General features: G+C 49.1%; 2 protein-coding genes across 7 annotated transcripts in view; one reads left to right on the top strand and one right to left on the bottom strand.

Moving 5' to 3' along the window:
• nfe2l1b (nfe2 like bZIP transcription factor 1b) overlaps window positions 1-2758 on the bottom strand; it is a 39510-nt gene extending 36752 nt beyond the window's left edge. For all 5 annotated transcript variants that reach the window (XR_008725643.1, XM_055656910.1, XM_055656909.1 and 2 more), the window contains exon 1: window positions 2238-2758. Coding sequence is in view for 4 of the 5 variants with exons in the window: in XM_055656910.1 (XP_055512885.1) it covers window positions 2238-2744 (507 nt within the window). In the remaining variant the exon portion in view is untranslated. The remainder of the gene's footprint in view (window positions 1-2237) is intronic.
• Window positions 2759-24810: 22052 nt separating this feature from the next.
• On the top strand, window positions 24811-53431 carry LOC129710146 (coatomer subunit zeta-1-like). 2 transcript variants are annotated; one of them, XR_008725644.1, is made up of 10 exons: window positions 24811-24960; window positions 31174-31242; window positions 31927-32008; window positions 34810-34901; window positions 40343-40398; window positions 43249-43326; window positions 44095-44146; window positions 44267-44367; window positions 47789-47827; window positions 51837-53431. XR_008725644.1 is itself a non-coding variant. In XM_055656911.1 (9 exons), exons 1-9 carry the CDS (start codon window positions 24865-24867, stop codon window positions 51882-51884), a joined length of 612 nt encoding a protein of 203 aa, XP_055512886.1. In that variant the 5' UTR covers window positions 24812-24864; the 3' UTR covers window positions 51885-53431. The 2 variants fall into 2 exon arrangements, 1 of the variants encoding a protein (XP_055512886.1); XM_055656911.1 differs by lacking the exon at window positions 44267-44367 and having other exon boundaries at window positions 24812-24960.
• Window positions 53432-71527: the final 18096 nt, after the last annotated feature.

Raw genomic sequence — 71527 nt, forward strand, 5'->3', positions numbered from 1 at the left:
TCATTTTGAATGAGTTTAAGATTCATTCATTTTCCAATGTTCCATAGATTCTGGATCAGTTCCTGTGGATTAGAGAGTAGCTAATGTTATCCCACTTTTTAAGAAAGGAGGGAGAGAGAAAGCAGGGAATTATAGACCAGTTAGCCTGACATCGGTGGTGGGGAAGATGCTGGAGTCGATTTGGACAACAGTAACAGGATCGGTCAGAGTCAGCATGGATATACGAAGGGGAAAATCATGCTTACAAATCTTCTGGAATTCTTTAAGGATGTAACAAGGAAAAGTCAGTGGATGTAGTGTTCCTGGACTTTCAGAAAGCCTTTGATAAGGCCCCACACAGATTAATGGGCAAAATTAGAGCACATGGGTAGGGTATTGACATGGATAGAAAATTGGTTGGCAGACAGGAAACAAAGAGTAGGGATTAACAGGTCCCTTTCAGAATGGCAGGCATTGACTAGTGGGGTGCTGCAAGGCTCGTTGCTGGGACCACAACTATTTACAAGATACATTAATGATTTAGATGAAGGAATTAAAAGTAACATTAGTAAATTTGCAGATGACACAAAGCTGGGTGGCAATGTGAACTGTGAAGAGGATGCTATGAGGATGCAGGGTGACTTGGGCAGATGCAGTATAATGGGGATAAATGTGTGGTTATCCACTTTCGTGGTGAGAATGGGAAGTCAGATTATTATCTGGATGATGTCAGATTAGGAAAGGGAAAGTACAACAAGATCTGGGGGTCCTTGTACATCAGTCACTGAAACTAAACATGCGGGTACAGCAGGCAGTGAAAAAAGCTAATGGCATGTTGGCTTTCATAACAAGAAGAGTTGAGTATATGAGCAAAGAGGTCCTTCTGCAGTTGTACAGGGCCCTTGTGAGACCACACCTAGAGTATTGTGTGCAGTTTTGGTCTCCTAATTTGAGGAAGTACAGCGTAGGTTTACAAGGTTAACTCCCAGGATGGCAGGACTGTCATATGATGAAAGAATGGGCTTGTATTCACTGGAATTTAGAAGGAGAGGGGATCTAATAGAAATATATTAAATTTAAGGTATTGGACACAATAGATGCAGGAAACATGTTCCCGATGTTGGGCAAGTCCAGAACCAGGGGTCACAGTTTAAGAATATGGGGTAGGTCATTTGGAACTGAGATGAGGAGAAACTTTTTCACACAGAGAGTTGTGAATTTGTGGAATTCTCTGCCTCAGAAGGCAGTGGAGGCCAATTCACTGGATGCGTTCAAAAGAGTTAGATAGAGCTCTTAGAGCTAGCGGAATCAAGGGATAAGGGGAGAATCAGATATGGGGTACTGATTGTGGACTAATCAAAATATTGATAACAGGCACATCTGCAAGTTATCAATATCTGCAGTTTTCTCAATGCGCATCAGCAACTTACATAATCCAAAAAGCCATCTCATATGATCAATCAACAGCCAGATCAGAGGCTGGCCCGTTCCCTATGCCCATGGGCTAGCCTGCTAACGTAGCCTCCCATTTGACACTAGGCCCAGCAAAGAGGTTAAACTGAAATCATCATTTTGTTCTCAATTTCCCATGCCCTCCACTCAATCTCTATACTGTGCTAGTCTCTTGATCATCCATTTCAGTCTCTCTACTGCAGACCAATCTCTCAACCTGAGGTCTGAAATGGCTGGATTTCCAACCCAGATTAGGCTATTTTATCATTGATGGCTTTTCACTTGTTGTAAGCCATTTGGCAGCTATTGTTTGACAAGTCCGTTCCTTTAAACGGCGTCACTCGCCACCGGATCAACTGGTAGCAAACTAATTCACTTTCATCAGAGTACGGTATTTTTCCCTCAGAGTACGGGGGAATTAAGAATCAGAGGACATAGGTGTATGGATGGTGATGGCTATATGGAATGAGCTGCCAGAGAACATATTTGAGGCAGGTACAATACTATTTAAAAGACACTTGAACAGGTACAGAGTAGGGGCATACTGTGGGCAAATGGGGCATCTCGACCGAGGTGTTGGGCGAAAGAACCAGTTTTTGTGTTGTATGACATTATGGTGCAACAAGCTAGGATCTCTCGCGGCTCTAGAGTCCAGATTAGTTGCTGCACACAGTAAGCAAGATGGATGGGAACATGTACAGTTCTGCTCTGTATATTAAACGGTGCAAGTGTGATTGCGAGCACGTTTTGTGGAAGGCTCGATTTGTTCAAAACGGCTCAGACTCAGCACAGAAGTGTTGAAATACCTCCTTGGTCAAGTCGCTGCTCATTGGCAACCCGACAGCTCCCAGACTTTCCTCCACTTGCTCGGATGAGCCATTGGCCCTGTCGCTGTTCTCCGCGACCGCTCCCTCGTTCACTCCGCTCGTGTTGTCCAAGGGCAAACTGGGCTGCGAGGCGGGCACCGAGCCGTCCGCCTCCCGGCTGCTGCCACTGTGCACCAGCCAGGCGCTGAGCTCGGTGCTGGGCACCAGCAGCCGGTCCAGGCCCCTCACGTCGTTGAGCAGCCGCCGCGCCGTGAAGTAGTAGTCTAGGTCCACACTCTTGGGGTGAAGGTCGTAGCCGCCCAGCGTGTTCCTCCAGTTGTGAAACTGGGTCTGGGTGTAAGCCGAGCTCTGGCCCAGGATGATTTCCCGCAGTGGAGGCAGCTGAGCGTTCAGGTAAGTGTCCACGTCCACCCGGACCCCCATCAGGCTCAGCAGGATGGTGAACTGGATGAGCCCCTCGGTGAAGTACTTCTTCAGGGGGTGCATCTTCCCACCCACGACCAGCGGGCTAATTGCGGGTTAGAGCGGAGGGCGGGCACCCACCGGCCGCCCACAGGCTCCGCTCCCTCCTCAAGGCACAAAGGAACTAGTCTCAGGCGGCCGGCCACTCCCTGCTTGTGTTCCTCTCTCTCTCTGTGTGTCCACTCCTTGCTCCTTCCCCGCCTTGTAGCAGCGCGGCTGGCGGCTTTTGTCCACGGGCGGCCTTCACTCGGCCCGGCTCCTGCAGTGGGCGGCTAGGCCCGAGGCTGGGCGAGTCTGCTTGGACTTCACGGGCACTCTGCCGCACTGGCAGCCTGGGCCCGCCTTGTTTTGTTGTGTTGTGTTGTGTTGTGACTCGGGCCGCCGGTTGCTGGCGAACTCCAACGTGTTCGACTGGAGACTAAATAAAGGAGCAGGAAGCGGCTCCTCCTCAGCAGCAGCCGCCGCTTCCGCTTCCTGCTGGGCCCGCCCACTTCGCGTCATCCGCCAGCCTGACTGACGCGCCGCCTGGTCACTCACCGCCCGCCACGTCACAACATCCGGCTCCGCACCGAGGGGCGGGACCTGTTGCTATGCGGCAAGCGGCCTAGGCCCCAGGCGCCGGCCGGCCGGCATCATCACCTCGGCTCTCAGCTGCCTTTACACACATATGTGTGTTGGGAAGGGACATGTTCGACTACCACTTGGCCCACGTCTTTATAGTGGATGTCTAATGAGTGAAGCGCGGTCGCTTGCGCACCCAACGCACCGATTGTTGGGGACTAGGGACCGGCCGGGCGCCACCCCCTCCCCTCCCCTCCAGGGTGGGCGACGGATGCCACCATGACTTGCACTTCTACAGCGCATGGGCGGTTAGCTTGCGAGTGTTTGTCCCCGTCCCCCCCACCACCACGTGACTTTAAATAAACAATCCCTGAGGCGCCATGTTGGGGAGGGCGTTCACGTGATGTCATGTGCCCCGCCAGCGCCGCCATGTTGGGGAGGTCCCCCACGTGACTCCGTGTTGGCCCGCGGTTGGAGGGATCCTCCACGTGACTGTGCGGCCGACAAGAGGCGCCATGTTGGGGAGGGCGTTCACGTGATATCATGTGCCCCGCCAGCGCCGCCATGTTGGGGAGGTCCCCCACGTGACTCCGTGTTGGCCCGCGGTTGGAGGGATCCTCCACGTGACTGTACGGCCGACAAGAGGCGCCATGTTGGGGAGGGCGTCTAGGTGGCATCAAGTGGCCCGCCGGCGCCGCCATCTTGGGCAGGTCAGGCTAGACCAGGCCAACAGACTCGGGCCTTCGAGCCTGCACCGCCATTCAATATGATCATGGCTGATCATCCAACTCAGTATCCCATCCCTGCCTTCTCTCCATACCATTTCCTCCCAGCGCAGCTTCAAGGAGGCAAAAGTGGAGGGAGAGGCCGGGTCAAAACCTTTTGAGTTCATTTAGTTTTAGCAACAGTGAACCATACATTACAAGCGTCTGTTTTTGAGAGAGGCGATAGAGTATGGAATTCGTCCCATCTTCAAGGATGCTGCCTGACCTGCTGAATTACTCCAGCACTGACTTTGTGCCTCTTATTTTGTGAAACGGCATCTACAGTTCCTTGTTTCACTATCTCCCCATGACGCCACTTTCAAGTTACGATACAACTGCACTCCTAACTCCCTATGCTCGACAACACCTTAATTTACAAGGAGATTCACAAAATCACACCATCAAATCTCCCGTCATCCCAGAGCACCAACTGTCATGAAACAAAACAAAATAACGGTCTCAGATTCAGGTTCAAATGTTATTGTCATTGTGCAGTGTACAGTACAGAGACAACGAAATGCAGTTAGCATCTCCCTAGAAGAGCGACATAGAATATGAGCAATAAATAAATATATTTACGTGCATACAGTCATAGTAATGCAATTATTTTTTTCCTGGTGGAAGGAGTGTCGGGGGGTGGCAATCACCGAGGTACAGTGTTGAGTAATGTAACAGCCGCAGGGAAGAAGCTGTTCCTGGACCTGCTGGTCCGGCATCGGAGAGACCTATAGCGTCTCTACATCGTCAACTCGCTAAATTTCAATAAACTTTGCTACCAATATTCCCTTTACCCAAAGACGATAAGGGAATGGAATATGCTACCACCCAATACACGTGCTTCTCCTGATGTCGTAATTTAAAAAGGGGATTGAGCAACTAGATCTCCTCAACTTGGTCAAAAAGGCCCAGTTCAAAATTTAATCGCTACTCAACTCACTCCGACCTGCGCGAGATATCAACCGATGAGGTGTTTGTGCAGTAATTAACCAGAATCAGAACCTTCTAGAGCCCTGCCATGCACTGTGAAGGTTCTGCCTAGGTTTGACTTCTCAAAATGCAATGCCTTGCACTTATCTGCATTAAACTCCATTAACCATTCCACAACTCGTTTGCCCAACTGACCAAGATCTTGCTGTGATTTTTTATAACTATCTTCGCTGTCTACACGATACCACCCACTTTAGTGCCATCTGCAAGTTTAATAGCCAGGAACTTTGATTGAAGTCTGGTTGGTGGAATGGCTGCACCTTCACAGAGATTGGAGAAGCAGAGTGTTTAACTCTGCGCCTCCACCACAGTGAGGAGGTGTTTGGAGGACTCACTGTGGTGGATGTTAATTTGTGTTTGTTGTTGTTTATTATTGTATTATTGTATGTATGACTGCAGGCACGAAATGTTGACAATAAAGGTAATTCTATTCTAACTGTCATGTACCAAAAACAGAGCAGTGAAATTCTTACTTTCAGCAGCATAACAGACCTGTAAACACAATAAACATAGACAATATATAATTTTTAATAAATTAATAAGCCAGTGCAAAAGAAATCCAAGAGTGCAACCAAAGTCAGTCCATAGGAGCTCATAGTTTAGGTGATTGATGTCGTGTTCAAGAAGCCCGATGGTTGCTGGGCAGAAGCTATTCTTGAACCCAATGTTCACGATGTTTTAATTCAATTCAATTCAATTCAACTTTAATGTCATTGCACAAATACGAGTATGGGTACAACGAAATGCAGTCTAGCGTCAGTCCGTAGTATAGTGCAATATATAAATAAAAATAAAAATACAGAATAATCAAACAATAATCGAACAATGTGGACGGAGAGACTGGAGAAGTCTATCGGCGGGACTCCGAGTTCAGCAATGTGATGGTATTATTGTAGAAGCTGTTCCTCATCCTACTGGTACGAGACCTGAGGCTCCTGTACCGCCCCCCTGATGGGAGGAAGGCAAACAGTCCATGGTTGGGGTGGGAGGGGTCTTTAATGATCTTCCCGGCCCGTCTCAGACACCGTTATCGGTGGAGGGCATCCATGGCAGGGAGCGGGGCACCGATGATGTACGGCACGGTTTTCACCACCCCTTGTAGTGCCTTCCTGTCCACTACGGTGCAACTGCTGTACCATACCGTGAAGCAGGTGGTCAGGATGCTTTCGATGGTACAGCGGTAAGATGCCTGTGTCTTCTTCCCGATGGTCAGAATGAAATGAGAAGGTCGACAGGGTGGTGTCAAGAATGTTTAATTGTCATAAGTACCAAAACGGAACAATGAAATCCTTACTTGCAGCAGCAAACAGGCCTGTAAACACAATACTCAATCGGTAACATAATAAGCAAACAAAAAAAGCGTTCAATAAAGAAAAATAATTATATTAGTGCAAAACAAAACAAAAGGCCAAAGTCCCAAGTGCAACCAAGGCAGTCCATAGTTTAAAGTTTAGTTGGTGCTTGCTGTGTTCAATAGCCTGATGATTCCTGAGCCTGCAGGTCACAGTTTTCAAATGATAGTGTGAGTCCTTGATGATGCTTTGATGACAGGTGTCAGGGGTTATGAGGAGAAGGCAGGAGAATGGGGTTGAGAGGGAAAGATAGATCAGCCATGATAGAATTGCAGAGTAGACTTGATGGGCTGAGTGGCACAATTCTGCTCCTACAATTTATGAATTTATGATGCTGGCTGACTTTATGAGCCAACACCTCCCATAGATCCCTTCGATGGTGGGGAGATCAGTACGCCAGTGTCCACCATTTTTTGTAATCTTCATTCTTGGGCGTTCGAATTGCTGAACCAGGCCATGATGCAACCGGATCACAAACCCCCTGCTGGACCCCTTGCTGTTTGCAAACCGGGCAAATAGATCACTGGATGACGCAGTCAACCTAGGCGTGCACTTCATCCTCCAGCACCTAGACCACCAGGGACCTATGCAAGGATTTTGTTTGTGGATTTAAGCTTGGCATTTAACACCATTCTGCCAGAGCTACTACTATTCCGGTAGGCGGCGCGACTCTGGTCAGCAGCGGCCTCTGCAGCCTGTCCGCGTTTTTATTATTTTTTGTCTGTGTTTTTATGTAGTTGTTGTTATTTTATGTTGGGGTGTGTGTGTGTGTGGGGGGGTGGGGGTGGGGTGGGAGGGGGGGGGGGAAACTTTTGAATCTCTCCCTGCACTGGAGACCCGACCTTTTCTCGTCGGGTCTCAGCTGTCGTTGGGGCCGCAACGAGGAGCGGCCTCCAACAGGAAGAAGCCGGGGACTCAGGTGCCGACTCACCTCACCGTCGCGGAGCTGGCCGAGACCGGAGCGGGTGGAGCGGTGGAGGAGCGTTGCCGCTGCTGCTGCTGCTGCTGCTGCTGCTGCTGCTGCTGCGAAGGCTGCTGCTGCGGGTCTGCGGACGGCGGCACCGGGAGCCTGCGGATCCCTGGAGGGAGACCGCTTTTCGGGGCTCCTGCAACGGCGACTTCTCCCGCCCGAGTTGCGGGGTCGAAGAGCTCCTGGAGCGGGGCCTACATCACCGCCCCGCGCGGCTTGGAATGCGGGACTTTGCGAGCGCACGCCGGGGGCTCCAACATCAAGACCCGGTGTGCGACCTCGCACCACCCGGCGTGGCTTCAATGGCCGCGGGACAATCGCCATCGCCAGCCGGGGGCTTTGACTTTGACTCTGACATCGGGGGGGAGAGAGTGCAGTGGAGAGATAAGTTTATTTGGCCTTCCATCACAGCTATGTGATGGATGTTTATGTAAAATGTAATTATGTTGTGTCTGGGGTCTATTTGTGTGTAATGTATGGCTGCAGAAACGGCATTTCATTTGGACCTCCAGGGGTCCAAATGACAATTAAATATACTCTCTTGATACTCTTGATACACTCCAAACTCTCACAATTAACTGTGCTGAACTCCTCTGTCAGTGGATCATCAACTTCCTGACAGACAGGAAGCAGCAAGTGAGGCTGGGAAAGCACATCTCAGACCCGCAGACCCTCAGCATAGGAGCACCGCAAGGCTGCGTACTCTCCCCTCTCCTCTACTCTCTCTACACCAACGACTGCACTTCCACTGACTCCTCTGTCAAGCTTCTCAATTTTGCGGATGACACAACCCTAATTGGACTGATCCAGGATGGGGAGGAATCTGCCTACAGACAGGAAGTGACACAGCTGGCGGCCTGATGCCATTGCAACAACCTGGAGCTCTATGCCCTTAAGATGGTGGAATTGACTGTAGATTTCAGGGAGCTCCCCCCACTCACCATCAACAACACCACAGTCACATTTGTGGTGTAATTGAAGTTCCTTGGAACCATCATCTCCAAGGACCTTAAGTGAGGGGCCAACATCGACTCCACAGTCAAAAAAGCCCAACAGAGCATGTACTTCCTGCGGTAGCTGAGAAAACACAATCTGCCACAGGCAATGATGGTCCAGTTTTATACTGCCATCATAGAGTCTGTCCTCACCTTCTCCATCATGGTCTGGTTTGGCTCAGCCACCAAGCACGACATCCGGAGACTGCAGTGCATCATTCGATCAACCGAGAAAGTTGTTGGCTGCAACCTTCCCCCCCTATCGACAAACTGTACACTGCAAGGGCCAGGAAGAGAGCGGGTAAGATCATCTCTGACCCCCTCTCACCCTGGCCACAAACTCTTTGAAGCACTTCCCTCTGGAAGGCGACTCCGGACTGTCAAAGCTGCCACAGCAAGACTAAAAACTTTTTTTCCAAGAGCAGGCTCTACTCAACAACCAAAAGTCTGTGTTCTGGAGAAAAGCGGGTGCAGCACATCTATGGAGCGAAGAAATGGGCAATCGGCCCGAAAATTTCCTTTGCTTTGCTGCTGCACCCGCTGAGTAGCTAACTATTCTCCAGCATCTGCAGTTCCTTCTTAAACACCAAAAGTCTGTAGCCTCCTTTTGCTCTGGTATTTTATTTCATTCTTCACATGTTTAAATTATAATGCTTTATTTTTAATTACCTACTGTATATTGTGTTGTTACGTGAGCAGAGCACCAAGGCAAATTCCTTGTATGTATACATATTTGGCTAATGAAATTTATTCAATTCAATTCAGTTAGACTGGAATACAAAGGCATACTCAAGTCTGAAGAAGGGTCTCAACCTGAAACGTCACCTATTCCTTCGCTCCATAGAGGGGTGGAAGATTGCAACCTTCACGTGGTCCACCCTGTTTCGACGAATGCAATCAACCCGGCGTGCACAATCAAATAAGTTCAAATAGAACAAGTTGTCCTACAACTTGAGGCTGTGCACGCCATACGCAAGAAGGAGAAGAGCTCCATAGATGCTGCCTCGCCCGCTGAGTTTCTCCAGCATTTTTGTCTACCATCAAGTTAAACAAATGAGTGGGAGGATATGAGTAACGTATAAACAACATTGTTCCACAGGATCACAAAGAAGTTACAACATGGTTTCAACAGTTTGCTCAGTTAGTACAGGCAGGGGCTACATTCTTGAAAAGCAGTGCGCGATTCAAAAACGTGTAAGATAAACACATACACGACAACACCACCAGGTGTAAATATGAGCGCTTTATTCCTAAAATACGAGCACATAAATCAAACTGTGGTATTAAAGGAACAAGCGCGTTATTTCAAAAACGTATAAATCAAACACGTGCAAAACACGAGGTGGCTGTAGTGACCAGATGGCGTCAATCCTTCATCCTTTCACCAGTCCTCTTCGATTGTCCATTTAGATACTTATGCAGCTCGCTCCCTTTTGAACTTTATTATGTAATCTACTCCCACTACACCTCCTGCCAGTGCATTACAAAACACGTTGATATTTCTGTTTAAGAAGGAACTGCAGATGCTGGAAAAATCGAAGGTAGACAAAAATGCTGGAGAAACTCAGCAGGTGAGGCAGCATCTATGGAGCGAAGGAATAGGTGACGTTTCGGGTCGAGACCCTTCTTCAGACTGATGTGGGGGTGCGGGGGGGGGGGGGGGGGTAGAAGAAAGGAAGAGGCGGAGACGGTGGGCTGGGGGAGAGGAGGGGAGAAAGAGGGAGAAAGCAAGGGCTACATTGATGTTTTTATGAATGTTCTCCGTTGTACTTGGTCTTCTCCTGAACTACCAGTAGCCAAACCATACATTTACCAATGATGAAAACGACCAAAATAGATCCCAATTATTATTATTTTTTTAACTATACTTTAGGTTTCATATGTTTTTGGAGCCACGCGCAATGAGCAATTGAATAAATAACATGCAGACCTCTTAAAAGCTTTGATTCACCACATTTTGTTTTCTGACAAATTGAAAGATACAACATGGAAACAGTCGCTATGGCCCACCGAGTCCATGCTGAAGATTGAACACACTAGTTCTATGTTACCCATTTTCGCATCCTCCCCCTCCCACACTAGGGAACATTTAACTGAGGTCAATTAACCTACAAGCCTGCACATCTTTGGGATGTGGGGGGAAACCGGAGCACCTGGAGAATGTGCAAACTCCACACAGACAGCACCCGAGGTCAGGATTGAACCCGGGTCTCTGGCGCTGGGAGTCAACTGCTCCACCATACATGAAGGCAGATTAAACTGAGGGCTGGGATTTATTTTTAAGGGCACCAACCGGTTCTAATAACAATTCATAATTTATGTAAAATGTTATATAATATGTGTAACAATGCATAATTTATGTACAGTTTGTTTTCATAAATTTTCTGAATCTATGCTGCTGCTGCTGCTGCAACCAAGATTTTTATTGTATCTGCACTTTGGGAGATGTCATTCGATATGGATGTATGTGATACAATGCTGGAGAGAGTTGTTTACAAGTAATTAAGGACTCTAATAATGGACTCTAAAATGTGCTCAGCGAGCTATCACAAGCAGCAATTTAAATAATAAAACCAGATTTTTGTGTGATAATCTTGGCTCGGGGATAAATCCAACAATCCTAATTCGTCTTCAAAATGGAACATTTTACGATCAGCTGAGAAAGAGACCGAGCATCTTGGATTCCCCATATCCCTTGATTCCTTAAGCCCTAAGAGCTAAATCTAGCTCCCTCTCAGGGCTGGATTAACCATTAAGCAAAATAAGCACGTGCTTAGGGCATCAAGGGAAGAGGGGCACCACAGAAATGGTAAATAGTTTACGGCACAAAAGAAATCACTTTAAACTTGCTAAAATAATATTCGAAGTGGTTTATATGATCGGAAATATAATACTTTTCAAATATAAATAAAGTGGAAGTATACAAAAGAAACATTATTTTCCATCTAACCGTTAGTTTTGTTTCATTTTTGAAAATTTTACAGAGAAAGGTTGAACAAGTTAGGGCTTTATTCTTTGGAGCGCAGCAGGTTAAGGGGGGACCTGATAGAGGTCTTTAAAATGATGAGAGGGATAGACAGAGTTGATGTGGACAAGCTTTTCCCTTTGAGAATAGGGAAGATTCAAACAAGAGGACATGACTTCAGAATTAAGGGACAGAAGTTTAGGGGTAATATGAGGGGGAACCTCTTTACGCAGAGAGTGGTGGCGGTGTGGAATGAGCTCCCAGTGGAAGTGGTGGAGGCAGGTTCATTGGTATAATTTAAAAATAAATTGGATAGGCATATGGATGAGAAGGGAATGGAGGGTTATGGTATGAGTGCAGGCAGGTGGGACTAAAGGGAAAAAAATTTGTTCGGCATGGACTTGTAGGGCCGAGATGGCCTGTTTCCGTGCTGTAATTGTTATATGGTTATATGGTTATATGGTAAAAATAAAAATTTATTTTACGGTTTATTATTGTTTATATTTTGAATTACATATATATGGGGGCACCAAAATCTTTTAAGTGCTTAGGGCCTCTATGGGTCTTAATCCGGCCCTGCTCCCTCTTGTACATACAGCACCCGCAGTCTGGATCGAACCCGGATCTCCGGCGCTGTAAGGCAGCATCTATATTGCTGTAATTTTGATAAACTCACAAGCTGCTGGAGGAAGTCAGTGTGCCTGGCAGCATCTGGAGAGGGGATGTTCCTCAAGCACTTTGTGTTTTGATCCAATTGGATTTGGCAGGGAGAGAATTATGGAAAGGGTTTTCATCCATTGGCATTCCTTATAAAATAAGTCAGAAGGTCATAGAGGATAGGAGTAGGTTGAGGCCATTCGACCCATCAAGTCTACTCCGCCATTCAGTCATGGCTGATCTATCTCTCCTTCCTAACCCCATTCTCCTGCCTTCTCCCCATAACCTCTGCCACCCGTACTAATCAAGACTCCATCTGTCCCTGCCTTAAATATATCCGCCGACTTGACCTCCACAGCCTTTTGTGGCAAAGAATTCCACACATTCAACACCCTCTGACTGAATAAATTCATCCTCATCTCCTTCCTAAAATAACTTCCTTTCATTCTGAGGCTATAACCTCTAGTCCTAGACCCTCCCACTCATTAAGTCCATGGATTTAATAGATTTTCTCAAACTGAGAATCTTATGAACTGTTTTGAAAAGCCTGCTTTTTGGAGTTACTCCTTATTGAATGATGGAACACATCAATGTCCTCTTGCACCGCTGTTAAACATTTAGAGGTTGATCTCTTGGAGTAAAGGAACTTCCTCACCCAGTCTCACAAACTGCGTCTGATGAACAATGACCATTATCAGTGGTTCCCGATGTAGCCTCCTCTACATTGGCGAGATTGAACACACACTAAGTGACTGTTTAGCCAAACACTTGCCCTCTGCTCACCAGGGCCTGCTGGAGCTCCCAGTTGCTAGCCATTTCAACACGCCTTCCCATTCCCATACTGACTTATGGGCCGAATGGCCTAATCCTACTCCTATCCCCTTAGCCTGCTTCATGGCAGAGTAAGGACACACGCAAACTGGATGAACAGCACCAGTAGACAAAAGTGCTGGAGAAACTCAGCGGGTGCAGCAGCATCTATGGAGCGAAGGAAATAGAAACATAGAAACATAGAAATTAGGTGCAGGAGTAGACCATTCGGCCCTTCGAGCCTGCACCGCCATTCAATATGATCATGGCTGATCATCCAACTCGGTATCCTGTACCTGGCTGACCACAAGGGCCACATCTAACTCCCTCTTAAATATAGCCAATGAACTGTGGCCTCAACTACCTTCTATGGCAGAAAATTCCACAGATTCACCACTCTCTGTGTGAAAAATGTTTTTCTCATCTCGGTCCTAAAAGATTTCCCCCTTATCCTTAAACTGTGACCTCTCGTTCTGATATATGATATGATATGATATGCCATTTATTGTCACTATACATGTACAGTGAAATTAAAAGCTGCTCGTCGTTCAGTGACTAGTACCCAAGAAACAGAAAACAAAAACAGAAGGGAACAATCACAATTCCGCGCTATATACATATCTGGAAGCCTGTGTTGGGTTGTGAAGTCAGTGCATGTGTGAATTTGAATTAAGAGTAGTTATAATTTTCGGAAAACAACTATTCCTGAGTCTATTTGTCCTGGCAGCAGGTCGAACAGTCCAAACGCAGGATGGGAGCTGTCTTTGATGATATTCTTTGCCCTGCTAAGATCCCCCCTCAATGATCTTCTGTGCTGTCCTAGATACGCTCTGAAGCCTCTCCCTGTCTGCCATGGTGCAGCTGCCATACCATGCTGTAATGCAGTATGTCAGCAGGCTCTCGATGGACGAGCGGTAGACGGTCTGCAACAGGTTAGAGTCCAGGTTGTGCTTCCTGAGGACCCTCAGGAAGTGCAGCCGCTGCTGAGCCTTCTTGATGACCGCTGTCGTGTTGTCTGTCCAGGAGATATCAGCAGCGATATGGACGCCGAGAAACCTTCTGGACTTCCCCAACATCGGGAACAATCTTCCTGCATCTAGCCTGTCCAACCCCTTAAGAATTTTGTAAGTTTCTATAAGATCCCCCCTCGCTCTTCTAAATTCTAGCGAGTACAAGCCGAGTCTATCCAGTCTTTCTTCATATGAAAGTCCTGACATCCCCTGACATCGGGCCGAAACATTGCCTATATCCTTCGCTCCATAGATGTTGCTGCACCCGCTGAGTTTCTCCAGCATTTTTGTCTACCTTTGATTTTCCAGCATCTGCGGTTCCTTCTTGAACAGCACCAGTGGCTGGAAGATGCATCACCTGCCTAGTCCCTCCACAGATGCTGCCTGACCTGCTGAGTTACTCCAGAAATGTGTGTTTTGCTCAAGATTTCAGCAATTGCAAATCCTCGTGTCACCATGTGAACGCAATTCCTCCATTTTCTACATATGTTCCCACTAAGCCCTGGGCTTGATCCCAGCACCTTTCTGCACTAATAAATGCCAACTCTTCCTACTCTTCCGATATCCCAGAAATGAATTTAATCTTAGACCCTATGAACCTGTGTGTTTTATCAGAGATGAGAAAAACATTTTTCACACAGAGAGTGGTGAATCTCTGGAATTCTCTGCCACAGAAGGTAGTTGAAGCCAGTTCATTGGCTATATTTAAGAGGGAGTTAGATGTGGCGTTTGTGGCTAAAGGGGTCAGGGGGTATGGAGAGAAGGCAGGTACAGGATACTGAGTTGGATGATCAGCCATGATCATATTGAATGGCGGTGCAGGCTCGAAGGGCCGAATGGCCTACTCCTACTCCTGCACCTATTTTCTATGTTTCTCTGTTGGAGACGAGATTGGTACCATCCAGTAGACTGAATCTCAACATGAGGTGGGCTGCAGTTATTGATCGAGATTTATCTTCCGGATCTGTTGCCCACATATGAATTGCCGTATTTAATCGAACTAATACCTTTTCTTTCTGACGTTTGCTTAATCAAGAGAATGTGAATGTCACTGTAACCTGTTTCACAAGAGTTGCAAATAAATTGTTGCTTGGCAACCTGAGAACTGCAAGGTTGGCAGCTTCTCAGTTCGTACTTGGACACTCGGTGTTTACAACAAGGCTTCGCCTCAAGTTGTGATCCTTCACAACAACACACGCCGCAAACTCCCGGAGGGAAGGACAACCTGCATTTACGTGGCACCTTTGCAGATCTTGGAGCAGCCGAGGGATTCAATCCAAAATGGAGTCGCCTCGCTAATGTAGGTGACGGCGTGCACAGTAAGATGGCTGTGGGATCCGTGACCACTTTGTCGTTGGGTGAGGGAGGAGTGTTTTTCTTTTCCCGTAGAGGGCAGACATAGAACAGCACAGGAACAGGGCACTTTAGCTCACAATTGCCGTGCCGAGCATGATGTTGGGTGAAACTAACCGCCTCTGACGGCACGTGATCTGACATCCCTCCAGTTCTTGCATATCCACGTGCCTACCATAAAGCTTCTGAAATGCCACTATTGTACTTGCCTCCACCACCACGCCCGGCAGCATGCTCCAGTCCTCCACCATTCTCTACATAATAACTTGTCCGCATACCTCCTTCAAACTTGCCCCCTCACCTTAAAGCTATGCCCGTATAGTATTTGACAGTTCCACCTTGGGGATAGGATTCTGTCTGTCTACCCGATCTATGCCTTTCATGATTATATACAGGTCTCCCCTCAGCCTCCAGCTCTTCAGAGAAAGCATTCCAAGTTTGTCCAACTTCTCATGGCTATAATCGAGGCCCTAGATTGTCTGAGGTTCAGGAAAAGTTCCGATCTCATGGTCAAGTCTAGAGGAGGTCCCCAACCCAACCTTATAGTTATAACAGAGGTTCTTTTAGATTATCTCAGTCTCCCTTTCTGGTCTGTAGCTGATTGACCAACTGGAGATACAACAAATTGACTGCAGCTGTGGAATGGGGAAGCTGTCCAAGATTAGTGCCAAAGGAATTCTACTGAAGAATGAGACCAACTTTACCCGTTGGTTTACAGAGAGATGGGGAAGCTGAATGTGTGGCTGAGAAGTTGGTGCATGGGGCAGTGGTTTGGTTTTCTCGGCTGTGGGATCTCTTCTGGACCTGTACAAAAGGGATGGGTTGCATTTTAACTGGAGGGGGACCAACATTCTGGAGTAAACGGGAAAGAGAGTGCAGGAAAGGTCACAGAAGCCTCCAGAAATAACAGGGCCGAAAGTTTTAAAAGGGAGCAGAGATTAAGGTCGGGTAAAATCGGGATGGTTGTGAGAGGAGGTCAACACCATATTGAAGGTATATTTGAATGCTCGTAGCATAAGGAACAAAGTGGGTGAGCTTGTAGCACAGTTGCAAACTGCCTGGCGTGATGTGGCCATTACGGAGACGTGGCTGCAAGAGGATCGGAGCTGGGAGCTGAATATTCAGGGTTACACGTCCTATTGGAAAGACGGAGACGTGGCAGAGGGGGTAGGGTAGCTCTGTTGGTTAGGAATGAAATTCAGTCCTTAGCGAGGGGTGACATAGGATCAGAAGATGTAGAATCATTGTGGATAGAGCTGAGTAATGATACGGGTAAAAAGACTCTAATGGGGGTTATTTACAGGCCCCCAAATAGTAGCCAGGATACCGGTTAAAGTTCCATTAGGAGATGAAATTGGCATGTAAAAAAGGCAATGCTATGGTGGTTATGGCAGGTAGACTGGAAAAATCAGGTTGGTACTGGACCCCAAGAAAGGGAACTTGTAGAGTGCCTCCGAGATGTATTCTTAGAACAGCTTGTAATGGAGCCTATCAGGGAAAAGGCAATTCTGGATTTAGTGTTATGTAAAGAACCGGATTTGATGAGGGAACTCAAGGTAAAGGGACCATGAGACCGAATGTTCCGGTTTTCTCCCACATCCCAAAGACGTGCGGACTCGTATGTTAATTGGCCCTCTGTAATTTGCACCTGATGTGTAGGGATTGGATGAGGAAGTGAAATAGCATGGAACTAGTGCGAACAGGTGATCAATGGACAGCTTGGGTTAACATAGAAACATAGCTTGCAGGAGTAGGCCATTCGGCCCTTCGAGCCTGCACCGCCATTCAATATGATCATGGCTGATCATCCAACTCAGTATCCCGTACCTGCCTTCTCTCCATACCCTCTGATCCCCTTAGCCACAAGGGCCACATCTAACTCCCTCTTAAATATACCATGAACTGGCCTCAACTACCCTCTGTGGCAGAGAGTTCCAGAGATTCACCACTCTCTGTGTGAAAAAAGTTCTTCTCATCTCGGTTTTAAAGGATTTCCCCCTTATCCTTAAGCTTGTGACCCCTTGTCCTGGACTTACCCAACATCGGGAACAATCTTCCTGCATCTAGCCTGTCCAACCCCTTAAGAATTTTGTAAGTTTCTATAAGATCCCCTCTCAATCTCCTAAATTCTAGGGTTAGTTGGGCTGAAGGGCCTGTTTCCATGCTGCATCTCTAAAACCAAACTAAACATTTGTAAAAATTGGGTCCTCGTACTTCTGTCCTACAATCCACATAATGGGAAAGTAAAAGCCTGTGATTATGCAGCACCAGCCTTACACCAACTAACATGTTTGGAAGTGTTACTTCTGTTGTAATGTAGCACTCACATGGTAAACAAATGCAGGCTGGTTCAAAGAAAATTGACTGAGAAAATTCCATTCTGCATTCTGTACAGACAGTCAATGAGGACACAAGGAATTGCAGATGCAGGTTTACAAAAAAAGACACAAAGTGCTGCAGTAACGCAGCAGGTCAGGCACCTCCAGTTTAAATTCCATTTGGAATATTTTGGAGGACCAAGAGCCAAGAACTAGGCAGCATCTCTGGAGAACATGGAGAGATGGTGTTTCGGGTCGAGATCTTTCTTCAGACTGATTGTGGTGGGGTGGGGTTGGAAAGCTGGAAGAGATGTTAGGACAGGACAAAGCCTAGCAAGTGATAGGCGGATACAGGTGAGATGGTTGGTCAGAGGCCAGAGATGAAAAGAGAAGACATTAATGAATGTGGATCAATCTTCTCTACTGTGTTAACCCGTTTCTACTGAATGTTGCTGGATGATGTGGATAGTGCTCAGGGCTTGCTACTAGCTGGGAAACTGCAGTACACACTGGTCATGTTCACACCCTCTTGCCCCCTGCCTTTGGCATCAAACCAGCTCATCTGACCTTGCATCACCTGCCCAGGCAGCAGGTAGTCTTCCAAACACGAGTTGAACGAGAGTCAAGGCCTTGTCCTGGGAGAATGGTTCTGCCGTAGGTCAACGTGACCTGCTCACGGCTGCAAGCTCAGGAGCTGGAAAGCTATAGCAGGCTGTCTGCGCTGGGAGCCGTGGGAACTCGCCAGTTAGCATTGTTTTTAAACATGAGGTGAGTGTGTTGATGTACGGATTATATCCTCGTGCTTCGAGATTTTTAATCGGAAACATCTCTGCAGGATTTTCCCAGCTAGGAGCCTGAGAAGGTGAGAAGAGGGCTCCCAGTATTCAGATCAAAACCCCAGTGAGAGGTAAATTAAACACAATAATCTGCAGTAATAATAATAATAATAATAATATATTTTATTGTCATTGCATATAAGCGCAACGAGATTTGGTATGCAGCTTCCATCCGATGTCATAACTTAAATAACTAATAAAATTTAGATTTAGATATCCCGAGAACATGGTTTGTAAAAAGAACATTACAACAGTGGGTCAGCGGAGTAACTCAGCGGGACAGGCAGCATCTGTGGAGAACATGGATAGGTGACGTTTCACAGAGTGCTGGAGTAACTCAGCGGGTCAGGCAGCATCTGTGGAGAACATGGATAGGTGACGTTTCACAGAATGCTGGAGTAACTCAGCGGGTCAGGCAGCATCTGTGGAGAACATGGATAGGTGACGTTTCACAGAGTGCTGGAGTAACTCAGCGGGTCAGGCAGCATTTGTAGACTGCAACAACCAGGTTCAGGAATAGTTACTTCCCCACAGCCATCAGGCTATTAAACCTGGCAGCATCTCTGGGGAGAAGGAACGGGTGGCGTTTTGGGTCGAGACCTTTCTTCAGACTGAAGACAGAAGAAGAAGGGTCTCGAACTGAAACATCACCCATTCCTTCTCTTCAGAGATGCTGCCTGTCACGGTGAGTTACTACAGCGTTTTGTGTCTACCTTTGATTTAAACCAGCGTCTGCAATTCTTTCCTACACAGTGAAACTAATACAACGACTCGGGTGGGAGAGGGATGGAGAGAGACGGGATGCAAAAGGTTGAGCCCTTCAAAACATTCTTGTATACTTTGAAGCAAGATGCAAAATCAAATTATGTCTCAAAGACTAACTCATGTCAGCTTGTTACACTAAATATTGCAGGATTACCTTGTAAACATTTAGAGACATTTTAGAAACATAGAAAATAGGTGAAGGAGTAGGCTATTCGGCCCTTCGAGCCTGCGCCGCCATTCAATATGATCATGGCTGATCATCCAACTCAGTATCCCACCCCTGCCTTCTCTCCATACCCCCTGATCCCTTTCGCCACAAGGGCCACATCTAACTCCCTCTTAAATATAGCCAATGAACTGGCCTCAACTATATTTTGTGGCAGAGAATTCCAGAGATTCACCACTCTCTGTGTAAAAAAATGTTTTTCCCATCTCAGTCCTAAAATATTTCCCCTTTATCCTTAAACTGTGACCCCTTGCTCTGGACTTCCCCATCATCGGGAACAATCTTCCTGCATCTAGCCTGTCCAACCCCTTAAGAATTTTGTAAGTTTCTATAAGATCCCCCCTCAATCTTCTAAATTCTAGTGAGTACAAGCCGAGTCTATCCAGTCTTTCTTCATATGAAAGTCCTGACATCCCAGGAATCAGTCTGGTGAACCTTCTCTGTACTCCCTCTATGGCAAGAATGTCCTTCCTCAGATTAGGAGACCAAAACTGTACGCAATGCTCCAGGTGCGGTCTCACCAAGACCCTGTACAACTGCAGTAGAACCTCCCTGCTCCTATACTCAAATCCTTTTGCTGTGAAAAGATTTTAGATTAAACGTGTAAACTTGTTCTTAAGATAGACACAAAGTGCTGGACTAACTCAGCGGGTCAGGCAGCATCTCTGGAGAAGAAAGGATCAGTGATGTTTCAGGCGTGAAGAAGACCCAAATTTTGTCACTCATCCTTTTTCTCCAGAGATGCTGCCTGACCCTTTGAGTTACTCCGGCACTTGGTGTCTATCTTTGGACTGAAGCAGCATCTGCGGTTCTTTATTTCTACTCTTGTTCTTAACTGTATTTGGGTTTAGCCCAGCAATCCTTGTTCTTCCATCATACCCTACAATTGACTCCGGTCAAGATTAAAATGAACCACCTTAGACCATCATGGACTGCATTCTCCTGTATTAAGAAGGAACTGCAGATGCTGGAAAATCGAAGGTGGACAGAAATGCTGGAGAAACTCAGCGGGTGCAGCAGCATCTATGGAGCGAAGGAAATAGGCAACGTTGCCTATTTCCTTCGCTGCATGCAAAGAGTTGAACAATCTCCGCTATAGGAAATAGGCAACGTTTCGGGCCGAAACCCTTCTGGGTTTCGGCCCGAAACGTTGCCTATTTCCTTCGCTCCATAGATGCTGCTGCACCCGCTGAGTTTCTCCAGCACTTTTGTCTACCTTCTCCTGTTTTAATCTCCTTACTGTACATCAAAGGTCCAAAGGTTTGTTTATTGTCACCTGTACCAATTAAGGTGCAGTGAAACTCGAATTACCATACAGCCATACTAAAAAAAAAGCAACAAGACACACAACTACATAAAAGTTAACATAAACATCCACCACAGCCACAGTTTAAGGATAAACTGGGGCCACAGTTTAAGAATAAGGTGTAAGCCATTTAGAATGGAGACGAGGAAACACTTTTTCTCACAGAGAGTGGTGAGTCTGTGGAATTCTCTGCCTCAGAGGGCGGTGGAGGCAGGTTCGTTGGATGCTTTCATGAGAGAGCCAGATAGGGCTCTTAAAAATAGCGGAGTCAGGGAATATGGGGAGAAGGCAGGAATGGGGTACTGATTGGGGATGATCAGCCATGATCACATTGAATGGCGGTGCTGGCTCGAAGGGCCGAATGGCCTACTCCTGCACCTATTGTCTATTGTCTATTGCCCACAGCGGAATCCTCACTGATGGAAGGCAATAAAGTCCAATCTTCGTCCTCTTTATTCTCTCTCGGGCGGGTCAGCCGAACCCTCCTCAGTCAGGGCGGTCGAAGCTCCTGAAGGCCAGGAGCTCCAAGGTTGATCCCCGACAGGGATCGCAAGCTCCATGATGTCAAGTCCGCAGGCTCCCGTGGCTGGAGATCCCGACGTCGACCTCCGGCAACTCCTACCACGTTAGGCCGCAGTGCTGATGGAGATACGATACAGACAAAACTCGCATCTCCGTCGAGGTAAGAGATTAAAAAAAGTTTCCCCCAACCCCCCACATAAAACAAGCTAAAGATCACTAAAGCATGCATTTAACACATACTGTAAAATAACAAAGAAGGAAGGGACAAGAGAGACAGACTGTTGGGCGAGGCAGCCATTGTGGGCGCCACCCTGTGATTTGGACAACCCCCAATTACACCAAAATAATTAACCTGGATCTCACCTTCATCCATTCTACCCACCACCCGCCATCTCAAATCTCTTGCATCAACCTCCATTTTATACAACCATTGCGACTAATGATCTCCAAACATTTTCCAACTGCTCCTTGTTCAGACTCCAAATCCTTTATGTGGACAAATGTGAGGTTATCCACTTTGGTGGCAAAAACAGGAAAGTTATCTGAATGGTGGCCGATTAGGAAAAGGGGAGATGCAAAGAGACCTGGGTGTCATGGTACACCAATCATTGAAAGTAGGCATGCAGGTGCAGCAGGCAGTGAAGAAAGCAAATGGTATGTTAGTATTCATAGGAAAAGGATTTGAATATAAGAGCAGGGAGGTTCTACTGCAGTTGTACAGGGTCTTGGTGAGACCACACCTGAAGTATTGTGTACAGTTTTGGTCTCCTAATCTGAGGAAAGACATTCTTGCCATAGAGGAAGGACAGAGAAGGTTCACCAGACTGATTCCTGGGGTGGCAGGACTTTCATATGAAGAAAGACTGGATAGACTCGGCTTGTACACGTTAGAATTTAGAAGATTGAGGGGGGATCTTATAGAAACTTAGAAAATTCTTAAGGGGTTGGACAGGCTAGATGCAGGAAGATTATTTCCGATGTTGGGGAAGTCCAGAACTAGGGGTCACAGTTTAAGGATAAGGGGGAAGTCTTTTAGGACCGAGATGAGAAAATCATTTTTTACACAGAGAGAGTGGTGAATCTCTGGAATTCTCTGCCACAGAGGTTAGTTGAGGTCAGTTCATTGGCTATATTTAAGAGGGAGTTAGATGTGGCCCTTGTGGCTAAAGGGATCAGGGGGTATGGAGAGAAGGCAGGGATGGGATACTGAGTTGGATGATCAGCCATGATCATATCGAATGGTGGTGCAGGCTCGAAGGGCCGAATGGCCTACTCCTGCACCTATTTTCTATGTTTCTATGTTTATCTCTGGTGGTGACCAAAGGGTCTTTAAACTTTAGAGATACAGTGTGGAAACAGGCGCTTTGGCCCACCGAGTCCGCACCGACCAGTGATCACCCTGTATACTAACACTATCCTACACACTTGGGATCATTTACAATTTAACCAAAGCCGATTAACCTATAAACCTTAGAGTGTGGGAGGAAACTGGAGCATCCGGCGAAAACCCAGGTAGGTCACAGGGAGAAAATACAAACTCCTAGGTAGACAAAATTTGCTGGAGAAACTAAGCGGGTGCAGCAGCATCTATGGAACGAAGGAAATAGGCAACGTTTCGGGCCGAAACCCTTCCGGGTTTCGTCCCGAAACGTTGCCTATTTCCTTCAGGGTTTCACCCCGAAACGTTGCCTATTTCCTTCGCTCCATAGATGCTGCCGCACCCGCCGAATTTCTCCAGGGATTTTGTCTACCTTCGATTCTCCAGCATCTGCAGTTCCTTCTTGAACACGTACAAACACCTGACAGACTGCACCCCGTGGTCAGGATCGAACCGGGCTCTCTGGCGCTGTAAGATAGCATGTTTACCATTTTATGGTATCACATTCCTCATCTATATTATCCCTACCTATACCACATATTGTAATTCACTTCAATCATGTGGGTTTCTGTAGGTTAATTAGTCTCTGTAAATTGTCCGTAATGTGTAGGGAGTGGATGTAAAAGTGGGATAACATAGAACAATAGGAAAGACATTCTTGCCTTAGAGGGAGTACAGAGAAGGTTCACCAGACTGATTCCTGGGATGGCAGGACTTTCATATGAAGAAAGACTGGATAGACTCGGCTTGTACACGCTAGAATTTAGAAGATTGAGGGGGGATCTTATAGAAACTTACAAAATTCTTAAGGGGTTGGACAGGCTAGATGCAGGAAGATTATTCCCGATGTTGGGGAAGTCCAGAACAAGGGGTCACAGTTTAAGGATAAGAGGGAAGTCTTTTAGGACCGAGATGAGAAAATCATTTTTTACACAGAGAGTGGTGAATCTGTGGAATTCTCTGCCACAGAAGGTAGTTGAGGCCAATTCATTGGCGATATTTAAGAGGGAGTTAGATGTGGCCCTTGTGGCTAAAGGGATCAGGGGGTATGGAGAGAAGGCATGGATGGGATACCGAGTTGGATGATCAGCCATGATCATATGGAATGGCGATGCAGGCTCGAAGGGCCGAATGGCATACTCCTGCACCTATTTTCTATGTTTCTATGTTTCTAAAATGACTCCAGATGTTTACAAGGTAATCCTGCAATATTTAGTGTAACAAGCTGACATGAGTTAGTCTTTGGGACATAATTTGATTTTGCATCTTGCTTCAAAGTATACAAGAATGTTTTGAAGGGCTTAACTTTTTTGAAGGAACTGTTTCCATGCTGTATTTTTCAATCAATACACTATATCCTGAAACTTTCTCCTGCCCCTCTACATTAGAAAGGAGGAATTTCTTTAGAAAGGAGATGAGGAATTTATTTCGTGGTGAATCTGTGGAATTCATTGTCACAGACGGCTGTGGAGGCCAAGTCAGTGGTGGAGATTGACAGATTTAATGATTAGTACGGGTGTCAGGGGTGAAGGCAGGAGAATGGGGTTGAGAGTGATAGATAGATCAGCCATGATTGAATGGTGGAGTAGACTTGACGAGCCAAATGGCCTAATTCTGTTCCTCCAACTTATGAACTTACACCGATACAGTACCTAATACACTAGGTACACCTTTATTTTCGCCACATGTACAGTGAAAAGCTTTGCTTTGCACGCTATCCAATCCGAGCACAAATACTACTGTAACGTAATCAAGTACTTAGAAAATGGGTGCAGGAGTAGACCATTCGGCCCTTCAATCCTGCATCGCCATTCAATATGATCATGGCTGACCATCCAACTCAGTATCCTGTACCTGCCTTCTCTCCATACCCCCCCATCCCTTTAGCCACAAAGGCCACATCCAACTGCCTCTTAAATATAGCCAATGAACTGGCCTCAACTACCTTCTGTGGCAGAGAATTTAGGTCATGTACAACAGGTGACCTTTAGCCACAAGGGCCACAAGAGGAAGACACGGAGTGCCCAATATATCTCTGAGCATTGTAGCACGTCGGTTCTATGTCGTTGTGAACCGCACACATCCACAGGGAGGGGGAGGGAGGGGGAGGGGGGACGTGCCAACTCCACACAGACAGCACTGGAGGTGAGGAATGAAAAGCTGGGTGACAGGAGCTGTGAGTCTAAGCAGTGTAGCCCAGTGCGTTCGTTGCCACACAGAGTTAGTTCTATGTGCTCCTTACTGCCAACTCCTCACTCAAACCCCGAAACGCCTCTGGGACAAACCCATAAATAAGATCTTTGGGTAGCAGGAACTAGGAGTCATCCACAATCCCGTCGGCCACCGTTGCATCCTAAATAAACCCTCCTATGGTGACGGAGCCAGTCAGAGAGGCTGGGAGTGGAGACGAGATTTGTCCACGTCGGCACAGCTGCTGCTGCTGTAACATGGATCCCGCTGCACTGGTAACGCCGTGTGTGTAGTAACATTCTCCGGCTTTCTTTTTCACCCCTCTTTAGGTCATGTCAGCCGCAGCGGTTGATGCTCCTGTTGAAACAAGACTGGGAACCTGGTGAAACTGTCCTCTCCTGCACCCCCCACCCCAGCTAACAAATCTGCTTTTATTCTGTGTTGGTTAAAGATTTCCATGTAAACGCGTTGCAGAGTCTGGAATCCACAACTCCGCCGGGGAGGGAAGAGGGGGGAGGGGATGGGGGTGGATTCCGATCTAGGAATTAGTCGCTATATATTTTAAAAATATATTCTTCTTAAGACTAAACCACAAAGTTGAAGAAAACGCTGCCCAGAACTGTGTTACCCGCGTCGAGTAAAGTAGTAAGGTAGATATATGGGCGGCACAGTTTGTGTGAAAACTGGATATAAATGTTGATGTAACAATTTGCTACTTTAGTCTTGTTACTTTTAGTGAAACAGCTGTGTGTCGGTATCGCGTCGAGATATATAAATAAGCATTAGAAAGATTTCTTGTTCTAGCTATTTATTATCTTAATAAGTAATTTGGAAATCTGCCGGCTGATACTATCTCCGATTTGCTTTGAAGATCGACTCAGGTCTCTCAAGCCAAAGGTTCTGTCATACACTTTGGCTCTGTCGCTGGGAAGTCAGTGCATGACAGAACTTTGTCTTGCGATGATCGAAACTACAACCACTCAGCGGCTTCTAAGCACAAGGACTGTCTCTCAAATTAACATATGGTTTAAAAGTCAACTTAAAAAAAAAAAAAAAAAAAAAAAAAAATACACACCAAGTTTGTTGCCATATTTTACACAAACAAAAAAAGTAAATCACAATGTTCGTCCGGGGGATTGTCAATGTAAAGTATCGAGTTTTACTTCTGCGGCGAGTTTGGTGTGTGTGTGTGTGTGTGTGGAGTTATGGTGATCTTAGATATTCAGTCTGTGATGTGGCGCTCCTAGAGACACGTGTAACACTTCCGGAAGCCTGCGTGAAGAAGAGGGTTTGCTTGGTGTGAATTGTAGGTACACCATCCACCCTCACCTACCGCCGCCTTCGCTTTCCGTTTCTCCCATCCAGATTGCAGGGGGATATTCGGTTTTGTGGCAGCTCTTTCAAATTTCAAAAACCTCCAGGGCCGGTGTTTCCATATGTCACGGTCAGTGCGGCATGCGAAGCAAATTTGGGCAGTGTTACATTGCCAAGAATGCAGGCGCCTATTGCCCCACCGACAGACAGACAGACAGACAGACAGACAGTGAGTGGGCTGCAACTAAGTTAAAACCTGAGCAGAATTTGAAGGAGTCTCCTTAGTTTGTATTTTTCGTAAATTCTCTTCATCAAACTCGTACTCTGACTAGAACAATGTGTAGGAAGGAACTGCAGATGCTGGTTTAAACTGAAGATAGATGCAAAATGCTGGAGTAACTCAGCGGGACAGGCAGCATCTCTGGAGGGAAGGAATGGGTGACGTTTCAGGTCGAGATCCTTCTTCAGACTGAGGAAGGGTCTCGACCCGAAACGTCACCCATTCCTTCTCTCCAGAGATGCTGCCTGTCCCGCTGAGTTACTCCAGCATTTTGTGTCTATCTTTGGAACAGAACAAATTCTTTGCAGCAAAATTCAGCGACCAGATGCTAATTACATATATTCCGTGACAATATCTCGCAGCCATAATTGATGGGAAATGAGCCAAATATCTACAGGAAGACCAGTGTGGTTTCTATGCAACCTTGTGTGAACAGAATAGATCTGGGTGTAAGACACAGCAGTGGGTAGAAAAACACACATTGGGATTCTCTCCCCTTTCTATCAACATGTATGTGTCCCTTATTTCCCCTCTCCTCTGTCTCTTGGTCTGAAGAAGGACCTTGACCCAAAACGTCACCTATTTCTTTCTTCCGCTGAAGCTGTCTGACCCGCTGAGTTTCTTCAGGTTTTTGTGTCTATCTTCGGTTTCAATCAGTGTCTGCAGTTCCTTCCTACACATGTCCCCTACCACAGCCTTAGTACAGCAAGATGTCACAACCAAATCAAAATCTGACTTTAAACCAGGGAGAGAATTCATTTAGTCAGAGGGTGGTGAATCTGTGGAATTCGTTGCCACAGACGGCTGTGGCGGCCAAGTCAGTGCATATGTTTAAGTTGGAGATTGACAGATTCTTGATGAGCCAGGGTGTCGGGAGAGAAGGCAGGAGAATGGGGTTGAGAGGGAAAGGTAGATCAGCCATGATTAAATGGCGGAGCAGACTAGATGGGCCAAATGGCCTAATTCTGCTCCTCGAACTTGTGAGAAGAGAAAGATTTGTTGAGGACAGGTGGAATGGCCACATAGTCGAGAGGCAGTAATGTTTGGGGGACGACACAGCTGCCATGGGTACTGTCTCACTGCAGACACCTCGAGGTTAGAATAGGAAGAAAACGGATCTCATGAAAGATTCTGAAGCAGCAGGTTAGAGATTGTGTGTGTGTGGGGGGAGGGGGGGGAGGGTTTAGAACATTAGGATAATGGTTCTAACCAAAGCAACATTGGGGTAATTGATGTGAGCAGAAGCAGGGGCAAAAGCAGAAGGAGATGAGTAGTCTGTCCTCATGCATGATGAATGCAGATCGAACTGGGGCAAACCCAACCCAATCGACCTCTCCCCTCTATCAGTGACAACATGCACCTGATAGCAAACTATTTAACCTTCAATTTCGCTTGCAAATGCTGGCTGACTGCGTGGCCTTTCAGCAGTTGTTATTTTTGATTGAGGTGGCACAGTGGTAGAGTTGCTGCCTCACAGCACCAGAGACCCGGGTTCCATCCTCACCACAGGTGCTGTCTGTATGGAGTTTGTACGTTCTCCCTGTGACCCTGTGGATTTTCTCCGCTTTCCTCCCACACTCCAAAGACTTGCAGGTTTGTAGGTTAATTGGCTTGTGTAAATTGTGTTTTAACATTAATGTTTTATTATTATTAATGTGCAGTGTTTTCTGAGTCATTTGTAACTGTCACTGTATGTCATGTTACTTGTGGGCAGAGCACCAAGGCAAATTCCTTGTATGTGAATACTTGGCCAATAAACTTACTTACTTACTTGTAAATTGTCCCTAGTGTGTCGGCTAGTGTTGGTATACGGGGTGATCGCTGATCAGCGGGGGTTGAAGGGCCTGTTCCCACACTGAATCTCCAAAGTAATTCCCAATATTATGTTAGCAATTCACTGCTGCCTCCTCCTTGGGCTATCTGATCTGAAGTGCGCAGACCAGAGGCAGCCCAGTCATTATGACTGTTGACTATACCAGCGCTGCGCTAACACGCTGGCAATCTGTGTCACCGCCACATTCTGTCACCAGTTAACACGAGACTCCTGTCACCAGCCCCATATGTTAGCACACTGTCACCTCTGCACACAAATCTCCATGAAAACCCATCCTGAAACTGTGAGGCACTTCGAACATGTTACGTTGCTGTACCTCACTTAACCCCATTGAGAAAAAAACATTTTCACCCAGGGAGTTGTGAATTTATGGAACTCCCTGCCACAGAGGGCAGTGGAGGCCAAGTCACTGGATGGATTTAAGAGAGAGTTAGATAGAGCTCTAGGGGCAAGTGGAGTCAAGGGATATGGGGAGAAGGCAGGCACGGGTTATTGATAGGATACTAATTTTCCTGCATTCTCCCCATAACACTTGACACCCGTACCAAGTTTGGCATCTGGCCCTCTATAAATGGTAAATGAAGAGGGAGTCTGGTCTAAAATGCTTATCAATGATTTAATGCACAGCTCATTCTCCTGTACTGATTAACAAGCTAGTGCCCCAAATAAAAAAATAAGCAGCACGAGCTGTCACTGTGAGCAATTAGAGTTTAGAGGTACAGCACAGAAACAGGCCATTCGGCCCACCGGGTCCGTGCCGACCAGCGATCACCTCATGCGCTAACACTATCCTACACACTGGGGACTTTTTACCAAAGCCAATTAACCTACAAACCTGCACGTCTTTGGAGTGTGGGAGGAGACCGGAGTTCCCGGAGAAAACCCACGCGGTCACGGGGAGAACGTGCAAACCCCATACAGACAGCGCCCAGTAGTCGGAATTGAGCCCAGGTCTCTGGCCCTGTGAGGAGGCAGCAACTCTACCGCTGCGCCACCGTGCCACCCTTCATGATGATGTGAGCCCTGAACCTGGGCCCAGTCAAACCTTCCAGGAAGACAGGCTTGGTTGCCCAGTGTGTCGGGAGTTGTGTGATGACTACCTACTGTAACAGCAGGAGAAAGAACGAAATAGTCTCACGTTCAGCTCTTCACGGTCCAATCAAGCTGATTGGCATAGACCCATCTGTACTCGCAGCTAAAAACATCAAGTGCTGAAGGACTCATCAGGTCAGGCAACATCAGTGGAGGGAATCGACAGATGACGTTCCGGGTTGGGATCCTTCTTTAGCCCTATGGTATGGGGGGGGGGAATGGTGGGGCAAGTGTGCCATCCATCTGAAGAAGGGCCCCGACCCAAAACGTCACCTATTCAATCCCCCCACAGATACTGCCTGACTTGCTGAGTTCCTCCAGCACTTGTTTTTTTGCCGAAGATTCCTGTGTTTGGCAAGTCCTTTGGCAGTGTTTGCAGACCCATCTATACTATTATCATTTTCCAATGCCTTGCCCCGCAGCTCCCTGGGCCACTGTAATTCCAGCTCTTGTCCATACAGTGGAACGTCGTGGGAATACCTGCCTCCATCCCTCACTGAAACAGTGCCATCAAATTCCAACCGTTCTCTGGATGAAAACATTGTTCCTCGTACAAGTTCATAAGTCATAGGAGGAGAAGTAGGCCATTCGACCCATCGAGTCTACTCCACCATTCAATGGTGGCTGATCTCTCTTTCCCTCTCAACCCCATACTCCTGCCTTCTCCCCATAGCCCCCTGACACCCGGACTAATCAAGAATTTGTCAACCTCCACCTTAAATGACCTGGCCCTCCACAGCCATTTGTGCCAATGAATTGCAAAGATCCGCCATTCTCTTGAGTAAAGACATGACTCCTCCTCTTTCTGAAGGTCCGTCCTTTTATTCTGACGCTGTGCCCTCTGCTCCGAGACACTCCCTCCAATGGAAACATTCCATGGGGTGACGGGCAGATGGGTGGAGTAAGTGATAACAGTTAGAGGTGAAAAAGAGACAAAGGGGTGTCGGATAAGGAAAGAAGATGTGAAGTGATACCGGAGGGAGGGATATGGGTTGAAGGGGAATTGGGATGGGTGGGGGGGGGTGATAAATGGAAAATGGGGGGATTCAAAGATGGGGGGGGGGGGGGGGGGGGGAATTGCTACCCGCACTTTGCTTTTTGTGCCGCGGTTGCTGATTGGTCGTGCGGGCTTGGGTTTCTGGAATGGGGCTCGTACCTGTAACCGGACATGTGTGACTGAGGGAGCCGCGCCCGCCTCTTGCACTTCCTCCCCTCCATTGCTGCATTCCCTGCAGGAAGCCAACATGGTTCTTGGCAAAAGCACCAGCGTCATGATCCAAGATGGTGCCCCCTGCCGACGGCACTTTGTGAGGTGCGACTGCAATCATGCATTACACTCGCTGCACCGGCTCGACTGCAACCATGCATTGTCTTTCCGCTGACTGGCTAGCACGCTACATTGCCGCTGCACCTCGGTAACACGTGACAATAAACTGAACTGAACATGTACATGTTAAGGGCCCGTCCCACTATACGAGTTTACCCAAGAGCTCTCGCGAGTTAAAAAAGAAAATCAAACTCAAAAGTACGCAGAATGCACGTGGCAGCTACGTCGGAGCTCGGGACGTCTCTTAGCGGCTCGTCACGCTAACGGCAGGTACTCGGGATATGCGGTAAGCTCGTGAAGTTTTTTCAACATGTTGAAAAATGTCCACGAGAGCCCCGAGTACCTACGAGCGGCTATTACCGTAATTCTCCGAGTTCGAATCAGGGGAAACTCGACAGAGCTCTTGAATTACCTCGTACAGTGGGACAGGCCCTTTAACCTATGATGAGTGTTCGTCGGCGCTGGGCCTGGAGAATGGGGTTAGGAGGGAAAGATAGATCAGCCATGATTGAATGGTGGAGTAGACTTGATGGGCCGAATGGCCTAATTCTACTCCTATTCCTTATGACATCAGGTGGGGAGGACTTCTCACTGGTAGAAGATACCCATTGTTTGTGTTTCCCTTTGTGTTGTGCATTTAGGAACCGTCCCTCTACACTGTCAAGGCTCTCATCATCTTGGACAACGATGGAGAACGCCTCTTCGCCAAGGTAGCCATTGGGAGATTCACATCTTTTATTTTTCAGTGGTAGGCAAAAATGCTGGAGAAACGCAGCGGGTCAGGCACGCTAGAGGCAGGAAACTTGTTCCCAACGTTGGGGGAGTCCAGAACCAGGGGCCACTGTTTAAGAATAAGGGGTAAGCCATTTAGAACAGAGACGAGGAAACACTTTTTTTCTCACAGAGAGTGGCGAGTCTGTGGAATTCTCTGCCTCAGAGGGCGGTGGAGGCAGGTTCTCCGGATGCTTTCAAGAGAGAGCTAGATAGGGCTCTTAAAGATAGCAGATTCGTGCGATTATGGGGAGAAGGCAGGAATGGGGTACTGATTGGGGATGATCAGCCATGATTACATTGAATGGCGGTGCTGGCTCAAAGGGCCAAATGGCCTACTCCTGCACCTATTGTCTACTGTCGATTGAGGCAGCATCTGTGGAGCGAAGGAATAGGTGACGTTTCGGGTCGAGACATCGACCCGAAACATCACCTATTCCTTCGCTCCACAGATGCTGCCTCACCCGCTAAGTTTCTCCAGCACTCTTGTCTACCACCATCGATTTTTCCAGCACCTGCAGTTCTTTCTTAAAACATTTTGTTTTTCAGTAATGTCATGTGGCAATCCACTTATCTCACTTCCTGCTCCCCTCTCTCCCCTTTCTCTCTCTCCCTCTCCCCAGTATTACGATGGGACCTACCCCTCCACGAAGGAACAAAAGAGTTTTGAGAAGAATATTTTCAGCAAGACTCACAAGAACGACAGTGAGTGTGACCGCCTTCCTCTGCCATTGTCAAAGCGCGGCCAAACCGTATAAACCGCCGGGCAGTGGGCTCAACCGGGTGACCATAAGGTCATAAGTGACATGGGCAAAATCAAGCCATTTGGCCCATCAAGTCTACTCCGTCATTCAATCATGGCCGATCTATCTCTCCCTCCCAACCCCATTCTCCTGCCGTCTCTCCATAACCCCTGACATAGAAACATAGAAAATAGGTGCAGGAGTAGGCCATTCGGCCCTTCGAGCCTGCACCGCCATTTAATATGATCATGGCTGATCATCCAACTCAGTATCCTGGACCTGCCTTCTCTCCATACCCCCTGATCCCCTTGGCCACAAGGGCCACATCTAACTCCCTCTTAAATATAGCCAATCAACTGTGGCCTCAACTACCTTCTGTGGCAGAGAATTCCAGAGATTCACCACTCTCTGTGTGAAAAATGTTTTTCTCATCTCGGTCCTAAAGGATTTCCCCCCTTATCCTTAAACTGTGACCCCTTGTTCTGGACTTCCCCAACATCGGGAACAATCTTCCTGCATCTAGCCTGTCCAACCCCTTAAGAATTTTGTAAGTTTCTATACGATCCCCCCTCAATCTTCTAAATTCTAGCGATTACAAGCCGAGTCTATCCAGTCTTTCTTCATATGAAAGCCCTGACATCCCAGGAATCAGTCTGACACCCGCACTAATTAAAAATCTATATCTGCCTTAAAAATATCCACTGACTTGGCCTCCACAGCCTTCTGTGGCAAAGAATTCCACAGATTCAACACCCTCTGACTAATGGAATTTCTCCCCATCTCCTTCCTTAAAAGATGTCCAGTCTCACCTTGCACTGGAAGGGAATTTCTGAAGGAAGGTCCCGACCCGAAACATTGCCAGTGGTCGAGATGCCAGGGGGGGAAGGCAGGAGAATGGAGTGAAGAGACAAAGATAGATCAGCCATGATTGAATGATGGAGTAGACTTGATGGGCCAAATGGCCTAATTAATATCTTATGGTCTTGTACTCAAGATTCTGCCCCTAGAACTTATTGCCTGTACATATCCCTCCACGGATGCTGCCTGACCCGCTGAGTTGCTCCAGCACTTTGTGTTTTGGGTTCCAGAGGATAAAATGGATCTGCCATGACTGAATGGCGGAGTGCCAAATGGCCTAATTCATGTCTTATGGTCTTTTACTGCAGATTCCAGCATCTGCAGCTGATTGTGTCTGCATTTTCAGTCTTTTGTTTTTAAGATCTGGGCATTACTGGCAAGGCAGCATTGTTGCCAATCTTGCTCTGCCTTTGAGAAGATGCTGGTGAACCGCAGACTAGTACCGCTGCAGTCCTTCTGGTGAAGGTGCTCGCGTTGTTTAGAGATACAGCATGGGCCCAGGCCCTTCGGCTCACCCAGTCCGAACCGACCAGTGATTACACGTACACCAGCTCTATCCTACACTCCAGGGACAATATACAGAAGCCAATTAATCTGCAAACTTGCACGTCATTACAATACAATGCAATACAATACCGCTTTATTGTCATTTGAACCTCAAATGAAGTTCAAACGAAATTTGGTTTCTGCGGTCATAAAACAAGAAAAGAACCAAGACACAAAACCTACACAATTTACACAAACATCCATCACAGTGAATCTCCTCCTCACTGTGATGGAAGGCAAAGTCTTGTCTCTCCCCTGCTCTCCATTCTTCTTTCTCCCGATGTCAAAGTCAAAGTCCCCGGCGGGCGATGGCAAGTCCCGCGGCCATTAAGGCCGTGCCGGGCGATCGCGCTCTGGGTCTTGGCGTTGGAGCCCCTGGCGGGCACAAGCAACTCCCGCGGCCGTTTAAGCCGCGCCGGGCGATGTAAGGCCCCGCTCCGGGTCGTTTTCAACCCCGCAACGGGCGGGAGAAGTTGCCGTTGCGGGAGCTCCGAAAATCGGTCTCCCACTAGGGACCCGCGAGCTCCCGATGTCACCGTCCACCGGACCTGCGGCTGGAGCCACCGAAGCTCCGAAGTCGGGTCGGGTCACAGCCGCGCGCCACCACAGCGCTCGGCGCTCCGGAGCCGGCCAGTGAGTCGGATGGTGAGTCCGCAGGCTCCACGACTGGAGCCTCCAGGTCGTTCGGCTGGAGGCCGCTCCACGGTGCTAGGCTCCAAGACAGATGGACTGCAGAGGCCGCTGCATCGTTGGTCTTGCCGCCCATTATATTGGGATGTGGGAGGAAGCCAGAGCACCCAGAGAAAACCCACGCGGTCATCGGGAGAACGTGCAAACTCTACACAGACAGCAGAAGTTTAGCTTAGAGTTGCAGAGGCTGATTGATATTTGGGATGGGGGACCCAGAGAAAGCCCACGCTGACACAGGGAGAAGCTGGAAGCAGCACTGATAGCACCCGAGGTGAGGCAGCCACTGTTGCGTTCCAGGATTCAGACAGAGCAACTGTGAATACAGAATGGAAGATAGACACAAAAATCTGGAGTAACTCAGCGGATCAACAGCATCTCTAGAGAAAAGGTTCTGAGTCGAGACCCTTCTTCGGGGAAAGGCAAACACAAGATGTAGAAGGTGAAATAGAGAGATATAGAATAAGTAAAGGCATATTCGCACATCAGAATGGCATGCAACTTGGAAGGGAACAAGCAAAGCCTCATCTTTGGATTGTTATTGAGTGAGGAGATGAAGGGTTTTGGATTCAGTGGAGGTTTGGGGCAGTTCTGATCAGAGGGGCGGGGGATGGGGGGGGGGGGTTCATTCCATCAGAATTCTAACGCTCCTTCTCCTTTGACTGTAAACAGGTGAGATAGCGTTCCTGGAGGGGCTGACTGTCATCTACAAGAATTGTGTCGATCTGTACTTCTACATTGTAGGGAGTCCACATGAGAATGAGGTAAACGCAGAGTGTTTTCAAGTAGCCACAGGACAACTCCCAAAACAGTAGACGTACATTGGGGACCGTTTGTGCCAGTGTGGTTCCCGGCTTAAAGTATAGAAGTGTGACCTCTAACCCTTGCCTTGCACTCCCTTGATGGCTCTCCACACTGGGCTTCCCTCGATTCGAACCTAAATTTGATTGAGAGAGAGAAGAGAGAGAGAGAGAGAGAGAGAGAGAATAGGTGCAGGAGTAGGCCATTCGGCCCTTCGAGCCAGCACCGCACCGCCATTCAATGTGATCATGGCTGATCATCCCCAATCAGTACCCCATTCCTCCCTTCTCCCCATATCCCCTGACTCGGCTATTTTTAAGAGCCCTATCTAGCTCTCTCTTGAAAGTATCCAGAGAACCTGCCTCCACCTGAGGCAGAGAGAGGACATAGATTTCATTATAAATCACAAAGGCTCATATTAAACCAGCTTTTTGTACTGTTTTGGCCCATATGATGCCTCTCTGTTAATTAAATTGTCTGCTCAGGCTCCTGTCTCATGTCCCCATGCACGGTTTAGTTGCGGCATCAGCCCAGTCTTACACTTTCTTTTCTGGCCCACCCTCGCCTTCACCTTGCTCTCTATTCTCTGCCATCTCTGTATTTTTCCAGTGAACACATCTTGCACACACAGCCCATTGCACACCTCCAGATTCAGGGACAGTTTCTTCCCACCTGTTATCAGGCAACTGAACCATCCTTCCACCAACTAGAGAGCGGTCCTGAACTGTTATCCACCTCACTGGCGACCCTCGGACTATCCTCGATCGGACTTTGCTGGCCTTATCTTGCACTAAATGTTATTCCCTTATCATGTATCTGTTCACTGTGATCAGCTCGATTGTAATCAGAATCACGTATTGTCTTTCCGCTGACTGGTTAGCAGGCAACGAAAGCTTTTCACTGTACCTCAGTACACGTGACAATAAACTAAACTCAACTTGGGCAACAATGGTAGGGTCTTCGGAGATGGGCTACTTCCCACCAACTCCCCCGTATGAATGATGATCGGGAAAAGAATGTTTATTCCGTTTACAGAAAGCATCATCTCCTTAGTAACAGTGGCGACGTCGCCATGGTAACGGTGATATGGTTAGACATTGTGATGCAGAGCAGCATTGAGAAAGCACAGTTTAGAAAGTCATGGAGGGCCATTAGGATCATGTCCCCCGACACAACAAATACAAGCAGGCGCACGATACTGCAGATGCTGGAGGAACTCAGTGGGTCAGGCAGCATCTGTAGAGGGACACAGAACTATGACACTAACTCTGTCTGTCCATTCCCCCCACAAATGCTGCCTGACTTAGAAACATAGAAAATAGGTGCAGGGGTAGGCCATTCGGCCCTTCGAGCCTGCACCGCCATTCGATGTGATCATGGCTGATCATCCAACTCAGTATCGCATCCCTGCCTTCTCTCCATACCCCCTGATCCCTTTAGCCACAAGGGCCACATCTAACTCCCTCTTAACTATAGCCAATGAACTGTGGCCTCAACTACCTTCTGTGGCAGAGAATTCCACAGATTCACCACTCTCTGTGTAAAACATGTTTTTCTCATCTCAGTCCTACAAGATTTCCCCCTTATCCTTAAACTGTGACCCCTAGTTCTGGACTTCCCCCAACATCAGGAATAATCTTCCTGCATCTAGCCTGTCCAACCCCTTAAGAATTTTGTAAATTTCTATGAGATCCCCCCTCAATCCCCCCCTATAAGATCACCCTTCAATTCTAGCTTGTACAAGCCGAGTCTATCCAGTCTATCTTCATATGAAAGTCCTGCCATCCCAGGGCTTACTGAGTTCCTGCAGAACTTTGTATCTTGCTCAAGATTCCAACATCTGCAGTTCCTTGTGTCCTAGTCAGTGTTAACTCACTTCCAATCCAGCACCACATCAAATGCCCTGTGAAACACAGACATAGAAACATAGAAAAATAGGTGCAGGAGTAGGCCATTCGGCCCTTTGAGCCAGCATCTCCATTCAATATAATCATGGCTGATCATCCAAAATCAGTACCCTGTTCCTGCTTTTTCCCCATATGCCCTGATTCCTTTAGCCCAAAGAGCTAAATTTAACCCTCGCTTGAAAACAAGACTAGTTCTGCGTGTAATCGTGCAAACGTACAGCCGTGGGTTTAATTAACGTCACGTGTACCGAGATACAGTGAAAATCTTCGTTACCCAATAAAACCACAGCATACATCAGTGTTATACATCACCCAACATTATAGAGTTATAGATTCATTCATCATGGAAACAGGCCCTTTGGCTACCGAGTTCTAGCCAACCAGCAATCCCCGTACACTTTCACTATTAAAGTTCTCCAATATCTCTCCTAGATCCATCCTTGACAAATCTTATAGGATTTATTTTGTATTAACCAACCACATGGACCCCATCTAATTGTGCTGTGATGTCTTCACCAACCTCCATCTCTGTTCTAGATTTTACTTCTTTCTGGTCACCAAGGGGCCCATTCTAAAAATCTAAACCATTCCAGAATATCAGCGCCAATATATCCACAAATCGCATTCAAAATCTCTTTGAAATTTCGAGTCGGCAGAGATAGAGTTAACATGTGGTATCATTATCTCTGTTTCAAATTTTTTTAAACTAATATTAGTTCTAAGTTCCTCATTTCTGCCTGACGTGTGATTCTATTTCATATACTGCTTGAAAATGGGGTAAGAAACGTCCCTACAATCCCTTTCCCACATTTAGTGAACCTATATTTGGGAAGATTTACAAGGATGTTGCCAGGGCTTGATGGATCTGAGCTACAGGCAGAGGCTGAGTAGGCTGGGACTCTATTCCTTGGATGGAACGCAGGAAGACGAGTCGTGAGAGGGATCGTGAGAGGAATAGATCGGGTAGATGCACAGAGTCTCTTGCCCAGAGCCGGGGAATCGAGGACCACAGGACATAGGTTTCAGGTGAAGGGGAAAAGAATGAATAGGAATCTGAGAGGTAGCTTTTTCACTCAAAGGGTGGCGGGTGTATGGAACGAGCTGCCGGAGGAGGTAGTTGAGGCTGGGACTATCCCAATGTTTAAGAAACAGTTAAGACAGGTACGTGGATAGGACAAGTTTGGAGGGATATGGACCATGCGCAGGCAGGTGGGACTGGTCTAGCTGGGACATGTTGGCCAGTTGACCTGTTTCCACACTGTATCACACTATGACTCTATTTGCATTAAGCCCTCTCCCTCATTTCGGCTCTCCTGATTAATTGTCAATACATTCCCTTGTTCCATATTCCATATTCCAGAGTTGTTTTGCTCTTCGTCAGTACCGAGACTCCTCTCGATTCTAATGCGGTAATTATCTGAACCGATCGTCGATCACCCATTCACGCCAGCCCTATGTTACCCTTTTTTAAAAATCTACTTCCCGCACACCAGGGGCCAATTTACAGAGGGGCAATTAATCGCACGTCTTTGAGATGTGGGAGGAAACCGGAGCACCCGGAGTAAAACCCACACAGTTACGGGGAGAACATGCAAACTCCACACCGGCAGCACACCCGAGGTCAGGATTGAACCCGCAGCACTGTGCCACTCTATCTCACTTCTTTTTCCCCAGTCAGGTTTTCATGTCCTCTGCTCAATGGTTGTTGAGAAATATAGATTGCTTCTTTAAATATTTGCCATCATTTGTCAGCACATTTTTTTAATCTAGTTTCCCGATCTACAACCTTAAATTACCCTCTCATCCGTCCATAATTTACTTTGTTTAAATTCATGCCTTTTCGCTCTCCAGTTAAACCGTGACATTTAATTTAAAATTAATGATATCATCATTCTTTCCTCGAAGATCTTTTTACCTTTCAAGTACTAATTAGATGTCTCATTATACAACGCTGAACTTAAAATAGTTATTGGTGTGTTGTTCTCCTTAAAAACAAACCTCAGATGAATTCCTAGCACAGAAACAGGCCCTTCGGCCCACAGTGTCTGTGCCAAGCATGAGGCCAAGACCAACTCTTGTCTGTAGGAAGGAACTGCAGATGCTGGTTTAAACCGCAGAGACACAAAGCGCTGGAGTAACTCAGCGGGACAGGCTGCGTCGCTGGCGAGAAGGAATGGGTGACTTTCCGGGTCGAGACCCTTGTGAAGAAGGAAAGGTCTTCTGACGTCCAAATGACACCCATTCCTTCTCTCCAGAGATGCTGAGTTACTCCAGCACTATTGTGTCCATCTCTTGTCTGCCTGCATGTGAGCCACACTCCCTCCATTCCCTGCGTGTTCAAGTGTCTGTCCAAACGTACCTGAAATGACACTATGGCATTTGCCTTCACCACCAGCCCAGGCAGCACGTTCCAGGCACCCACCACCTATGTTTATTTTTAAACCTCCCCTATACTTTGCTCCATCTTACGATAACGCTTATCCCTTCCCGTATTTGATTTTCCCCACCCTGGGATTGACGAATTTGTGCATTAATTCCTCGTCTGAAATTCTTCTGCCAGTTTGCGTTTCCCAGTTAGTGCAAAGATTAAAGCCCCAGGGGTTCCTACATTCACTTTAACTCGGAGACCAGCCTTCCTTTTGAATATCGGTGGCACGGTGGCGCAGGGGTAGAGTTGCTGCCTTACGGCGCCAGAGACCCCGGTTCAGCCCCGACTACGGGTGCTGTCTGTACGGAGTTTGCATGTTCTCCACGTGTCCACACGGGTTTTCTCCGGGATCTTCGGTTTCCTCCCACACTCCAAAGGCATGCAGGTTTGTAAGTCAATTGGCTTGGTGTAAATGTAAATTGTCTCTCTAGTGTGGGTGGGATAGTGTTAATGTGCGGGGGCCGCTGGTCGGCGCGGACTCGGTGGGTCTAAGGGCCTGTGTCCGAGCTGCATCTCTAAACTAAATGAGCTGAAATAGTCGGTGCTGTTGACTGGCCTTGCACTGCTGTGTAGTGTGAGGTGGCCCATCTTCCCATTGCCCCAGACCCCCCCCCCCCCCCCCCCCCCACAACACCTAGACGGTGAGTGAGGAGAGGGACGTCGGTCGGCAGGAACTAACTCCGGTGTACGGAGCGCCGGGACTGACCGGAATGATGACAGCACCCGCCTGTGTAATATATGCAAAAAGAATTGCATCATGCAGTTGGATAAGTGACAAATAAAACACTATTGGTTGGCTGCCCACTGCTGGGTACCCGTGTATAGATGGGAGACCTAGTGTGTCGTAGAGTGATACAGCATGGAAACCAGGTCGCCCACACCGGCCAACAATGTCCCAGCTACACTAGCCCCACCTGCCTGCGCTTGGTCCTTAACCTTCCAAACCTGTCCTGTCCATGTACCTGTCCAACAGTTTCGTAAACGATGGGATAGTCCCTGCCTCCTCTGGCAGCCGAAGGGCCTGTTTCCACAATGTATCTCTGAACTAAAGCAGTGTGTCTGTTTACAGCTCATGCTCATGTCCGTGCTCAACTGCCTGTTTGAGTCTGTGAGTCAGATGTTACGGTGAGTGTGACCGTCTGTCTCCGTGCCTCTAGAGTTTAGAATGTGTCGTTGTTGCATACACCGGGCACGTTGGGACGATGACGCCTTGCCTTGCTGCAGATTTACAGGCACATTAACGTAACAACACTGCAAATAAATAGATTCTAATACACAGGAACTGTTCTAACTCACTCCCTACCAACATCCCCATCCCCCCCCCCCCCCCCCCCCCCACCGTCCCCCGTCCCACCTTGACTGTACCTGCCTCGCAGCGCTAGAGACCCGGATTCGATCCTGACCTTGGGTGCTGCCTCAGTGGAGTTTGCACGTTCTCCCCATGACCATTCGGGTGTTCCAGTTTCCTCCCACATCCCGTTGGATTAGCAGTTTAATTGGTTGCAGTAAAATAAAAGTCGTGTGAAAAACAAAAGGTGCCCCTCGGGTTCCTATTAAATCTCCCCCCCCCCCCCCCCCCCTCTCATTTAAAACCTAAGTCCTCCTTCCTTGATTCATTTTCCTACTCTGGGCAAGAGACGCTATGCATTTATCCTTTCTATTCTTCTCATGACCTTGTACACATCTAGAAGATCAGCCTTCATCCTCCTGCGCTCCAAGGTACAGAACTCCAGCCTGCTCAACCTCTCCCTGTAGCTCAGGCCCTCGCGTCCTGGCAACATCCTCGTAAATCTTTCCCCTTCAACACCCTTTCCAGCTGGACAACATCTTTCCGAAAACAGGGTGACCAAAACTGAACACAATACTCTCCTGATAAAACAATGCTCGGTCTGAAGAAGGGTCTCGACCCGAAATGTCCTTTTCTCCAGAGATGCTTCCTGATCCACTGAGTTACTCCAGCTTTTTGTGTCTATCTTCAGTTTAAACCAGCATCTGCACTTCCTTCCGACACAATACTCTTAAATATGGCCTTGCCAACATCTTGTACAACTGTAACATGGCCTCCCAACCTCTATACTCAATTCCCTGACTGATGAAGGCCAATATATGGAAAACCTTCTTGACCTCCCTATCTACCTGTGATGCCACTTTCAAGGAACCATGTACCTACACTCCTATATCCCTCTGTTTTGCCACAACTGTTTTGGGACACCTTGTTAAAATTCTGCTGGTTCATCAATGAAGCAGGGGGAATGTTTGCACTAGTTGTGAAGTCCGTAAACCGGTCACAGATTTGGACAGGGGTAAGACATTTAGCATCGAGCCGAGAAGCAATGCCTTCCTTTGAGTTTGGTGAATGTATGGAATTCTCTCCTGCAGAGAGGGAGAGGTCAAGTCACTGAATCTTTTTTTAGAAGGAGCAAGATCTATTTATAGAGTTACTGAGCCCTACAGCATGAAAACATGTTCCCCATGTTGGGGGAGTCTAGAACCAGGGGTCGCAGTGTAAGAATAAGGGCGAGGCCATTTAGGACTGAGATTAAGAAAAACTTTTTCACCCAGAGAGTTGTGAATCTGTGGAATTCTTTCCCACAGGAGGCAGTGGAGGCCAATTCACTGGATGTTTTCAAGAGGGAGTTAGATGTGGCTCTTAGGGCTAACGGAATCGAGGGATGTGGGGAGAAAGCAGGAACGGGGTAGAGATTTTGGATGATCAGCCATGATCATATTGAATGGCAGTGCTGGCTCGAAGGGCCGAGTGGCCTACTCCTGCACCTATTTTCTATGTTTCTAAAACAGGCCCTTCAGTCCGACTCGCCCATGCTGACCCAGTTGCCTCTTACCCTACCCAAGGCAATATCCCCACAAACTATTCCTATCTATGTACAGATACATCCGTCTTTTAAATAGCCACACACGTCACTGGCAGCTCGTTCCGGGAAAGCACCACTCGCTGTGCGGGGGGAAAAGTTGCCGTTAGATTTTTAAAAATGTTTTCCCTCTCATCTGAAACCTGTGCCCTCTAGTTTAAACTCCCCCAGACTGGGGGAAAGACTGTAGCTGTCCACCTTCTCTAATTCCCTAAATCAGGGGTACCATTCAGTGACATGGGTGGCCACATTTGAAAGTTATTAAATTATAAGAAAATACCACAGCGTTAAAAATGGGCCTACCTATGGTCCTTTTGTGCTCATTTGTGATCGCAAGCGGCCAAAATCTGATCAGAATTTAATACTTTCAAAATGAGAAGATTGGCTGAGTTACTCCAGCATATTGTGTCCATCTAAGGCATCTGTAGTTCCTTCCGACATTCATCGGCCCACTGAATCCGTGCCAACCAGCGACCTCCGCCTACGAGCACTATCCTACACACACTAGGAACAATTTATAATCTTTACCGAAGCCAATTAATCTACAAACCTGCATGTTTTTGGAGTGTGGGAGGAAACTGGAGCGCCCGGAGAAAACCCACGCAGTCACAGGGAGAACGTACAAACTCCGTACAGACAGCACCCGTAGTCAGGATCGAACCCGGGTCTCTGGTGCTGTGAGGCAGCAACTCTATCACTGCGCCACCCTAGTCTTCTGATTCTGATTTTTTCTGAACCACTTATCTGAAGCCACCTCCCTCTCTTCCTTCAGTCTGAAGAAGGGTTCCGACATTTTCTTCCACAAATGCTACCTGACCCACTGAGTTTAATTTAGTTTCAGCTTTCTTAATGACTACACATTGTGCGTTGTTTTCATTTCACACTGCCAGAATCCAACGTGTTATCAGTGGATGCTGGCAGTATTGGGGTGGGGGTTGGGGTGGGGAGGTGGGGGGGGGGGGGGGGGGGGGGGGGGGGGGGGGTGGGGTGGGGGGGGGGGGGGGGGGTTGTTGGGGGTTATTGGCCACTGGGTAAAGTAAGGCTTCTGCACTTGTGTCTAAACGTTTTGAATCTAATATGGTTTTGTTTGTAATCCATTTTTCAGGAAGAATGTGGAGAAGAAGTCTCTGATGGATAACATGGACGGGGTGTTGTTGATCACGGATGAGATTGTAGATGGAGGGTGAGGACAAGTTTAGTTTGGAGATACAGCGCGGAAACAGGTCCCCTCGGCCCACCGAGTCCGCGCCGACCAGCGATCCCCGCACGCCAACACTATCCCATACACAATAGGGACAGTTGACACATACACCAAGCCAATTAACATACAAGCCTGCAGGTCTTTGGAGTGTGGGAGGAAACCGAAGATCTCGGGGGGGAAAAACCCCACGCAGGCCACGGGGAGAACGTACGGACAGCACCCGTAGTCGGGATCGAACCGGCGCTGCAAGCGCTGTAAGGCGGCAACTCTACCGCTGCGCCACCGTGCCTCGTACTTTCTCAGGCAAATGCATGTTGTTGGGGAAACTGCAGGCATGGGCACCCCATCAGCAGCACCCCGACACGGGTTACATTATGTGCCCAATGTAAGTAGCGGTGGCTTGTAAAGTGAGGGTGCACTAAGCAGATAGTTAAAGAAAGTCATTTCTAATGTGTTGGGGGTGTCAGAAAGAACATTCCTGACAGATAGCAGAGGTGAGTATGTGAGGGAGCTGGATTCATGTAATTAGGGGTACAGTCAATGCTGGGCGAGAGGGGGTACAGTCAATGACTCAGGATGCTGTGGAGAGGGGGTACAGTCAGACCCAGGGCTGGGCGAGAGGGGGTAAAGTCAGTGGGGAGCGATGTGAGGGAAGGGAATGATTCTATGGTGAGGCTGCTGTTCCTTTGTGTTAATGTGTGTAGTTTTGACTCTCCTCTCTCTCTCGTCTAACTCTCCGCTCTCTCTCAGGGTGATTTTGGAAAGTGATCCACACCAGGTGATTCAGAAAGTAAACTTCCGGGTAAGTTTCCCCCGTGGACAAGCGCCTCGTGCCCTCTGCTGATGTGCAGAGACTCTTTCTTCTGCATCTGTGTCTCTGTGTCTCTCTCACCCCTTTCTCCTTCTCTCCGCTCTGTGTCAGACTGTGTCAGAAGCAGCTTACGGCTTCGTCCTCTTTGACTATCTGACAAGCAGCAGCAGCCCTGACAGTCGACCTCTCAACTGAGGAAGGGGAGTGCGCAGGTACAGGCGTGGAGCACTGACCCCTGCATGAGACCGCTCGGCCCCTCTCTGCCTGCCTGCCTGCCTGCCCTCCCGCAGACCCCGCAATGCCGAGATAAACACCGAGACCACTCCCGCAGACCCCGCAGACCCCGCAATGCCGAGATAAACACCGAGACTGCAGGTATATGTCAATGACCTGCTCCTGCAGACTCTGCAATGCCAAGACAAATGCAGAGAAAGTTGAGTGATCCACTCCCGCAGACCCGGCAATGCTGAGATAAACACCGAGACTGCAGGAAATGCTCAGTGTCCCAATCCCACAGACCCTGCAATGCCGAGATAAACACAGACTCTGCAGGTATACGTCAGCGACCTACTCCTGCAGACTCTGCAATGCAGAGACAAACACAGACACTGCAGGAAACACTCAGCGGGTCAGGCAGCCTCTTTACTATAAAGATACAGCACAAAAACAGGCCCTTCAGCTTTCCGAAGGGCCTAGTTGTACTCCACTTTCATACCCATTCGCTACACATTGATTTCTGACCTCTGGTGCTGACTGTGCGGAGTTTGCATGTCCTTCCTGCGACCATGTGTGGGTTTACATGTTCTCTCTGTGATTGTGCGGGTTGCTCCCACATCCAAAGACACAAGACTGTCTGTGAATTGGCTGCTGTAGAGGTGCAGCAAGATTCAGGGCAGAGTGTATTGATTGACATATACAGCATGGACATTGTTCATCGATCGCCCATTCACACTCGTAATAAGTTATTCCCACTTTCATCATCACATCCACTCCCAAAGATTGACACAAAACGCTGGAGTAACTCAGCGGGTCAGGCAGCATCTCCGGAGAGAAGGAATGGGTGACATTTCGGATTGAGGTCTGAAACATCACCCGTTCCTTCTCTCCAGAGATGCTGCCTGACCCGCTGAGTTACTCCAGCACTTTGTGTCCCTCTTCGGTTTAAACCAACACCTGCAGTTCCTTCCCATACACTTCACGTCCACTCCCTACAGACTCGGGGCAACTTACAGTTTTCAATTTACAATTGACCTCAGGAAACCGGAGCACCTGAAGAAAACCCAACCAGTCGCAGGGAGAACGTACAAACTCCACACTGACAGTACCCGAGGTCAGGATCAAACCTGGGTCTCTGATGCTGTGAGGCAGCAGCTTTACCCGCTGTGGAGGGGGTGTCTGAGTTAATAAGTCATGTCCAATCTTAGACTGGATTGTGGAGCTGAAACGTTAACTGTTTCCATCTCCACGGGTGCTGCCTTACCTGCAGACCCTGCAATGCCGAGACAAACACAGACTCTGCAGGTGTATGTCAATGACCTACTCCTGCAGACTCTGCAATGCTGAGACAAACATAGACGCTGCAGGTATATAGAAACATAGAAATTAGGTGCAGGAGTAGGCCATTCGGCCCTTCGAGCCTGCACCGCCATTCGATATGATCATGGCTGATCATCCAACTCGGTATCCCGTACCTGCCTTCTCTCCATACCCTCTAAGTCCCCTTAGCCACAAGGGCCACATCTAACTCCCTCTTAAATATAGCCAATGAACTGGCCTCGACTATCCTCTGCGGCAGAGAGTTCCAGAGATTCACCACTCTCTGTGTGAAAAAAGTTCTTTCTCATCTCGGTTTTAAAGGATTTCCCCCTTATCCTTAAGCTGTGACCCCTTGTCCTGGACTTCCCCAACATCGGGAGCAATCTTCCTGCATCTAGCCTGTCCAACCCCTTAAGAATTTTGTAAGTTTCTATAAGATCCCCTCTCAATCTCCTAAATTCTAGAGAGTATAAACCAAGTCTATCCAGTCTTTTTTCTTCATAAGACAGTCCTGACATCCCCGGAATCAGTCTGGTGAACCTTCTCTGTACTCCCTCTATGGCAATAATGTCCTTCCTCAGATTTGGAGACCAAAACTGTACGCAATACTCCAGGTGTGGTCTCATCAAGACCCTGTACAACTGCAGTAGAACCTCCCTGCTCCTATACTAAAATCCTTTTGCTATGAAAGCTAACATACCATTCGCTTTCTTCACTGCCTGCTGCACCTGCATGTCTACTTTCAATGACTGATGTACCATGACACCCAGGTCTCGCTGCATCTATGTCAATGACCCAGTCCTGCAGACCCTGCAATGCAGAGACAAACGCAGAGACTGCAGGAAATGCTCAGCGGGTCAGGCAGCCTCTTTACTTTAAAAATACAGCATGAAAACAGGCCCTTTGGTAAAACATGCCTTACCTCCTGAGTTTCTAACATTCTCTGTTTTTAATTGAATATTGGCCCGATCTGGGTCTTGTATCAATGCCTCTGTCTCTCAGATGAGGACGCAAAGCCAGAATAACAGGACATACCTTTAGAAAAGAGGTGAGGAATTTCTAGCTGGAATGAGACAGTGTGCTAACATGGAACTAGTGTGAATGGGTGAAGGATGATCGACGTGGACGTGAAGGGCCTGTTTCCCTGCGGTATTTTAAACAGATTTAAAATAAAAAACCCTTGACTCCATCCAAGGACCCAAGCATCTTTCCAGGTGAGGCAGAGGTTCACCTGCACCTTCCCCAACCTCATCTATTGCATCCGCTGCTCTAGGTGTCAGCTGCTCTACAGCGGTGAGACCAAGCACAGGCTTGGCGATCGCTTCGCCCAACACTTCCCCACGGTTCGCATTAACCGACCTTATCTCCCGGTGGCTCAGCATTTCAACTCCCCCTCCCACTCCGAATCCAACCTTTCTGTCCTGGGCCTCCTCCATGGCCAGAGTGAGGCCCACCGCAAATTGGAGGATCAGCACCTCATATTTCGCTTGGGCAGTTTACACCCCAGCGGTATGAACATTGACTCCTCCAATTTCAGGTAGTCCTTGCTTTCTCCCTCCTTCCCCTCCCCTCCCCAGCTCTCCCACAGCCCACTGTCTCCGCCTCTTCCTTTCTTCTTCCCGCCCCCCCCTCCACCCCCTCATCAGTCTGAAGAAGGGTCTCGACCCTAAACGTCACCTATTCCTTCGCTCCATAGATGCTGCCTCACCCGCTGAGTTTCTCCAGCATTTCAGTCTACATTCGATTTTCCGGCATCTGCAGTTCTTTCTTAAAATAAAACCCTTGTACCTTGAAGCTCGCTCCTCACAAACCGCACCAGAGGCCAGGAATAAATGTGCAGGAACGTCAATGAAAGTGGGATAGCATACAACTAGTGTGAATGGGTGATCGATGGCCAGCATGGACTCGGTGGGCCGAAGGGCCTGTTTTCATGCCGTATCCGACACTCTGGAAAGGTGCTGTTTCTGTGTCTTGATCCTGCAACGTTTTTTTTCCCTGATTTCTACCCATTTTCACAAGATGCTAAATCATCGATTACTGAGTTGACATGTCGGGCGTTTGGTTCATTGTCTCACGGAGATGTTAATGTCCTTTCAGGTTGATGACACACCTTTAACTGAACAGAGTATGGCTCAGGTAAGGCTTTTGAAATCACCCCTACCCTCCACCCCCCACGATCTCAGTTAGTCACAGAGTTACACAGAACGGAGACAGGCCCTTCGGCCCACCTCTTCCATGCCGTGCAGGTTGCCCTACTGAGCTAGTCTCACTTGCCTGAACTCTCCTTATCCCTCTCTATTCACGTACCTGCCCAGGTATCTGTTAAATGTTAAATGCCATAATTGTACCCACCTCAGGTGGCACAGTGGTAGAGTTGCTGCCTCGTAGTGTCAGAGACTCGGGTTCGATCCTGACCACGGGTGCTGCCTGTGTGGAGTTTGCATGTTTTACTCGTAATTGTGGGTTTTGTTTGGGGGCTCCAGTTTCCTCGTCATCTACTTTATCTATGTTGAGTTACTCCAGCATCAGGTCTCCCAATCTCCAGCGTTCCAGAGAAAACAATCCTTGTTAGAAACAATCATGAGAGGAATAGATCGGGTAGATGCACAGAGTCTCTTGCCCAGAGTAGGAGAATCGAGGACCAGGGGACATAGGTTCAAGGTGAAGGGGAAAAGACAAAAGGAATCTGAGGGGTAACTTTTTCACTCAAAGAGTGGTGGGTGAATGGAACAAGCTGCCCGAGCAGGCAGTTGAGGCTGGGACTGTCCCATTGTTTAAGAAACAGTTAGACAGGTACACGGATAGGACGGGTTTGGAGGGATATGGACCAAACGCGGGCAGGTGGAACTATTGTAGCTGGGACATGTTGGCTGGTGTGGGCAAGTTGGGCCGAATGGCCTGTTTCCACACTGTATCACTCTATGACTCTATGACCTGCCCAAGAGTCTGTTAAATGCACTGGGTAGAGCTGCTGCCGCACAGTGCCAGAGACCCAGGTTCAATCCTGATTACCGGTGCTGCCTGTACGGAGTTTGCACGTTCTCCCTGTGACCGTGTGGGCTTTCCCCGCCTGCTCCGGCTTCCTCCTCATCTACCTTGTCTATGTCTCCCCTCAATCTCCCGCATTCCAGAGAAGACAATCCAAATCTGTCCAACCTGTCCCTGTCCCTAATACCCCCCGGCTAATACATCCAGGCTCTGTCGTGGTACATCTCCTCTGCACCCTTTCCAAAGCCCCCCACTACATCCTGGTGGTCTCTGAGCAGCACCATGCCACGGTAACTGGTCCACATCCACTATCCCTCTCTCTCTCTCTCTCTGACCACGCTCTTGGAGTTTAAGAAGGAACTGCAGATGCTGGAAAATCGAAGGTGGACAAACATGCTGGAGAAACTCAGCGGGTGCAGCAGCATCTATGGAGCGAAGGAAATAGGCAACGTTTCGGGCCGAAACCCTAAAACATAGAAACATAGAAAATAGGTGCAGGGGTAGGCCATTCGGCCCTTCGAGCCTGCACCCCATTCAATATGATCATGGCTGATCATCCAACTCAGTATCCTGTACCTGCCTTCTCTCCGTACCCCCTGATCCCTTTAGCCACAAGGGCCACATCTAACTCCCTCTTAAATATGAAGGAAATAGGCAACGTTTTGGGCCGAAACCCGGAAGGGTTTCGGCCCGAAACGTTGCCTATTTCCTTCGCTCCATAGATGCTGCTGCACCCGCTGAGTTTCTCCAGCACTTTTGTCTACCCATGCTCTTGGGGGTGATAAGAGTTGGAACATGGAGCAGCACCACCACCTGCTGTCGGCGGCTGGTAGTGCAGTGGATACAAAAAGCTTGGCTCTATTAATACCAAGGTGTGCATCATGCCTGCATTTGTGGTGCGGTGTGGAAGTGGGAGCAGGAGGTGACCATTCAGCCCATCGAGTCTGCTCCTTCATTCAATAAGAATGTGGCTGATCCAATCACCATTTGCACCCCTTAATTGTAGTTTTCCTGCCTCCTGTTCTCACCACCTCCCCCCTTCACCATCAGACTGGAGAAGAAGGGTCTTAACCCAAAACGCCACCTATCCATGTTCTCCAGAGATGCTGCATGACCCGTTGAGTTACTCCAGCATTTTGTGTCTACCTTTTGTAGTTACAATTCTTCTGTCTCCACCTTCTGGGTTAACATAGATACATAGAAAATAGGTGCAAGAGTAGGCCATTCGGCCCTTCGAGCCTGCACCGCCATTCAATATGATCGTGGCTGATCATCCAACTCAGTATCCCGTACCTGCCTTCTCTCCATACCCCCTGATCCCTTTAGCCACAAGGGCCACACATCTAACTCCCTCTTAAATATAAATTTAAGTATAAAAAAACAAAGATTCGCTGCCTTCTTAAATATTAATTTCTCTTCATTCCTGGCCTTGGTCCACCCTGCCTCCTTGTTCCAGATACCCTGTGCAGTCTCTCAGCACCCCCTCGGATTCACTGTGTCTTTCAATAAAATCACCCCTCACTCTCCAATGGCGCCCAGCCTGCTTGCTAGCCACAGAAGCAAGTCTACGAACACATATCACAATCGCTTCACACTCACAAATCTCTGCCCCTACAGCAATACACTGTAAATGACTCAATTTTAATCATGTATTGTCTTTCTGCTGACTGGAAGAAGGCACGGAACATGTCCTTCCCACTGTACCTCGGTACACGTGACAATAAACTAAACTGTAACTGAATAGGTACAAAGCTCTCCCTCTTTCATACGTCAAGGAATGCACCACCTCCAATGTAAACCTCCTCAAAGATGGAGGTCAAACCTGCCCCTGGACTTGGCCTCACTGCGGGACCCCTTGTGGAACCGCTGGACCGATACTGACACGAGGAACTGCAGACGCTGGAATCCTGACTAAAACACTAGGTGCTGGAGGAACTCAGCGGGTCTGTGGGGGGGGGGAACCTCCTTCTTTTCCTGTCCATCTTGTCACAAATGTTGACCTCGCTGTCATCGTCCGTCCTGAAATGGACGCAAAACCTCCGGCGACAATCAGTGGGAGCCATCACTTGTTGCAATAGATGATGGTGGTAGTAGAGTTAGCCAGGGATACGCCCAGCTTCCAGCCCTGCCACCTGGACGCTTCTGCTGTGGGGCCCTGGAGGGAATGGACAGGCGACGTTTCGGGTCCCGACCCGAACAGTCCCAGTGTATTCCCTCCACAGATGCTGCCTGACCCGCTGAGTTCCTCCAGTACTTTGTGTTTTGCTTGCAGAAATACTGGAGAGCCAGTGCATTCTTTTTTCTAATGATGAAATTATTCCCGCTCCATATCGCTGCTTGATTATCTATTAGTATTGGGATTTTTTTTGTCATGTATTTCACTGCGAAAACCTACCCAAAATAGGAGGTTCTTGATTCACCCGCTCTGGGTAGATAACTCACAGCCAAAGAAACCAAGAAGTGGGAATACCTTGAAGATAGACATGAAATGATGGAGTAACTTAGCGGAACAGGCAGTATCTCTGGTGACATTTCAGGCATCTTTATTCCTTTCCTGACCCGCCAGGTCTCCCAATCCTCCACTCCACAAAGTTTGCAGTAGTCACCACCGACAAAGTTGGAAGTTGTAAATATTATTATTGTTATAGGTTGAATAAGTTAGGTCTTTATTCTCTGGAGCGCAGAAGGTTAAGGGGGGACTTGATAGAGGTCTTTAAAATGATGAGAGGGATAGACAGAGTTGATGTGGACAAGCTTTTCCCTTTGAGAATAGGGAAGATTCAAACAAGAGGACATGACTTCAGAATTAAGGGACAGAAGTTTAGGGGAAATATGAGGGGGAACTTCTTTACTCAGAGAGTGGTAGCGGTGTGGAATGAGCTTCCAGTGGAAGTGGTGGAGGCAGGTTCATTGGTATCATTTAAAAATAAATTGGATAGGCATATGGATGAGAAGGGAATGGAGGGTTATGGTATGAGTGCAGGCAGGTGGGACTAAGGGGAAAAAAAGTTGTTCGGCACGGACTTGTAGGGCCGAGATGGCCTGTTTCCGTGCTGTAATTGTTATATGGTTAATGACCGAATAAATGTTTTTTTTTGTAAAACATAAGGAGACTGTGAGGATACACTGACCGCCTGCCGTTTAATTCCTGTTGCAGGTCCTCCAGTCAGCCAAGGAACAGATCAAGTGGTCGCTGTTGAAATAAATCGGGAATCTCCCACTCTCTCTCGTCTGCCCGTCACGTCTGACCCTCGGCTGGCGTGTGTGCCTGTCCAGTGGCCGCAGGACTTGGCCAGACATCCCCACTTCTCCTCACAACCCAGCCGGACGTATTCCGACTCACTCCCAACATTATAATTCCCTCCCAAGTTCCGCATCACCCCAAGCCTCCGCCGTCGGAGTATCTTTATTTTGGTTTGTATTGGTATTGGATTATCAATGCCGAGCTACAGGGAGTTATCCAGTCAAGTTGTCCCATACATGAGTACCAATGAGCCACACACAACAGTGCAACAGTGCAACAGTGCAAAGGGAAAAGTACCAGAGTGCAGAATACAGTGTTATATTTACAGAAAAAGTATAATTTTTTTTTAAAAAGTGCAACGAATGGAAGGACCGCTCCTTAGTCTGTTAACAGCGGGGAAGAAACTGCCCCTGAATCTGGCGGTGGGCGGTTTCGAGTTCTAGTATCTTCTGCCTGACAAGGGGGGGGGTGGGGGAGACAGAGAACGACCAGGGTGTGAGTGGTTCTTGATTTTGTTTCCCAAGACAGTGTGAAGTGTAGGTAGAGTTATTTTTTTTTGGGGGGGGGATCTGGCCTGTGTGATGGACTGGGCTACAACCACAACTCTCCGCGATTTCTTGCGGTCTGAGGCAGGGCAGATGGGGGAGGGGGAGATAGGGGGGGGGGGGGGGGATTAATGATCTGATGATCATCCAACCACCGATGAGACCGGTAGCATTGAACTCAGCTGTCTTGCAACACAGCCACAGCTGATAGGAGGAGAGGAGGAATTTCTTCAGTCAGATCTGGTGACCTGTTTCGACTAAGCATTTTGTCTCCTGTTAATTCATCCGAGATAAACGCCACAATTTATAAGCCACCTTCTCCTTTGAGTGTTTTTGCAACCTGATGGACTAAGCAGTTTAGAGAGATACAGCGTGGAAACGGGCCCTTTGGCCCATCGAGTCCACGTCAGCCAGCGATCACCCGTTCACACTCGTTCCATGCTATCCCACGTTCTCATCCACTCCCTACACACTAGGGCCAATTAACCGACAAACCCGCACACGTCTTTGGGATGTGGGGGGAAACCAGAGCACCCGGAGCAAACCCACGTGGTCACATGGAGAACGTGTAAACTCCACATAGACAGCACCCGAGATCAGGATCAAACTGGGGTCTCTGGCGCTGTGAGGCAGCGGTTCTACCTGCTGCACCACTGTGCCGCCCAGCCCCTGCTGGTGAGGCTGGCCCAGCCATGCATCGCTTTCTTGCGACTAGCCCTGGGATACCCCTTGGCAAACTCTCTACCCTGTGTGTTCCCTGGCAGCTTAGATACGGGAACATCAGCGGGAACTGGAGTCTGTGTCCCTTTCTCACTGTGGCTGTCTAGTCTAGTCTCGTCTAGTCTAGCCTCATCTCGTCTCTTCTCGGGAACTGGTGCCTAATTATGATCAGGTGTCGGTGGAGCGTTGAAATCACCAAAATGCACCTTTTAATTAAAGTCCATTTTTCCAATCCTGTTTAAATCTGTCTCTCTCTGAAGTCCCTGGCCTATACCCGTGTGTCCATGTGGGCGGGAGGTGAGTATTCAGCCCTTCCTGATGGTCGGCTGGTCTTCAGAGCAGAAGAATTCTCCCACTCATAGGCTCTGGCTGGTCAGTGGTGAGGCCTTGTCCAACGGTGATCGAGGAGAGAGCTCGGACACAGTGTCCGTAGATCAAGCAAAACACTAAATGCTGGAGGAACTCAGCGGGTCAGGCTGCATCTGCGGAGGGAACGGACACGAGATGTTTCTGGCCGGGACCAATAAACAATAGGTGCAGGAGTAGGCCATTTGGCCCTTCGAACCAGCACCGCCATTCAATGTGATCATGGCTCATCATCCCCAATCAGTACCCCGTTCCTGCCTTCTCCCCATATCCCCGGACTCCACTATTTTTAAGAGCCCCATCTAGCTCTCTCTTGAAAGCATCCAGAGTATCTGCCTCTGAGGCAGAGAATTCCACAGACTCACCACTCTCTGTGAGAAAAAGTGTTTCCTCTTCTCCGTTCTAAATGGCTTACTCCTTATTCTAAAACTGTGGCCCCTGGTTCAGGACTCCCCCAACATCGGGAACATGTTTCCTGCCTCTAGTGTGTCCAAGCCCTTAACAATCTTATATGTTTGAATGAGATGCCCTCTCATCCTTCTAAACTCCAGAGTGTACAAGCCCAGCTGCTCCATTCTCTCAGCATATGATAGCCCTGCCATCCAAGGAATTAACCTTGTAAACCTACGCTGCACTCCCTCAATAGCACAAATGTCCTTCCTCAAATTAGGGGACCAAAACTGCACACAATACTCCAGGTGCGGTCTCACTAGGGCTCTGTACAACATTCTTCAGACTGATGGAGTAGGGGACGGGAAAGGGAGAAAGATTGGAAAGGAGAGATGAGGACAGGACAACGCCTGACAAGTGATTAAATAAGGTAGAAAGTGCTGGAATGTAGAAACAAGGAACTGCAGATGCTGGTTAATGCACTACAGGACACAAAGTGCTGGAGTAACAGCAGGTCAGGCAACATCTCTGGAGAACACTGATAGGCAATGTTTCAGGTCGGAACCCTTCAGACTAATCTCAGGCAAGTCATGGGTGGATATAGTGATGAGGGAAGAGGGCTATTTGTTTTGAGTAATAAGTATAGAAGTTGGGACAGTTGTATCAGACATGGATGTGGCCACATTTGAAGTATTGTGTTCAGTTTTGGCCACCATATTGTAAGGAAAGATGTTTAGCTGGAAAGGGTGCAGAGATGATTTACGAGGATGTTGCTACAGGGAGGGGCTGAGCAGGCTAGGATTTTATTTCCTGGAGTGAAGGAGGATGAGGGGGTGATCTTGTATACAGAATCCCGAGAGGAATAGATCGGGTAAACACACAGTATCTCTGCCCAGAGTAGGGGAATCGAGAACTAGAGGGCATAAGGTGAGGTGGGGGAGATTTAATGGGAACCTGAGGGGTAACTTTTTTACACAAAGGGTGGCGGGTGTATGGAACGAGCTGCCAGAGGAGGTAGTTACTGCAGCAGGCACTACTGCAACTTAAAAAAAAACATTTGGACAGGTACATAGACAGGACAGATTTAGAGTGTGGGTGGGGGGGGGGGGGGGGGGTGGTGGGTGTGGGTGAGGGTGTATGTGTGTGGGGGTGGGGGGTGTGTGTGTGTGGGGTGGGGATGTGGGTGTGGGGGGGGGGGTGGGGATGTATGTGTGTGGGTGTGGTGTGTGGGGGTGGGGGTGGTGTGTGTGGGTGGTGTGTGTGTGTGGGTGGGGATGTGTGTGTGTGGGGTGTGTGTGGGGTGTGTGTGTGTGGGTGTGTGTGGGGGTGGGTGTGTGGGGTGTGTGTGTGTGTGTATGTGTGTGTGTGTGTGGGTGGGTGTGTGTGTGTGTGTGTGTGGTGTGTGTGTGTGTGTGGGTGTGTGTGTGTGTGTGTGGTGTGTGTGTGTGTGTGTGTGTGTGTGTGTTTTGTGTGTGTGTATGTGTGGGGGTGTGTGTGTGTGGGTGGGGGTATGTGTGTGTGGGGGTGGGGATGTGTGTGTGGGGTGTGTGTGTGTGTGTGTGTGTGTGTGTGGGTGTGTGGTGTGACTTTATCTCGCATCTTGTGCATCTGCAGTGTTTTCACTTTCGCTCCGTCATCCTGGAGCTGATTTGCATTGCTTCTTCCCATTGGCCGTTGTGTAATGAGCGGCATTGTGACGTCGAGGCCGCTTATAATTATTCATGAGTGTGGGCGGGACCATGCAAATAAATCCCGGATACATCGCCGAATGTATCCGCCCCGCTGGCCCGGCATTTAAAGGCGCCGCTCCCCCAACACCAGCCTCTCCCGCCGGGCACCGTTCCTGTCCCTGCCCCCCTGTTTCTGTCTCCCTGTTCCCCTGTCCCCCGTCTCCCAGTTTCTGTCCCTGGAAAGGGAGAACAACGCCGGCTCAGCCTCCAATGGTGCAGCCAAACGATGTAAAAAGCAAGGTGTAAGAAGAAACTGCGGATGCTGGTCTACACCGAAGGATAGACACAAAATGCTGGAGTAACTCAGCGGGTCAGGCGGCATCTTTGGAGAGAAGGAATAGGAGACGTTTCGGGTCGAGACCCTTCTTCAGACCAGAAGATAAGGCTGTATTTCCCACCTCCCAATACAGCTCTCACACATTCTGTATCCGCACTTTATCGCTGCAGCAGGGCGGTACAGTGGTCGAGGCATAGGTTCGATCCTGAACTCGGGTGTTTTCTGCTGTGGAGTTTGCACAGTGACAATGATGTGTTAAAATAATAATAAACTTAGTCTGAAGAAGGGTCTCGACCCGAAACGTCATGTATTAACTTTCTCCAGAGGCGCTGCCTGACCCACTGAGTTACTCCAGCACTTTGTGTTCGAAGCCAGCACATGCAATTCCTTCCTGCACATTCTGTGCCTATCTCCAAAATAAACTAATCTCTGCCTGCACGTGATCCATATCCCTCCATTCCCTGCATATCCATGTGCCCGTCTAAAAGCTTCTTAATCACCACTATCCATCTGCCTCCACCACCACCCCTGGCAACACGTTCCAGGCACCCACCGCTCTCCGTGTAAAACACTTGCCCCGCACGTCTCCTTTAAGCTCGATGAGCATTTCTGTGTTTGCCTGTTTATTAAATCAGGATGGACACATTAACAACAACAATACAATTTAAAAAATGGAATCATATTTACTCAGCTGCACCATGCACTTACTGCCACAAGGTGGTGCAAGTTGTCCAGTGGTTGTGGCTCAATGAAGGAGGGAGCGCCGCGCTGTGGGAGGGGCGGTACTGAGGGAGCGCCGCGCTGTGGGAGGGGCGGTACTGAGGGAGCGCCGCGCTGTAGGAGGGGCGGTACTGAGGGAGCGCCGCGCTGTAGGAGGGGCGGGGGTTGAGGGAGCGCCGCGCTGTGGGAGGGGCGGGGGAGAGGGAGCGCCGCGCTGTGGGAGGGGCGGTACTGAGGGAGCGCCGCGCTGTGGGAGGGGCCGGGTTGAGGGAGCGCCGCGCTGTGGGAGGGGTGGAACTGAGGGAGCGCCGCGCTGTGGGAGGGGCGGGGTTGAGGGAGCGCCGCGCTGTAGGAGGGGCCGGGTTGAGGGAGCGCCGCGCTGTGGGAGGGGCGGTACTGAGGGAGCGCCGCGCTGTGGGAGGGGCGGGGATGAGGGAGCGCCGCGCTGTGTGGGAGGGGCGGTACTGAGGGAGCGCCGCGCTGTGGGAGGGGCGGGGATGAGGGAGCGCCGCGCTGTGGGAGTGGGAGGGGCGGGGGTGAGGGAGCGCCGCGCTGTAGGAGAGGTGGGGTTGAGGGAGCGCCGCGCTGTGGGACAAGTGATCGCTGGGCGGTGCGGACTCCGTGGGCCGAAGGGCCTGTATCAACGCTGTATCTCTAAACTAAACTCGAAGTTCAAATTTCCTGTTCGATGTTCTCACCAACTTTGAACTTTGATGTCCTGGCTTTGATTTCTAATATCTTTCATTCATTTGTTCTATTCAATTCAATTTCAATTTAAAAAACTCTATTGGCATGATAAAAAAAAACATTGTTATATTGCCAAAGTATAAAACATGACATACATATTTGAAATGCATAAGTATAAATACAAGTATATAGTGCATGGATAGATATGTCCCTGTACATAAACTCGCAATAAGCCTATAGCCCTTTATTGATTGCTACACGTTCTTGCAGCTGTAAGCAGTACAACACAATAGCAAGTTTAGCAATTCAATATTAATTTCTTAGTGTTAGTTAATGTCAATTAGTGTGTGCGTACATATGTGCATGTTGGTCATTCATCGTCTCTCAGGTTATGGCATGCTGTTACGTATTGTGCACCAAGATGTGCCGTATTTGGTTCGCCAAGGATTATTCTTAGTTTTGATGTATCATCTAGTCCTTTAGAAACATAGAAATTAGGTGCAGGAGTAGGCCATTCGGCCCTTCGAGCCTGCACCGTCATTCAATATGATCATGGCGTTATTTAAATTCGGGGGTTGCCACACTGAGTTTGTCAAAGTATGCTTTCCTTGTTTTGTCAATTTGTTTGCATTTTAGGAGGAAGTGCCCCTCTGTTTCAACCTCATCTGTCAAACAGTGGCCGCATATTCTGTTCTAGTTATCTCCTATATCTCTCGCTGGCTCGAAGGGCCGAATGGCCTGCTCTGGTGTCCCTCTCCCTTGATAGCCTGATGATGGGTCTCGACCTGAATCGTCGCCTATTCCAATTCTCAGAGATGCTGCCTGTCCCACTGAGTTGCTCCAGCATTTTGTGTCTATCTTTGCACGGGGAACTTGACGGTAGAATCACGGTTATTAATGGATTGCATTTTTATTTTCGATGTCCCGGTCGCCACATAAACTGACATCAGCGTGTCGCAAGGAACTGCAGACGCTAGTTTGAAGTGAAGATAGACACGAAAAGCTGGTGTAACTCAGCGGGACAGGCAGCATCTCTGGAGAAAAGGAATGGGTGACATTTGGGATAATTTAAAAAAAAACTGTTCAAATTTCATAACAAGATGTATTACTATTTGAGTGGACTGTGTTTACATTTCTGCTGAGCTGACAAGTAAGGATTTCAATGTTGTGTCGTCGCTACATATATATGATAATTATCGCTCTTGAATCCTCATCTGAAGCCTTTGTCTAACATGCTTGACTGCCACTCCTGATTGATGGGAGATGGTGTTTTCAGATACCTTAAAGGATATTGATTTCGGTGGCCCCCCTGCTCTCTGCCCCCATGTGGCCCCTCTCTCACTGCCCCAGGGCTATTTACCTCCACCCTGCTCCCCCTCCAATCAATTTTGATTTGGTCCGAGTGTTTCAACGCTTGACCCTGTTTGTGAATCTTATTAATATTCCCACCACTGTCTTCACACCGACCCATGGCGCAGCCTGTTGGCGGGATTTTGATCGGGGAGAGGAGGCAGTGAGCGGCGATCCCACAGATTCACAGTTCGGGCAGCATCTGTGGAGAACATGGATACACAATGGCTGGGGGGTGAACGTCGGATCAGACACAAACGCGCTTCTGATCCCAGTGGAAACACAATTACATTTTCAGTGAGTGCAGAAAGGAACAGTCTGAAGAAGGGTTTCGGCCCGAAACGTCGCCTATTTCCTTCGCTCCATAGATGCTGCTGCACCCGCTGAGTTTCTCCAGCAATTTTGTGTACCTTCGATCTTCCAGCATCTGCAGTTCCTTCTTGAACAAGGAACTGCAGATGCTGTTTTACATCGAAGATAAACACAAAGTGCTGGAGTAACTCGGCGGGACACGCAACATCATTGGAGAAAAATGATGGGTTCTTCAGACTCTGAAGAAGGGCCCCGACCCAAAACGTCACCGACCCATGTTCTCCAGAGATGCTGCCTGTCCCGCTCAGTTACCCCAGCACTGTGTCTATCAAAGATTCCAGTGACATCTATCCGAGCCGCCGATCTCCTCACAACCTCACTGGAGTTTAGTTTATTGTCACATGTACCGAGGTGCAGTGAAAAGCTTTTGTTGCGTGCTATCCAGTCAGCGGAAAGTCAACACATGATTACAATCGAGCCGTCCACAGTGGACAGATACATGATAAAGGGAAAACCGTGAAGAACATTTGGAGCAAGATAATGTCCAGTAATGTCCAATCAAAGATAATCCGAGGGTCTCCAATGAGGTAGATAGTTCAGGGCCGCTCTCTAGTTGTTGATAGGATGGTTCAGTTGCCTGATAACAGCCGGGAAGAAACTGTCCCTGAATCTGGAGGTGTGCGTTTTCACACTTCAGTATTTCTTGCCCGATGGGAGAGGGGAGAAGAGGGAGTGGCCGGGGTGAGACTGGTCCCCGTGATGATGCTGCTGGCCTTGCCGAGGCAGCGTGAGGTGTAATCTTGTCCCCCCCCCCCACCCACCCCCCCCCCCCCCCGGTCTCCATGGTGACCAGCGGCCTCCCATGCTGTGTTGCTGGGGGGGTCCCCAGAAGGTGGGGTGATCCCCAGCCACGGGAATCAACGCAGGCTGATTAGTCTGTGGATTGGGGGGGTGGGGGTGGCAGGAGGCAGATAGAGGCCGGTTTCCATGGAGAGACGTTGGGGAGAAGGGAGCATCTCCTGACAGCCCAGTGAGGAGAAGCAGAGACTGTACCACGGAACATCTGCTTCAACATGCTTCAGGGACACCGCGCACAGATGAGCTTGCCTGCATCTGCCCCCTTAAAACAAGAGCAGAAGATGAAGCCAGCTGCCCAATGGACAAGAGAGAATCATATTTATTGCAGTTAGCCAGAGATTGATCTGTGGAGACACTTGATTAATCTGTGAGTCTTCAGCCCCTCACTGCACTGCATCGCTGCTGTGGGAACAAAGCTTGCAGGAGCCTGTGCTCACTGTCACCATTGATGGATGGTTTGCTTGGTGATTGGATACCTTCTGCTATCTATTTATCATTAACGCCTTGAGCAGGGGAGGTGCAGCCCGAGAATGTACAACGCCCGGAATATTCCCAAATCCACACACTTCCAGGGATGAGGGAAATAGCTTTGGCAGCGAGGATTGGAAAGACTGGAGTTGTACGCCCAGGGCCCCTGTCTGATTGTTTACCCCCAACCCCCCCCCCCCCCCCCCTCCCCACCCCCCAACCCCATCCCCCAAACCCCACCACAAACCCCCAACCCCACCGCTCCTCCCCACCCACCCCCCAACCCCCTCCCCTCCCCCCCCAACCCTCCTCCCTCCCCCCCTCCTCCTCCCCCCCCCCCTCAGCCCCCCTCCTCCCCCCCCCCCTCCCCCCATCCCTCTCTCCCCCTTCCTCCCCCTTCTCCTGACAACCCCTCCTCCCCCTCCCCTCCCTCACCCATCGGTCCCTTCCGCACTCCTCCCCCCCCCCCCCCCTGACCCCCACCCCTCTCCACTCGTCCCCCCTCCCCTCTTCTTCTCCTCCACTGCCTATGGTTAGAGGAGAGAGGTGACGCCAGTCAGAGACATGCTCTTGGGAGTGTGTGCTGGGGTGAAGCAGTGGGAGTGTTATTTAGCCTCCACTCCGTGCTGTCCTTGCCTTGGGAGCGTGAGATTGAAGCTTCACTCTGACCTTACCACAACATTATTCAAAGTCTCCTCTCCTTCAATCCCGTTTAAGGTTCGACTCTGGTGACAAGCAAATACTCAACATCGCACAGACAGGAACAAGTTTATTAAGGAGGCAGTCCCACCTCCTCTGAAATAACCGATTAGATTAGACACAGAGTGCTGGAGTAACTCAGCGGGTCAGGCAGCATCTCTGGAGAACATGAATAGGTGACGATTCGGGTTGAGACCCTTCTTCAGACTGAACATGGGTGGTGGTGGTGGTGGGGGTGTAGGGGGGGGGGGGGGGGGGGTGGGGGGGGGGGGGATGGGGGGGGGGCAAAGAGCTGGAGCCGAGACAAGACCAGGACCAATCAGGGCCAGCACAAATGATTTCAGCCAGGGAGGTTCCCCGATAGGCCAACTGTTGGCTCGGGTAGGCGTGATCACACGAGAAACAATGTGGAGAAGTGGGACTGGTAAACGGACTAGGGTGGAGGAAGGGGGCGAGGGGAGGGGGCGAGGGCAGTGTTAGCAGAAGTTGCTTAAAATGAGAGAATGCAACATTCAGAATGACATGACATTTTCTATGCATTGTACCGGTGTATTTTGACTGGTGGCAGAGCAATTTCTCCTAGGGAAAAATAAAATGGTATCGTATAATTCATGCTACTGGGCTGTAAACTACCCAAGCGAAATATGAGGTGCTGTTAGGAATATCTTTACAATGATTTCTAAATTCAAGAGCAGATTCGGAACCTTGTGATTTCAAAATTGACAGGATGCCAGTCCCAGTGTTGTGAAAAGACCTGAATGTTTATTAATCCGTTGCAAGGTGATTAATATTTACAAGATGCAGGGGGTGGCACGGTGGCGCAGCGGTAGAGTTGTTGCCTCACGTCCCCAGAGACCCAGGTTCGATCCTGACTACGGGTGCTGCCACACTGTGGCCGCGTGGGTTTTCTCCGGGTGCTACGGTTTCCTTCCACATTGCAAAGAGGTTTGTAGCTTGTTGTAGCTACAGGCCACATTGTTTGTAACTTAATTGGCATTGGTGAAATTGTAAATTGGCCCTGGTGCTAATGTACGGGGGGTGGGGGGGGGGGGGGGGGGGGGGGGGGGGGGGGGGGGGTCGCTGGTCGGCGGGGGACTTGGTGTGCTGTTTCCGCGCGGTATCTCTATAAATAAACTAAACTGAGCTCTGAATTTATGCAGCAGCCTTCAAGGTAACGAAACATCGCAGCTCGCTTGACATGTGCGACATGGCACAAAACTGGGGGGAAATGTAGCAAGTGCAGTGAAGGATGTAATGTATGTGAAGGAGATTTGTAAATGAACAGCAGAGAGGGCTGGATGCTGGTGGTACAGTGAAAAACGTTTTTTGTTGCGCGCTAACCAGTCAGCGGAAAGACGACACATGGTTACAATTGAGCCGACCACAGTGTACAGATTCAGGATAAAAGGGAATAACGTTTAGTGCGAGATAATGTCCAGTAACGGCCGATTAAAGATAGTCCAAGGGTCTCCAGTGAGGTAGATGGGAGGTCAGGACCGCTCTCTAGTTGGTGGAAGGATGGTTCAGTTTGCAGGTGGGAAGAAACTGTCCCTGGATCTGGAGGTGTGCAATGGGCTGTGTGTGCAAGATGTGTTCACTGGAAGAATGCAGAGATGGCAGAGAATAGAGAGGGCAAGGCGAGGGTGAGGATGGGACTGAAATCAAAGGTTGGGCTGATGCTGCAACTAAACTGTGCATGGGGAAATGAGACGGGAGCCTGAGCAGATAATCTAATTAACAGAGGGGCAACATATGGGCCAAAACAGTGCAAAAAGCTGGTTAAACGAGCAATATGAGCCTTTGTGATTTATAATGAAATCTATGTCTCTCTCTCTGTCTCTCAATCTTCTTTGGAAACAAATATTTGGGAATAAAAGTGCATTGAAGGCAGGATCAGGGTGAGGTTCTAATCGAGTTAAGCCCAGTGTGGTAAATGCAATTATCTGACTGACTGCTCCAGAGCAGAACCGAGCAGATTGCAAACCATTTGCTCCATAATTTGATTAGGTTTTGATCTTCTTCGCCTTCCATCGTCCCAGCTGGCCACCTGTTTGCCGCTGCGGGAGTGAATGTACCGACACTTGTTCAGTGGGGCAGCGGTAGAGTTGCTGCCTCACAGCGCCGGAGACCCGGGTTCGATCCCGACTACGGTCCAGTGCTGTCTGCACGGAGTTTGTACGTTTTCCCCGTGATCTGCGTGGGTTTTCTCCGAGATATTCGGTTTCCTCCCACATTCCAAAGACGTACAGGTTTGTAGGTTAATGGGCTTGGTGTAAGTGTTAGAACAATGTCTGTAGCGTGTGTAGGATAGTGTTCGTGTGCGGGCATCGCTGGTCGGTGCGTTGCAGTGGGCCGAAGGGCCTGTTTCCGCGCTGTATCTCTAAAAATAAACACTAAAACTAGAGTGTAGTCTTGAAATACCACCCACCTCATTGGAGACCCTCGAACTATCATTGCCCGGATTTTGCCGGCTTTACCTTGCACTTAACGTTATTCCCTTATCATGTATCTGTACACTGTAAATGGCTCGATTGTAATTATGTATTATCTTTCCGCTGACTGGTTAGCGCGCAACAGAAGCTTTTCACTGTACCTCGATACACGTGACAATAAAATTATAAACTAATCTAAAGAGAGAGGGGAGATTCAAAGAGACGGAGGACCAATTGGATTAGTTTAGAGATACAGCACGGAAACAGGCCCTTCGGCCCACCGAGTCCGTGCCGACCAGCGATCCACGCACACTAATACTATCCTACACATTAGGAACAATTTACAATTATACCACGTCAAGTAGCCTACAATCCTGCACCACTTTGTTCTTTTATATTTAATGAACTTTTTTTGTTGTTTATTACGGGTTTTACAGAGTAATATGTTTACATATTCTGTTGTGCTGCTGCAAGTAGAAATGTCACTGTTCCGTTTCGGGACCTTTGACAATGAAAAGACTAACATAGAAACATAGAAATTAGTTGCAGGAGTAGGCCATTCGGCCCTTCGAGCCTGCGCCGCCATTCAATATGATCATGGCTGATCATCAGTATCCTGCACCTGCCTTCTCTCCATACCCCCTGATCCCCTTAGCCACACGGGCCATATCTAACTCCCTCTTAAATATAGCCAATGAACTGGCCTCAACTACCCTCTGTGGCAGAGAGTTCCTGAGATTCACCACTCTCCGTGTGAAAAAAGTTCTTCTCATCTCGGTTTTAAAGGATTTCCCCCTTATCCTTAAGCTGTGACCCCTTGTCCTGGACTTCCCTAACATCGGGAACAATCTTCCTGCATCTAGCCTGTCCAACCCCTTAAGAATTTTGTAAGTTTCTATAAGATCCCCTCTCAATCTCCTAAATACTAGAGAGTATGAACCAAGTCTATCCAGTCTTTCTTCATCAAGACAGTCCTGACATCCCAGGAATCAGTCTGGTGAACCGTCTCTGCACTCCCTCTATGGCAATAATGTCCTTCCTCAGATTTTGAGACCAAAACTGTACGCAATACTCCAGGTGTGGTCTCACCAAGACCCTGGACAACTGCAGTAGAACCTCCCTGCTCCTATACTCAAATCCTTTTGCAATGAAAGCTAACATACCATTCGCTTGTATTCACTGGAGTTGTACTAGGCTTGTATTCACTGGAGTTTAGAAGGACGAGGGGTGTTTTATAGAAACATATACAATTAAAAAAGGACTGAACAAGCTAGATGCAGGAGAAATGTTCTTAATGTTGGGCGAGTCCAGAACCAGGGGCCACAGTCTTAGAATAAAGGGGAGGTCATTTAAAACTGAGGTGAGGAAAAACATTTTCACCCAGAGAGTTGTGAATTTATGAAATTCCCTGCCACAGAGGGCAGGGGAGGCCAAATCACTGGATAGATTTAAGGGAGAGTTAGATAGAGCTCTAGGGGCTGGTGGAGTCGAGGGATATGGGGAGAAGGCAGGCACGGGTTATTGATTGGGGACGATCAGCCATGGTCGCAATGAATGGCTGTGCTGGCTCGAAGGGGCCGAATGGCCTCCCCCTGCACCTATTTTCGATGTTTCTACGTTTCTATAAAACAGCCTTGAGGTGCCTCGACAGAACACAAAGCGAGTGCCGGCCCAGAGGCACCAAACGCTCCTCACACACTGACCCAATCATTCTGGTGAACCTCCTCTGGCCCTCTGCAGACAGGGCTGCCCAGAAACAGAGGTAGTGGAGCAAATCATAATGTGCAGAAGAACCTCAACGTCAGGCAGCATCTGTGGAGGGAATGGACCGGCATAGGGTAGACAGTCAGAACCTTTTTCCTAGGATGTAAATATCAAATACTAGAGAGCATAGTTTTAAGGTGAGACGGACAGGTTGAAGGGCGATGTGGGGGGCTAGTGTTTCACACACACAGGCTGGTGGGTGCCTGGAATACGCTGCCTTGGTGGAGGCGGATATAATGGTGGGAATGGGAGGGGGGGGGGGGGGGGAGATAGATCAGTGTGTTTGGCACGGACACGATGGGCCGAAGAGCCCGTGCCTATGCTGTGTCGTGGTGTTTTATCTTCTAGGGAGAAATCACACAGACGGAAAGCATTCCTGCATAGCTCGGCAGGATAGATGTTTGGAGACTGATATGCTGCTGGAGTCTGGCAGATAGGAAGGGAATGGACAGGAGATGTTTCAGGTCGGGACCATTCTTCAGGCTGAGTGCTGGAGTAACTCCGCAGGTCAGGCAGCGTCTGTGGAGAACTCTGGGCGCAGTAACGTAGAGTTACTGCCTTACAGCACTGGAGACTCGTGTTCAACCACGACTAGGGCTGCTGTCTGCGCAGAGTTTGCACGTTCTCACCGTGACCTGCGTGGGTTTTTCTCCGAGATCTTCGGTTTCCCCCCACACACTCCAAAGGCGTACAGGTTTGTAAGTTAATTGGCTTGGTTATAAATGTAAATTGACCCTCATGTGTGTGGGATAGTATCCGGGGATCTGTCCGCTGGTCGGTGCGGACTCGGTGGGCCGAAGGGCCTGTTTCCGCGCTGTATCTCTAAACTAAACTAAACATGGATAGGAGTCTGCATGCAAAGAGTTGAACAATCTCCACTATAGGAAATAGTCAACGTTTCGGGCCGAAACCCTTCCGGGTTTCGGCCCGAAACGTTGCCTATTTCCTTCGCTCCTCAGATGCTGCTGCACCCGCTGAGTTTCTCCAGCATTTTTGTGTACCCATGGATAGGAGATATTTTGGATCGGGGCCCTTCTTCAAACGGAAATGTCCATTCCATCCACAGACGCTGCTTAACCTGCTGAGTTCCTCCAGCACTTTGTGTTTCCCTCAGGTATCCAGAAACTGCAGTCTCTCTTGTGTTTTTATGATCCAGGGATGAGTCAGAATGTTGGGTGGCGGCGTGGAGCAGCTGGAGTGTGTGGACCTGTGTTTACAGGTGGCTTGTAGATTGAAAAACACTGAGTGGAGATTACACCCCAGAAGCAATTAGCAATTTGGGTGCAATTCTGCTCAAAATGTTTCCAATTTGCAAATTAATCAACCATTCAAATTTCTACTTTCAACTCAAATTTCAACTCGTATTCATTATCATAAAAGTACATCCTTCCATTACTGAGCAAGATGTCGCAGCAATGTGGGAGTTACTGGTGCTTGGCTTTCCACCATTGAGAATGACGTGATGTAATTAGTTGACTAACCTGGTGCAGTTTGATTAATGCCGAGAAAAAGATTTAATCAGGTTATTTATTCTGGCAATACAGATCTCTGGAAATAATTGAAGATTGTTTTAAAAACTACATTGATTTATTTACTAGTTAATATGTGTGCACTAGACAATTTCCTCACTAAATTAAATGTTACAATCCAAAGTTTTTAACATTTGGCTAGATCATAAGTGATAGGAGCTGAATTAGGCCATTCGGCCCATCAAGTCTACTCCGCCATTCAATCATGGCTGATCTAACTCTGCCTCCTCTCCCCCATTCTCCCGTCTTCTCCACATAACCTCTGCCACCTGTACTGGCATTAGACTTTAAGGAACATACACGATTAATTCTAAGATCCTCTTCCTGGGACGTGGAAGGCAACCGCGGGGTCGGGGGGAGAACGTGCAAACTCCAACTGAGGTCAGGATCGAACCCGGGTCTCTGGCGCTGTGAGGCTGCGCCACCGTGCCCTTCACTCGGACTGAGTGAGTTCATGATTGAAGTGTCAAGATGTGGAGATGTGGGAGACAGGGATGGAGGCCACGAGGAAGTTGACTGTACCTCAGACAGCCAAGGGTCGAGATGCCGGAGATGTGAGGGGGCCAGAGGGGCGAATTGTGGTCCAGGCCAATGCCATTACCCGCAGGATCCCACACGTGTGTGAAAGGTTGCAGGAAATCAGCTGCCTTGTGAATTCAGAAACACAAATTCTTCACGTTTGTCAGACCTATTAACTGGTTAGCTACAGTGAGCACAAAACTCCCATTAATTCCTGGATGCGTCAGGCACCACATTGAAGCCTTTGTTAGCACTGATTTGTGAGTCTCCAAAGTGCCCGCGTTTCTAAGCTGTGCCTCCTTTGACTTGTCAGACTGGAATTATTAGTCTGTTGCCAATGGCTCCCGGGTCTACTTGTTCACAAATTAACTTTATTTACTATCTGATTTTAAAACAAAGTTGCGTTCACCTGTTGAATCTCTTCCAATCACAACCCCCTTCATTAAAGATTTGTGACCCCAACAGAAAACTACTTGGCCGTCAATTCCATTGGTTACAAACAGGGGTGGGGGTAAGGGTAAGGTGGGTGGGGGATTGAGGGGGATTGAGGGAGGGGGGAGGGAAGGTGAGAGGGGGAGGTGAGGGGAGTGAGGGGGAATGGGAGGTGAGGGGGGTGAGGGGGAATGGGAGGTGGAGGGAAGAAGAAGGATGGGGCTAGCGAAGGGAAGGGGGTAGGAGGGGGGGGGGGGGGGGATGGGGGGTGAGGGGAGTAGTGGGAGAGGAGGAGGATAAAGTGAAGTGGGGTGAGTGGGTTGAGGTGTGGTGGAGGGAGGGAAGGGTAGGGGGAGGTGAGGGGGGCGGGGGGACGGGTGAGGACGGGGGGTGTGGGGGTGGGGGTGGGGAGGGGGGGGAGGGGGGAGGAGGAAGAGGGAGGGGGCTAGGTGGAGGAGGGAAGGGGGTAGGAGGGGGGCGTCAGAGGCACCACTACCCCTCTGTGCCTTTTGATTGCACACAGGTTGTATGGCAGCCCCCTCCCTGTGTTGGTGCTGGCTGCATTGATAGACCAGTGAGTATTAGTCCCACCATCGAGTAGACACAACGGGGGATTATTATCCTGGTCTCATTTCCTGTGACTGTAAGACTGTGCCACTTACAATGGTGCAATGTGAGTGTGCATGCACGTGTGTGTACTTTGATTGTGACTACAGTACACACATGCACACATGCAACCACCCACACACAGTATCAGAGAGCACAGATACTCGGGACTCTGGCGATGGATGGCCGCATTGTGAAGCCCTGGTCCCCAGTGCCAGCACTGACAACAGCACTCACTGCTGCCTCTCTTCTTCCTTCCCCCCCCCTATACCCTCTCCTCTCTCCTCCCCTCCTCCCCTCTCCCCCCTCCATCCTCCCCTCTCTCGCCCCCCCCCCCTCCTCCCCCCCTCCCCCCTCCCCCCCTCCTTCTCTCCCTCTCTCCCTCTCTCCCTCTCTCCTTCTTTCCCCCCCCCGCTCCTTCTCCCTCTCTCTGCTTCCCCGTCCTCCCATCTCCCCCTCTCTCTCTCTCCCCCCTCCCCCCTCCCCCCCCTCCGCCCTCCCCTCTCCCCCCCCCCCCCCTCCCCTCCTCCCCTGCCCCCCTCTCTCCCCTCCACCCCCTCTCCCCTCCACCCCCTCCCCCTCCCCTCCCCCTCCCCCTCCCATCCCCCCTCCGCCCTCCCCTCTCCCTCCCCCCCCCTCCCCCCCTCTCTCCCCCCTCCCCCCCCCCCCCTCTCCCCTCTCCACCCTCTCTCCCCTCCTCCCCCCTCTCCCTCCACCCCCCCCTCCTATCCCCCTCCACCCTCTCCCATCTCCCCTCTCCTCTCTCCCTCCCCCCCTCCCCCCTCTCCTCCCCCCCCCCCCCCCCCCTCTCTCCCCCTCCCCCCCCTCCCCCCCCCCCCTCCCCTCTCCCCTCTCTCTCCCCCACCTCCTCCCCTCTCTCCCTCCCCACCCCCCACCCGCTACCAGCCATGTAATGGCTGTGTGAGAGAGCGCAGCTGTGGTGTGTGTTGGTGGCGGGTGATGGATGATGATGTGTCCGGGCGGGGTGCGGGGTACAGACGGGTCAGGCCGGTGAACAATGCCACTGGTGCCTGCGCTGCTCGCTGCTCTGCTTCGGCTAATGAAGCATGGAGAAGGTGTTAAGCTCTGTGACATGACATGACATTGTGTGGCAGAGCTGAGCGCGGGAGGAATGTGAAGGTGGGCTTGAGGGGTGAAGGCAGCCCAGGAAACGCTGGAACCATGTCTGACAACGTTTAATGCCACACATTTCTCTTGTCAGAAGAAGGGTCTCGACCCGAAACGTCACCCATTCCTTCTCTCCAGAGATGCTGCCTGTCCCGCTGTTACTCCAGCTTTTTGTATCTATCTTCGGTGTGAACCAACATTCCTTCCTACACCTTTTAACTTTGATTTAGTTTAGAGATACAGCACGGAAACAGGCCCTTCGACCAGCGACGTGGGCCGAACGGCCACTAACACTACCGTACACACTGGGGACAATTTATAATTTTACCGAAGCCGATTAACCTGCACGTCTTTGTAGTGTGGGAGGAAACCTGAGCATCCGGAGAAAACCGCGTGGTCACGGGGAGAAGGTGCAAACTCCTTACAGGCCACCGGGTGGCGCTTCGATGGCAGCCTCGCCTACAGTCTGTCTTTTACGTCTTTTGTTTTGTTATTTCTAGTGTGTTTTAAAAGTGTGTTAATGTTCTCTGGTTTGTTTCTGTGTGGGGGGGGGGGGGGGGGTGGGTGGAGTGGGGTCGAGGGAAACTTTTTTTCAATCTCTTACCTTGCAGGAGATGCGATTATTTTCCGGATCGTATCTCCGATCGCTCTGCGGCTTAACCTGCTACCAGCGCCAGAGACCCGAGTTAACTCCTGACTACGGGTGCTGTCTGTACGGAGTTTGTACGTTCTCCCAATACAATACAATACAATACCTTTTATTTGTCGAAATTTAGTGTCTGCAGCCATACAAGAAAAGAACCAAGACACACACCAACACAATTTACACAAACATCCATCACAATGAGTCTTCTCCTCGCTGTGATGGAAGGCAAAGTCTTGTCTCTCCCCTGCTCTCCATTCCTCTCCCGAAGTCGAGGTCAAAGGCCCCGGCGGGCGCTAGCAGGTCCGCGGCCACTCAAAGCCACGCCGGGCGATGTAAGGCCCTGCCCCGGGTCTTGATGTTGGAGCCCCCAGTGGGCGCTGGCAAGTCCGTGGCAATTTAAAGCCGCGCCGGGTGTTGTAAGGCCCCGCTCCAGGTCACTCTGACCCCGCAATTCGAGCGGGAGAAGTCGCCATTGCCGGTGCCCCGTAAAGCGGTCTCCCAGCGGGGACCCGCGGGCTCCCGGTGTCACCATCCACCGGAGTCGGGTCACAGCAGCGCGCCACGGCAACTCTCCACGCTCTTAAGCCGGCCAGCTCCACGATGGTAGGTCCGCAGCTCCGCAGGCTCCGTGACTTGAGCCCCCAGGTCGTTCCGGTTGGAGGCCGCTCCACGGCGCTAGGCCCCAACGGCAACGGAGACCCGACAGGGAAAAGGTCGGGTCTCCATGCAGGGAAGAGATTTAAAAGTTTCCCCCACCCCCTACACATACACATTTAAAAACCCGCTGCAAACTAAACATCAACGGGACAAAAAAAAAAAAAATACACAGACAGACTGCAGAGGCCGCCGCCACTTTGGTCGTGCCACCCACCCTGTGTCCGCGTGGGATTTCTCCGGGTGCTCCGGTTTCCTCCCACACTCCAAAGACGTGCAGGTTTGTAGGCTGATTGGCTTGGTATAATTGTAAATTGTCCCTAGTGTGTGTAGGGCAGTGTTAGTGTGCGGGGATCGCTGGTCGATGCGGAGTCGGTGGGCTGAACGGCCTGTTTCCACTCTGTATCTCTAAACAAAACTATACTAAACACTGTGTGAAAACACTCAGTGTGTAAACACTCATTAGTGACACACTCAGTGGTCTCCACACCTATGTTTACGCAAAACTGGCTCTCAGTCTGAAGAAGGGTCTTGATCTGAAACGTCACCCATTCCTTCTCTCCAGAGGTGCTGAGTTATTTTTGTGTCTATCTTCAGTTTAAAACAGCATCAGCAGCTGCTTTCTGCATCCTTGCCACTCTCGTGGCCTTTTGGGTTGATCTCCCTTGCCTTGTTTGAGGGGCGTCTCCACCAGACTCTGCCCCCCCCCCCCCATGTCCAGCAGCGGGAGGACCCTAGACTGTGGTCCTCTCCCACCAAGCCTTGGTGTTGG

Source organism: Leucoraja erinacea, chromosome 27 (assembly GCF_028641065.1).
Source record: "Leucoraja erinacea ecotype New England chromosome 27, Leri_hhj_1, whole genome shotgun sequence".
Classification (NCBI taxonomy): domain Eukaryota; kingdom Metazoa; phylum Chordata; class Chondrichthyes; order Rajiformes; family Rajidae; genus Leucoraja; species Leucoraja erinaceus.

Excerpts from the sequence above, each read along its gene's own strand:
- LOC129710146 (XM_055656911.1), top strand. The coding sequence starts at position 24,865 with ATGGTGACGGAGCCAGTCAGAGAGGCTGGGAGTGGAGACGAGATTTGT. Across the intron at positions 40,399-43,248 it reads TCTGTGAGTCAGATGTTACG|GAAGAATGTGGAGAAGAAGT; the intron begins GTGAGTGTGACC and ends TCCATTTTTCAG. Across the intron at positions 47,828-51,836 it reads CTGAACAGAGTATGGCTCAG|GTCCTCCAGTCAGCCAAGGA; the intron begins GTAAGGCTTTTG and ends TTCCTGTTGCAG.